This window comes from Lycium barbarum, chromosome 10 (assembly GCF_019175385.1).
Source record: "Lycium barbarum isolate Lr01 chromosome 10, ASM1917538v2, whole genome shotgun sequence".
NCBI classification, from domain to species: Eukaryota; Viridiplantae; Streptophyta; class Magnoliopsida; order Solanales; family Solanaceae; genus Lycium; species Lycium barbarum.
The window spans coordinates 100527474-100587752 of NC_083346.1; the positions used below are offsets into that span (position 1 = coordinate 100527474).

The 60279-nt window shown below is 36.5% G+C and overlaps 1 protein-coding gene, 2 long non-coding RNA genes and 1 other non-coding gene across 5 annotated transcripts; 1 reads left to right on the plus strand and 3 right to left on the minus strand.

The window, feature by feature from the left end:
- Window positions 1-37078: 37078 nt before the first annotated feature.
- On the minus strand, window positions 37079-37150 carry TRNAT-CGU (transfer RNA threonine (anticodon CGU)). The gene has a single exon. It is a non-coding gene; the product is annotated as a tRNA-Thr (tRNA).
- A 408-nt stretch (window positions 37151-37558) lies between these two features.
- Window positions 37559-44779, minus strand: LOC132616039 (uncharacterized). Of its 2 annotated transcripts, none has more exons than XR_009572944.1 (3): window positions 44716-44779; window positions 39704-39823; window positions 37559-38098 (listed from the first exon to the last, which is right to left on the minus strand). It is a non-coding gene; the product is annotated as an uncharacterized LOC132616039 (long non-coding RNA). The 2 variants fall into 2 exon arrangements; XR_009572945.1 differs by having other exon boundaries at window positions 37559-38117.
- A 5490-nt stretch (window positions 44780-50269) lies between these two features.
- Window positions 50270-50938, plus strand: LOC132612595 (uncharacterized). The gene is made up of 2 exons (XR_009571900.1): window positions 50270-50368; window positions 50553-50938. It is a non-coding gene; the product is annotated as an uncharacterized LOC132612595 (long non-coding RNA).
- Window positions 50939-54366: 3428 nt separating this feature from the next.
- LOC132614920 (uncharacterized) lies at window positions 54367-59742 on the minus strand. Its single transcript, XM_060329472.1, has 3 exons — window positions 59585-59742; window positions 59237-59500; window positions 54367-54837 (listed from the first exon to the last, which is right to left on the minus strand). The coding sequence occupies exons 1-3, from the start codon at window positions 59619-59621 to the stop codon at window positions 54620-54622; spliced, it is 519 nt and encodes a 172-aa protein (XP_060185455.1). The 5' UTR covers window positions 59622-59742; the 3' UTR covers window positions 54367-54619.
- Between the last annotated feature and the right edge of the window lie 537 nt (window positions 59743-60279).

Here is a 60279-nt window from a genome sequence, read left to right on the forward strand (position 1 = left end):
TGTTAAGGGTGGTATTGCCTACTCTCTTTCTTCCAGCTCCCTCGACGCTTGGTCACGTTCCCTGTTCGGATTTTGTTGTTCCCTCGGCCGCGTTCGAATTTTGTTGTTCCCTCGGCCGCGAGCTCAGTGGATCCTTCCTTTCGTCAGGGATACTATTTCCTGACGAGCTGCTTCCTGACTCAGGCATGACTCAGTGTAACGTTACTGCTAAAAAACTTTAAAATGAGATCGAGTTTCTTCGAAAGTCTCTACTATAAATCAGGACGACTCCACAGCTGTCTATCCCCCACAGACGGTGCCAAACTGTTTTCCAGCGAAAACAGATAATCAGTTAGATATTTGTATTTTAAGGATTTAGTGACAAGTAGGTCGAATCCAATCCCGGAAACTCTCCTTTTGGGATTAATATTTGTGATTCTCAGAATTAGATTGAAAGAACCGAGCTTAAGAATTTGATAAAATCAAGCAAGACATATATATATCCAAAGAAAATCAGCGTGCCCGGATGTATATTGCTTTAGAGAGAAAATAAGAGATGGTTCACAAGAGAAGAGCTGAAGATGCTTAGCTTACACGATAAACTATCTATACAAAAACCAAAACAAGCCTTTTCAACCCTAACAGACGATGTGACCAGACTATAAACCCACATGCTGCTCTGCCACAACACTCTGATCGAGATATATTTATATGACCCGAGTAGGTGGAAGTGGATGCCAGTTGCGGAGGTCTTCCCGGTCTCTCCGAGCTCCCGGTTGCGAAAACTATCCCGGACACGGATTTTACCCAACACGAAAATTAATGCTAATTTTATGATACTTTCTATGTATTTGGCCTTTCAAATATATTTGTCATCAGTTTTCATCATCATGATACTCCCTCTATCCCATATTACTTTATCACATTAATATAAATATATATCCCAAATTACTTGTTCATTTACAAAATCAAGATAAAATTAATTAAATATTTTTCATCTTACCCTTAGTATTAAATGTTCTTGAAATTAGTCAATATTGATTAGAATGTATTTATTGGAGAGAATTTAATTTTCTAAGGGGCGTGCAAAAGGAAAAAATGGCCAAATAATATGAGACGGAGGGAGTAAAAGATAATGGGACCAATAGGCAATTTGCTTTTATTCAAAAGACAATCAGCTCTATCCACGTGGCAGGCCCTAGGTTATGTACCACGTGTAAATGTATTATTATTTTCAACTTAATGAGTCATCTTTTACAATTTAAATTAGAATTTTCAGATAAAGACACAACAACCATATTGTCATACAACAATAAAATTTATAATGTAATAAATTTTCCTTTCTTACTGCTAAATCTATTTGTCTTATTCATTAATAAAAGTAGTCTTTGCGTAATTAGACGCGATCTTATTTTCACCAATCTTTATATTTTTCCCTTCTTGTCGTTGATAGTTATGACATTATGCTTATTGTGTCTTTACCTAAAATTTCTAATTTAAATTGTTCAAAATGACATGCTAAGTTGCTTAAAAAGAGCTCACAATGTGCCTATGTGATACCTTAAATTGGTTAAAAATTTCTCTATAATTTAATCAAATTCATAAATGCAACTTTAGAAGTTGTTGCATAATTGTAGTTAGGAACTAAATTGGACCTAATATACTCTTAATGTATGTGTTTAGGTCCAAGTATGTCATTATTAGTCTTATGTTAAGTTTTCTGTGAAATACGGATATCTATAGCCGAATTAACAGGGATATGATTAAGCCAAACTATTAACGGAGGAATGAATTTTGCATACTTTAAGGACATTTTAACTCTTTTCTAGAAAGAAAAAAAAACAGATACCGAAAGCCCATTATTTTTAAATTTTGAAGTGTATCAATTTTAAAATAATAACACAAATATCACAAAATTGAAATAGTAATCAGAATAAAGGGATGATAAATCCCTCATTTTTAAACTAACAATAATAACCTTTGTTTTCGTTTTTGACTAACGATTTTTAAGAAAACATTTCCATGTCACTATCTGAAACCAATATCCTCGTCACTAGCTCCTTTCGATCATTTTGTTTTCTTTTTTCAATAAAAAATAAAAATAGAGAGGTTAATTTGACCTTACGCTATCTCTTTCTTCCATTGTTTTGACCGTAATTGTTTTACCTATAGTTTGATTATTCTGAATTACAATTCTAAAAGTACTCATAATAATAGAGAGAAACTCTTGTATGAATTTCTTGCAATTTATATTAATATTTTAAACAAATTTTAGTTTTGGTGCACTGAGTATTTGAATCCTTTTTTTTGTTTTCCAACTTATTTATAGATAGACTTTTGAATAATATCGATTGGCTCAAAAGAAATATTACCAATTAGGACCGACTGTCTCTTATTTACTTTTGCTATTTATTTTATATTTAATTCTCCAATCTTATTGACGAATGTTTTTTTTTTTTTCCTTTTTTCAAAAGTGATAAATTTTGAACTAATTTAAAACTCAATAAAATATGAAGATTGTTGAAAATTCATCAACATTCTTAAAGCTAAAAATTGTTAGAATAGTTTGTTTCATGTTGGGAATTGATTGGCACTTTCCCACGTCGGTGGTGACAGCTTCATTAAGATCCTTGAAGTCTTTGTTCTCTTCTTTTGTTTACTTTGATAGAGTAGTACACATACTTTTAAGTGAAAGATGTATTATATAATTAAAGACTTGGACTTGCACTTGGGGCGTGGGCCGGGTCGCACCATAAATAAGATATTACTCCCTCCATCTCATATTACCTGATCATTTTTTCTTTTGTTCGTTTCGTAAAAAATCATAAATAAAAGATATATTTTATAATTTTACTTTTATCTCTGTCCAACAAATATATTCTAATCAATATTGACTAATTTCAAGAACATTTAATACTAAGGGTAAGATGAAAAAGATTTAATTAATTTTATCTTGATTTTGTAAGTGAACAAGTAATTTGGGACATATGGCCAAGTAATATGGACGGAGGGAGTATTTAAAAAAATAAAATCTATAATTAGTTTATTTGAATTTTAACTTTTTCATAAATAGATGTGTCTATTTATGAAATAATACGTCTTTTTTTAAAAAGATTGATTTTTATTTTATTTTTGCTGAAAGGAATTGATGATTGCTTATATAAACAATGATTCCCAATGAGTAGTATTGAAAAATTCTGCAAATATATTTTTACTTTGTTATATCCTAAAAGGAATCATTTGTATTTTTTCAAAATCAATGTACGAGCGATAACTCTTTAAGCCGTTCTTTGTTTTATTCTCTGTTAATTTTTCTTTCAGAAATAACAATTCATAGACGTTGAAGAAGAAGACCCTACATATTACTTAATAGAGAAGGTAAATACTTATTAGCACCCTGTACTTATATAAAGTCAAATTCAGATAGTATCATGAAGTAATGTTATAGATACACTAATTAATTATGAAATGATAATTACCCTTCTACCCAAAAAAAAAAAGATAATTACCCTTATGTATAATTAAACATATATTATTGTGATTTATTGATTTAGTATAAATATTTATTTTTTTGCCAATGAAATGTGTGTGTATGTGTAAGGAGCACAATTATTGAAGGGAAAAGGACATAAAGTGAAGAGATGAGATCTTCTTAGGATGATATATGCTAGGACACGTCATTGATTTTGACGAAGGCTGTTCCTAAAAGATTCTTGGACACGTACAAAACATTGAGATACGTGTAATGTTAGCTCAATCTCAAATAAATGATACTGTAGGTTTTGCTGTTCTATTGCTGTTGGCTGACCATTTTTCTTGATTGTGACCTATCCTCAATTGCTTTCCCTATCGTGTCCATTCCGCCTTAAATCTTAAATCATGAGTTTTACTCCTTCACGTAATTTTTTTTTTTAAAATGGAAAAATAGCAGTACAGTCCACACATCTAATTTACAGCTGATAAGTGTATAAATAATGTATTTATTTGTATAGCTATATATGTATATAAAAATATAAATATATCTATATATTATTTTAAAAGCACAAATAGAAATATTGATTGATCAAAATATTCTTCTAATAATGAATGACTTTTATATCCTTGATAAGTTCTAATCATGTTTTCAACATACTTATAGCCTGTTTGGCCAAGCTTTTAAAAACAGCTTATTTTAAAAAATATTTTTGGCTAAAAGCAGTTTGTGTTTGATCAATTAATTTTAAAAGTACTTTTGAGCAGCAATTAGTATTTGGCTAAGCTTTTAAAAAGTGTTTCTATATGTATTTTTCTCAAAAATACTTTTCAAAAAGGTGCTTTTGGGCAAAAGCTATTTTTTTTAGCTTCTGAAAAACTATTTCTACTACTCCCCAAAAACACTTATTCTCTCTCAAAAGCTTGGCTAAAAACCTCACTTTTTTTAAAATAAGCACTTATTAAAAAGAAATACTTTTGGAGGAAAAATAAACTTGGCCAAATAGACTAAACCTAATACCTAAAAGAACGTTACAGAATTTCTTTTTAGACTTAATCATATTACAACTAAAATAGACATTACCTAATTAAGGTCCAAAACCTTACTTTACAACATATTTCCGTAAATACTACTAGATGGAAAAGGACTTGATTCTCTCTGAAGTCTAAGTAGATATTTTAACTAAAGAAATAACATTTATGTTAATAATATTTAAATCTCATATAAGTATATTTTCAATATATAAAAGTAAAACTTTCATTTCACTTCTTTAATATTTTAACTTTCATTTTGATGAAATTATTTACTTCTAATCAAATGCAGAGTCTGAATTTGACGGTCATGAGCTCTGGATCCTAATTTATTTAAAGTTATTTTGTTCATTAATAATCTATACATAGTTAATGAACTTTTAAGACAAATATAAAATTTGTGCAGCGGATGGGCTGCTCATCCCTTAATTAGGGGTCACGGGTTCGAGCTTGGGTATGAAAAAAATCTTTGGAGGGAGCGCTTTCCCCGAATAGGCGCTACAAAATGCGAATTATCTGGATTAATCGGGCTCAAATGCGAATACCGGGCATCGGATAGAAACCCAAAAAACAGGAAAAAAAATGAGGTAGAAGGTTCGACAATTTTCGAAAAGTAGACCTTAAGAACAAAAAGTAAATTTGATTTTAAAAAATAAGATTAGGATCTAGAAATAATTAATTGAAAAATTTGACATTTTATTGAAAGCTTTTGTGAGGACTACAAAAGCCTCTTAGTTGTCCTTTATATATAATAGTAATATTTATTTTGATCTAAGTATAAAAGTTCAAAATTTTGCTCTATAATATAAAACTGAGGGAGTAAAGAGAAAAAGAAAAAAAAAAGAAAAAAAATTATTACAATATCAATATACAAATTAAAGAGGGAATGAACTTAAGAAAAATAATTGGTGTTAAGAATTGAGAATAACCAACCAAAATGCAACAATTAGAACACACTTGGTACAACATGAATGGTCAAGCAAAAATGTGAGGACTACAAAACTTGCATATAAGTATATTATATATAAGTATATAATATCTGATAGTCTTTCTATTGTAGGAGTAAGATATATATTTATATTTAATTGGATGAAGTGAAGCTTGGCACCTAGGTCATACAGAAGAAAGATAGTTTCAAGTATCTTGGGTCTATTATACAAGGAAATGGGGAAATTGATGATGACGTCACACATCGTATTGGTGCAGGATGGATGAAATGGAGACTTGCTTCTGGAGTGTTGTGTGACAAGAAGGTGCCACCGAAACTTAAAGGCAAGTTCTACAAAGTGGTGGTTAGACCGACTATGTTGTATGGGGCGGAGTGTTGGCCAATCAAGAAATCTCATGTTCAGAAGATGAAAATGGCGGAAATGAGAATGCTGCGATGGATGTGTGGGCACACTAGGAGCGATAGGATTAGGAATGAAGTCATCCGAGACAAGGTTGGGGTAGCCTCAGTGGAAGACAAGATGCGGGAAGTGAGGCTGAGATGGTTTGGGCATGTGATGTGGAGAGATGCAAATGCCCCAGTGCGGAGGTGCGAGAGGTTGGCCAGTGACGGTTTCAGAAGAGGTAGAGGTAGGCCGAAGAAGTATTGGGGGAAGTGATTAGACAGGACATGGCGCATTTCCTGCTTACCGAGGACATGTCCTTAGATAGGAGGGTATGGAGGACTCATATTAGGGTAGAAGGCTAGTAAGTAGTTGCGTTTATCCTTTCTTACGAGTATCTATGTTGCTCTATAGTTTCTTGTCTCTTGATTTCTGCGAGTATCTGATGGTTTATAATGGTTTATAATGACTTATTTACTTTCACTGTTTTCATTTTCATAACTGCTTTGATGTGTTTGCCCGTATCTGACCTTTCTTATGCTTTCTCTTGAGCCGAGAGTCTTCCGGAAACAGTCTCCCTATCTAAGGTGGGGGTAAGGTCTGCGTACACTCTACCCTCCCCAGACCCCACGATGTGGGATTAACTGGGTATGTTGTTGTTGGATGAAGGAAATATGTAAATTGATAATCCTTTTACCAAAAAAAAAAAATGTATAAAATTGAGAATGTTAAATTATTTTCTAATAACATCTTTTACCTCACTATTAAAATTATTGTCTAATAACATTTTTGTACCTCATAAAACAACTATAATGTAATTACAAGTAATATTACCTAACATTTCTTTTTGGTAATAATTGATTGGGAATAATGTGCAACATAGTAGAGAATATATATAATGTATATGTTTTGTATAAATACATGAAATCAACTCAAATTACCGTGTATACGAAGTATAGCTATATATTTACATTAATATATTTTGTATATATAATGTATATGTTTTGTATAAACACATAAAACTGTATATGCTTTGTATAAACACATAAAACTAACTCAAATTACAGTGTATATTTAATGTATATGTTCAATTGCTATATATAAAGTTATGAACATATACAATAGTACCAAATATGAATTCTAACAAATTTTGAAACAAAGTGGTAGCAAAATCCATCAAAAGAGCTCCAGCGGAGCAGATCAAACAACTACGTCTCTTCTACTCAATAAATTGACCGTCACATGGGGGAACAAGAGTTCTGCAAATTCATATCTCACCAACACTATCTTGACAATATCTGAAAGGACCGGCTAGAGGCGGAGCCAGAATTTGAGATTTGGGGTTTCAAAATTTTAAGACATGACAACAATCTCAAGCTAATATTAACAACTCTCAAACTAACGTATAAATATCGGTATTTAATATATTTAAAATAGCGACAAATTGAAAGAGTTCCTGTACGTATTTGTCACCGGCCGAAGATTTGGACTTCGGCAGAGGACAGGTGGCTGGTGGGCAAAAACTTTTGTAGTTTTGAAGAAGAAAAAGACTAAATAGGTTTTGGGTCTTTGTAGAAATCTAATTTTTGGTTTGATGTTTGTGAAAGAAACGGAGAGCCTCTTTTGTTTTAGAGTGAAACGTTATTTTTGCATTTTTAATTGTCAATCTTATGTTTTTAAAAATAAAGCTTTTTAAAAAATTAAAAAAAAATGCTTATATAGCTTTATTGTATAAAGAGCAAACTAGTGTAGCGAAGGGAAGAAGTATATGTACATAGTATGTGCTTAGCAAACAAGGGAAAAAAGGATGCCGGAAGGTGGGGCTCGAACCCACACCTAGACGCACAAGGGTTTCACCCTTCTTTCTTGCCATTGGACAATCAACTTACTTTGGTAGTGGGTTCGCACTTAAATAGATATATACAATTACTGAATGTTCTAATATAAATATATAGTCTACGTAAAAGTTACTAAAACAAAAGCAAAAATGTTGAAAAGTCCTTAAAAAGGGATAGATTTTCTGGGAAGAAATTACCTCAGGATCATATAATCACAATAACTAACCAGGGCACAAAAAAGATGACAAATCCATGTGTCGAATGTTTTTTCCATCGGTCTTCCATATAGAAGAATTATTAAGTAAGGAGATACATGAAAAGATGGCATGCAACTATTAACGGACAGATCAGAAAGAATAGTCAAAATATGAACCATCGGAGTTGAAAATTTTCGGCCAGATCTAATCTTTCATGGTTTTCGGAGATTAACCTTTCGGCCAGATCTGACTTTCATGGCTTGATAGCGAAAACTAATAGAGAAGCAGGGGCGGATCCACGTTTAAGTGAGGGTGTTCATCCGAACACCCTCGGCAAAAAATTACAGTGTATATATAGGGTAAATTTTCTGTATTTATGTGCATATATTAACTTTTGAACACCCTCAGCAAAAAATTACAGTGTATATTTAACTTTTGTTTTTTCCGAACACCCTGAATGAAAATCCTGGATCCGCCACTGTAGAGAAGGGTGAGGGACGAAGCTCGGGGTGAGCTTCTGTTATTGCGTCGAAGGCTGGCCGTGGTGGGGGTTTTCCCGGCATCGGAGGGCATAGTTGTAGCCGAGTGGGCAAATAGGGATAGATGGGCAATAAACTAATAATTGGGTTAGAATTAATTAGTTAGATGTATGGGTGGTATTATCCCATAAGAAATTACTTTCTACGTTTCAATTTAAGTGTTTTAGTTTGACTAAACACGAAATTTAAGAAATAAAGAGAGACTTTTGAATCTTGTGGTCTTAAATTAAGATGTGTATAATGTACAACATATTTTACTAATCTTGTGGTTATAAAATTATCATGAATGATGTTTGAATTGTCAACTTACTAAATATAGAAAGATTCCCCCTTTTTGAGACAGACAAAAAAAAAAAAGTAAGACTCTTAAATTGAAATGAAAGGAGCAATTTTTTTGAATTCACATCTAATTATCGTAATAGTTGTATAGCTATAAGTTTTTCAAATTATAACCTTAAACATCCTAAGTAGAATACGCATTAATTAATATTTCTATCCCCTTATTATTAACCTGTATAGATAATTAAAATATTAGGAGGTTTATATGTGTATGTTTTATTTACGTTGCTTTTTAGGTAGGAACAGCTGATCCAGAAATTTTGCTCGAGTGTCCAAATTTTGAAGAAGTAATATATATTTTTTCCATCTCAGTATATGTGGATCTCAATATATGTGATACTTTTCGCTTATCAAAGTTAATTTGACTAAACTTTGAAGCTGAATTGAATTAGATTAACTCAATATTTTAAGATTAAATTTTATATATTTGAAAACTACATAAAAAATATTATAAGTTGCAACTTTTCTCATATCAATTTGTGAAAAAATACAACTTAAAAGGTTGGTCAAAATTCATGCAATTTGAATCCCCCGAAACGAAAATATCATATAAATTGGGACACAATGAGTAATATATATGTTAAAGGATATTCAATATGTAATATATATTTATAATTCGTAATAATTGATATGTGTACACGGTTAATTTTTCGGCTAAGGGTGTTGTTTGAACACCTTTGCTGGGGTGATGGCTCCGGCACTGGGTAGGAAAAAGACCAGCAAATGGAACAAATCTACTATCGAGAAGTTCTTCGGTAGGGTTTTGACATTTGGATGATGTATTGAATTTTTTGTTTCGATTATTAACTCTTGTTTAGTGCTCTGAATCTGTTAATTGTTTTATGTCAAGTTGTGAAACTTTAGTAATTTTTCCCTGGGTGTTTCTAACTATATAAGAAGTCTTTGATTATATTAAAACTTCCTCCATTTGTTTCTTTTTGTAGTTTAAGATATATATATCAGGTCCTTACAAGCAGTTGGAGTACCATCTGATTAGGCACAGTTCAGCGGATAGTCTGCAGGCTCCACTTATTTCGGACTTGCTCGATTTTGGTATGCTACGATATATATGCTTTATCTCTATCTTTTGGGTATGACGAGGCCCTGTCCCGACCGCTGCGTTACATTCATGCTTACTCTCAGAGACTCATAGACAGGTGTTATATGTATAGATGTTATATGTGGCCTTGTCGGCCATAGTTTGGTACTGCTACTGTTGTTGTGGCCTTGTTGGCCGTGTGATCTTTTGAAGACATTAGTAGCAGCTTGGTCGGCTTGAGTGTGTGTATATATATATATATATATATGTGTGTTAAGAAATTAATTTAATTTATATAGTAGGATTAGATTTCGCTAATGTGTATTGATATATGTTACTGCATTTTTGTACATTTACTATGTTTGTCGTCCCCTTTTTTTTTTTTTTTTTTTTTTAAAGTTTCTGCATCGGTTACATTTCTTTTGAGCTGAGGGTCTATCGGAAACAACCTCTCTATTCCAAAGATAGAGGTAAGTTTCGCATACATTTTACCCTTCCTAGACCCCACTTGTGGAATTACACCGGGTATGTTATTGTTGTATGGTAGGATTAGAAGATCTTGTCAAGTTTTAGTTTGTTAAAACTAAGTAAAATTCAAGTTAGGCATAAAACTTGTACAGATTTTAAAAGAATTTAAGAAAGAACATTCAAGATTATTCATATTCTTTTTTTCTTTAAGGTTCAACTTGGAGTTAATTACTTAATTTTCCCACTTAAAATTAAACAAAATAATTGTACAGTCAAATCAAAAAGCAAATTTTTCGTATTTAAAAAATAAATGTAAAATGTGTAACTCTAGAATTAATTAAAATTAGCTAATAAAGATACGTTTTGAATTCACATTAAATATACTGGCATTATACATATTAACAGTCTAGCCGATTATCACATGTTGCTTAGCTTATTTTTAAACTTATTGTTCCCCTTTTGCGCACGCGCGCATACACACATACATTTTCGCATAACTTATACATATATAATAGAAAAATAAAAAAGAACAACCGAGCGTTGTATTAATTAATAATGATTTTTATGTATTTACACAAATTTTTGAATGGAGAATATTAAATATACAATCCTTAACATTGCTTTCCAATTTAATAAACAAAAAACAAAGAATATCCAAATATTGGGCCCGTGCAGCCCACTAGTTTTAACTATATAGAAACATGAGTTTCTATATAGTTAAAATATAGGATCGTCGTCAGTCACCATATATAAGCATGAGTTTGGAGGTCCACGTCCAACTCATGTACTAAAAAATAAGTAATATAAAAAACAAAAGTGAACTCCATATTTTAAAAAAATCAAGTAATAAAAAAAACGTAGACCCTATATTAAAAAATAAGCAATATCAAAAAATAAAAATAAAAATTAAGTAATATCCATATAATTCTCAAAGTATCTACCATTAAGTCAATAATGCTGGATTCATTCAGTTGAATTTCTATACCACACGCTGCATTAGTTTAATGTGACAGTCTCTACTTACCTCTCCCTCCAATCTCCATAGCTTTTTTTGTACTCTTGTAGTACTAATATTCAATAGACAGAGAAAGTACATGTAAGCATTAATTTTTCAAAAGTAGTTCTGAATACAATATTATCAACCTTCATTTTTTAAAAGTTACTATTACAACTGATTACATTTTGTAGTTCCATGAGTGATATCTTACCTCACCAACTGTAATTCTATAATCAAATTAATTGAATATTGTTACAACTGATAAAATAAATTACTTGGATGTTTATTGCAGTACTGTTTAATAACCTAAAAAGAAACTAAGATGGGTATTACATTCTCAAAAGGCATTTTCCAATGTCTTAAGTTTCTAATTATATACAGAGCACCATAATAGCCAAAATAATTTATTAATACATACTTATGATAGGTTAAGTAAAAAAAAAAAGGATAGAAATATTATACCGCATCTATGCCCATGTTATATGACACAATATACATAATCACCATATGTATAAAAAGTTTCCCGTTTTGGCCTAAGGTAATGGTAGTTCAAATGACGTTTCCGTATTTAGAAGTAGTTAAAAATTCAATAAGTTTTGAAATTCTTATTCAAATTTGATTAACGCGTAGTTTAAAAAGTATCTATTAGTCTTTTTCTTAAATAAAGTCATATAAACAGAAACAAAGAAATAACATCATGGTACAAATTATTTAACCAGTGATCCCAAAATTTCTATCTTTACATATATGACTTTCAAAAAATGTTATAAAATATATCAATTCTTTTTATAATTGCATAAAAATAAAATTATAAATATATGTTGGGCCGTGCGAGCACAGGCTCTGCTATCTAGTATTGATAGAAGACAGAGTCTGCCCCAACAAATTCAGTAAAATATTATATAGGGATAATTGAAGCCATGACAAGTATAGGGGGAGCTAAAGAGACATTTTATTTTAGTGGGGAGACCAATAGGTAAAGTTCTTTGGTAACTGATGTGGTACATCATTGAGATATAATTAATGAGACACATAATGAGAATAGAAGTGAAATGAGCCAAAAGGAATGCCGCAGCAAGTAACTTAAAAGAATTAATTTTCTTAAATACCTTTCCCTTTTAATTAAGCAATGAATGTGAATAATTATAGACTTATTGATAGAGTGCTTTTAATTTTCATCAAATATTTTGTGGGCGATATAAGAGAAAAAGGTTAAAAATTTGACAAAAAAAGATAAATAGCAATGGAAGCCAAAGAGATAGTGGGGGAGCCAGGATTTTCACTAAGGCAGTTCAAACTATGAAAAAGTAAACACACGAAGAAGGCAAAGGGGGTTCAACGTCTACTATATATATATAAAAAAAAAAAATTTAACCATGTATAAACAGTGTAATTTTCCGCCAAAGGGGGTTCGGATGACCCCCTTGGCCCTTCCTCCCTCCGCCCTTGCATAGAGATGTGCTACATCACTTTATCTATGCCTAGTTTTATAATATATATTGGTATTGATTGGTCCATTGACCCCGTCGTATTAACAAAGGACAATAAAGAAAATGATCATTTATATATAGCTCAAAAGGACACACATGCAATTATCGCTGCTAATCTAAATTGTTTTTATATCCTAATATCATGTTTTTTTAATTTTATTATGTTAATATTCTTACAAAATAACGTTTGATTGAATGAAGTTGAAAAATTCACAAAACAAAAAAAAATCAACTATTGTCTAAACAAACGCCACGTCCCTTGTCAAGAGCAAACAAAAAAATTAAGAAATCACATATGAAGAGACACGAGAGCTAGCTTCCAATACAATCCCTAATGACTTCCATTGGTAAAATAATGAATAGTATTGTGATAAGATATGATATTTTGTGTTTTGATGATTTGCCAAACTCTCAAGAAATCAGATAGGGATCAGGTACTTGATCAGCTCCCTGCACGTCGTACAGTCAACTCTACAGCTATAAAGCTGCGGCACTGTATCAACTGGCAACCGTAGCAGCACAACTGCAGTGTGCTAGAGGCCAAACCAAAGGTTGAAATGTTCCTATCCATTGTCACCTGATTCTCACATGCTCCCGAATATATATACAACATGTTCCAATGCTTAACCTAATAATTTGAAATCAAAAAGAATATTTACTCTCAAGAGACAGCCGTCGTTGCTCCTAAAGTGCTCTCTCAAAGATGAACCAGTTCAGTATTCAATGTCTATGTCTTAGGTTCTTTTTAGTTGTTAAATCTTTGTCTGTTGTTCTTTACTTGTATTCCTACACGACTTTCAAGAAGTGTAAAAGTAGGATAGATCTACAACCTTTGTCAGTTTATGTTCTTGGCTAGAGTTAGTCAAGTGTGATTGTGTTCATGGCTAGAGTTAGTCAAGAGTGTCTTTGCAATAAAGTTATTGTAAAGGGCTTACAATAGAGGTATTGTAAGGGGTACAAATTAAGAGTTTAATTCCTAGGTTGCAATAGGTTGTAATCTGAAGTTGCTCTGTTTAGTGAAGTTGGAAATCCTACTGGGGTAGGTCGTGGTTTTTAATCCCTTGAGCAAGGAGTTTTTCACATAAATATCTTGTGTTATTTACTTTTTGTTTTCACTTGAGGGAACAGATAGAGAACTTGGTTCTCTATCCTGTTTGATGGACTCATATATTATATCAATTAGCATTAGAGCGGGTTCTTTCTAAAAGGTTAACACCTAGAAAGGATCTTTCTCATAGCTGCTCCACCGAACTTAGAAGAAGGACAATCTAGCACAAGACCACCAAGATTCAATGGTAAATATTATAAATGGTGGAAGACAAAGATACATAACTATCTCATGGCTGAGGACTCCGAGTTATGGGACATTATCTGTGATGGTCCTTTTGTTCCTATGAAGAAAAATGAGGCTGGAGCTGAAACAGTTCCAAAAACAAGGAAGGAATATAATGAGACTGATAGAAAGGCTGTTGAAAAGAACTACAGAGTCAAGAAGATCATTGTGTGTGGTATTGGGGCTGATGAGTACAATCACATCTCATCATGCCAACCGGCAAAGGAGATTTGGGATGCTCTTCAAACCGCTTATGAGGGAACTAGTCAGGTGAAACAGTCTAAAATAGACATGCTTATCGCGGAATATGAGCTTTTCAAGATAAATGATGGTGAGTCTATTCATGATATGCATATCAAATTCACCTCCATCATAAATAAACTTCATTCTCTTGGTGAAATAATTGTGACAAACAAATTGGTTCGCAAACTACTAACTGTACTGCCAAATTCTTGGGAAAGTAAAGTAAATGCCATCACTGAAGCCAAGGATTTGCAAAAACTGACCATTGATGAGCTCACTGGTAATCTCAAGACTTATGAACTCAAAAGAAAACAACATCTGGAAATGAGGGAGCCAAGGAAAAAGAAGAACCTGGTTCTCAAGGCTGATAGTAAGAGTGATTCAAGTGATGATGAGTCAGATATGACATATCTCACTAATAGATTTCAAAAAAAAATGGTTCGTAAAAATGGTGGGCTCCAGAAGAAGGCAAGTTACAACAAAAATCTCAAGGGATATGATTGCTGTCACAAATGTGGAAAACATGGGCATTCATCAAAGAATGTCCTCTCCACAAGCAAGACCATTACAAGAACAAATTTGACAAAGCAGTAAAGAGGAACTGGGTTCCTGATATAAAGTTCAAAAGAAGAAAAGCAGCAGACAACTTGGTGAAGCAGGCTTGGCTGCATGGGGAGATTTCACAAGTGAATCTGAAGATGAAGATGACTTACGTGACACATCCATGTTGGCTGTCAATGATGAAACCTCAATATACGATTCAATCTTTGCTCTCATGGAAAAATATGACACTGATGATGGAAGTGAGCAGGATGAGGTAACCTTCTTGCTGTTCAAACAAAAATGAAAAGTTACTCTCATAGAAAATTGTTCTCATTAGCAAACATGTTAATCAATGAGCATCATGGTCTCATTAAAGAAAGGGAGGCTCTAACTGAGAAGATTGACGAAGTAGAACAAGAAAGGGATGACATGGTAGTATGCATTATAAACTTGAGGGAACAGGTTGAGGAAGTTAGTAGAGAAAATTCCTTGCTAAAAAGTTAAATAAAGAAATTGATGGATACACCTTCTAGAGGAAAAGAGGAGGAAAGTAAGATTCAGCTTGAGCTTGGAAGTAAGCTTGAGCAAACCAAAATGAGTGTCGAGGCTGAGTTGGCAAAGAATAAAGAGCTTCAGGAGAAGCTGAAAATCATGAAAATCAAGCTAGATGAGTCACTATAGTGGACCTGGTCCTCAATTGCATCTATGTACACAAATAGTGTAGCAGACAGACCAACATTGGTTTTCAAAAGACCAAAATTCCCAACAATCCCCACAGCAAGGCTGTCTCTACAACTGAAAGTTGGCTATGCACTTATTGTGGTCAGACTGGCCATCTCAAAAGGGCATGAAAATTCAAATTTCAAGCCCCTAAGAGAAATGAAGATTTTGTCGAAAAGAGACTGAGAGCGAAGGGACCTAGTCCTCACAAGAGAAAAACTGACTTGTCTGCATGGGGAAAAAGAAGAAGCTTAATTCATCCTCTCCATCACTCCAAGGGACCCAATCTAGTTTGGGTTCCTAAACTCAGTCAGTGATCCATCCGATAGGCTTGAGTGAGAGGAAGCAGTCAAAAAGGTACATGGATGGAGGCTGCTCAAGGCGTATAACTAAATGAATGAATTTCTCTCACTCAGGCCTACCAAGGAGGGAGGATGTCGTTTGGAAATGAAAAGAATGAGTGAATTTTTAGCACTGGAAAAACTAGCAAGACATTCTCCCTTGCAACTGAGAACATGTACTATGTGTTTTTATGTGAAGCACAACTTGTGAAGTGGTCCTCATATTTGTGGGATCTAACATAACCTTGTGTTCTTAATATATCCCTGTGTCCTTGGTAATCATGCAAAATTGAGACACAGACAAACAAGACATGCAAGTATTTATCCTTGATTATCATTAAGATCGTGGAGGACCTGGTGCTTGCGATGTCAAAAAATCAAGTTCTCAGATCACAAAGTATGTGGTGCTTGCATACAAATAAAGGATATGTGTGATCTTCGATGATTTAAATGATTTGAGTAGCAAAGAGGCACACAATGATGAAGCTAAAGATGGTGAATTTACAAAAGTTCCTGATGAAGCCATCAAAATTTCAAATAGAAAGACTGAATTAATGAATCAAATCAAACAGAGTGATGAAAAAGATGTAGCAGAATCTCCAGAAGGCACTGAGGAACCTGGTCCCCCTATTACTCCACTTGAAGCTGAAGATCAGGTAGCTGATGCTGTATCAGATACTCCTAAGGTTGGACAAGAGATGGAAGTCATGCCCCTGTTGATGTCAATGATGAATCAAATATGGAGGAACCTGGTTCCTCGAATACTGAAGTTCAATTATCCAACTAGAAGCACAAGGGATCTCATCCTCTCTGCAATGTAATTACTCCCTTAGACTATGGTATTCAAACTAAGTCTAGGGCGAGAAACATTATTGTCTTCTCATCCCTCCCACCTCAAGTTGAACCCAAGAATAACAAGGAAACATTGAAAGATTCTGACTGGATAGTTGCTGTGCAAGAAAAGCTTCACCAATTTGAGAGAAACAAGGTATGGCACCTGGTCCCTAGGCTTTCAGACAGAACAGTGATTGGGACTAGGTAGATGATACGCTACATCTATTAATGGCGTAAAGCGGACGTTGTCAAATATAGTAACCCAAACAAGGTTGGGGTCGAATCCCACAGGGAATATGGAGAGAAAAGGGTGCTAATTGTATGCGATACTAGTCTTTAAAGGATTTAATCCTATTCCAATTATTTTGAAAAGAGATTTGGTTTGTATTTGCTATTTTGAAGTGTTTGGAATTTGCTTGGATTTGGAGAACCAAAGTTGTGTACCCGCGATGATTAGATGTTATGCTATGGGTGTCAATATGATATATTTCTAATGGGTCGAGGTTGTGTATGCACTTAATCTCTAATACACTTTCTAATATTTTCCAATAGTTAGAAAGTATTTCTTTTCATGATTTTCCCAAATGCAGAAAAGTTATAAATAAGGTTGATTAAATATGCCAAGTAGAACTCATCTTATCCCTAAGCGAGTTCATTAAACGAGGGTTAGCGCCCCGAGTCCTTGTTATATTATTTCAAATCACACCCTAGTTCATCTTTCCAAATAAACTAGGGTTTGTGCATGAACAAGTGTTTGCAACCACTTATAGAACAATGAATACGAGAAATAATAAAACCCATCACAACCCATTATATATATACAATGCTAGATACCCATTATATAGCACCCATCATTTGGGTCCACAACTTTAATTAAAGAAACTACTCACACATTATGGTCTCAAAATTAGTAAGCAATAAATGAGACATAAAGCTTACAAAGTGTAATAAAGATGATGGAAAAATGGAATCTTGTTGTCTTCACTAAGCTCCAAAAAGGGAGTGTTTAATGCTCACCCACCAACGGAACTTTTTAAGTCTTTATAATAAAATCTGGTTGCAAATAAAAACCTAAAATGTTCTTTAAATAGGCTCCAAAAACGCATAGCAGCAACTGACAAAATTGCCCCAGATTGCAAGATCGACGGACCGTCGATCGTTCGACAATCAGTCGATTTCTCCGTCCTTTGTACCTTCAGCAATGTGTTCCATTCGACTGTGACGTCGACCAGTTCGACGCTCCGTCGAGTATTCCATCTTTTTCTCCTCTTGTTGAGAGATCCTGCTTGACGACACAAATGACGAATCGTCGATCATTTCGATGCTTCCGTCCTTTGTCGTCTTCAACTTTTTCATCACTGGAAAATCGAGCTTATCGACGCTTCAGAGGACGGTTCGTCGGCTGATCGACGGAACGTCGATTCTTCATTTCTGGACAATTTTTCTTTTGTTCTTTGATTTTTGCTTCTGGGCCATTGTTTTCCTAAAACACAACAAAACATATTAATGAGAACCAGATTTACTTGAAAACAACCAAAATTCATAGTAAAAATGTGTCGGATGTGCCACAAATCCCCGGCACATCAACACCCCCAACTTAAGATCTTTGTTTGTCCTCAAGCAAGTCAGACAAAACACTTACAAAATAAAATTGCAACTATGCTAAAAATAAAGTAAAAATGACTACAATGGTGTTTGCTCATCACTACCGGCATGTGCATTTTTTCAAATCAACTCCCTCTTTCCTCATTCCCAAACAGGGTTCTTTCAAAACAAACTTATTAGAATTGACCTCGACGCTTCAATCGATGACATCACATTATTATAAGCATTTATGCGTGCGAGTATTCACCATTATACCCTCACTTAGATTAGAGAATGTCCAACGCACAATTTTACAATAAGAATCGGGACAAGGATGGATGAGAATAGAAAGCACTCGCGCTCACAAAGAAGTTCATGATTTACAAGTGCAGATACCATATGCTTGCCTTTAATTTCATTGCCTAACACTTTCAGATGGTTCAGTTGTGATCACTATACTTGGGTTGTAATGTAGGCTCGGGGACCGGTAGGATACTCATTTGGGAATTTGTGACTCATCCTCCTCGACACTACAGATTTTGACCTTTCTTCTCATGCCCAATCTATTCATTCTTCAACTCATGACTAAGATGTGATTTTACTCTTACTAGAATTTACAATCTTTTTATGAGACAATATTATTATTGTTATAAAACTATATATATACATATATATATATATATATATATATATATATATATATATATATATATATATATATATATATATATATATATATATATATACATGAAAATATATTTTTTTTTATAAACTTTTCTCAAATTTAATCCGCTATCACATCCAATTCTCGACTATGCAACTCACACACCCCCAGCTTTAGGCTCTTGGCCTTTACTTCACACATATACCACCCCTAGCTTAGGCGATTTGTCTCTTTTCTCTAGTATTGTCAAGGAGGGAATGGGTGCAAAGATGGAATGAATTCATGAAATGGGGAAAAGGTTTGTTACAGCTAATCAAGAGAAAAAGACAAAGGCTCAACGTGGGAACTAGTGATATTCATATAGAACCAGTTTTGGACTTTTTAAGGCTGACATGACTATTTTAGAAGGAAAGCGTATGATCACTTCACAACCGACTATCCTAAGCAATATAGCGCGACCTACCAGGCAAGTTCTGGATCCACATATGCTAACAATGAACACAAGAAGTTCTCACACTCACAATGGCATAAGGATTTGAACACTCAATTCATCCATACTCTAATATCTATGATGTCACAGAAAGAACCATACGTGTCAATTCATTACAACCTGAGATACGCAATAAACTTTCGGAGGGGTCAATTTCAAATCAATCCATAAAACACATCATAAATATCCTTTTTCATCCAAAATTCATGCCATAAGTTCAAATGCAACAACCATGAAAGTCACAATTACTTTAATCAAAATTTAACAAATATAAATACTACAAAGTACATCAGGTTACCCCACCCCCAGCAAAAAGAGGATGCATTGTCCCCAATGCATCAAAAACCATACCATCACCCCATGGTGGTGGTGCCGACCTGAACTACTCTAATCCTGTTGTCGCTGCTGAGGTGTCTCCTCTGCAGCAGACTGAATGGGGGCCCTCTCTGCTGTTGGCTCAGTGGACTAAAGCGGTGGAGCTGACTGGCTCTATGGCTGCAGGTCCTGAGGAGTTATCGTGATCGGCCTGACTGGTGTTGGGATAGCACTAGTGCTGGACGATGCGCCGGTGAACCTCGTGTCCAGGCGCGACGGCCGAATACCCTCCTGAAGCTCGAGGTCTTCATCCTCATTGACCTCCTCCTCATCCTCATCATCAGCCAATGTGACAGGCCTCTTTTTTTTTTGCGACTCTCCTTAGGCTCATCCTCAGTCACCAAGTCAACTACTCGGATCAAATCGGAAATGTTGGCGACTGGTGCAGGTGGTGTCGGGTCATCCACAATAACCAGCTCTCTCGTCCGAAAGGCCGCAATCTCAGCTCGGAGCTGGTCGAGCTCGGTCTTCAATTCTCCCGAAGTACCAGACTCACTCTTCTTCTCAATAGTGAGTATCCGCATCTCTAAACTGTCAAGTCGTGCATTGACTCTAGCATGATGCCTCTTCATAGCCCGCTGAAGAGGCTCCAACTCCGGTGCAATCTCTTTCCGGACAAACCTACCCAACTGCTGTAATATCCGAGTCACCTGCTGATCAGCACGCTCTGCCTTGATTGCAAACTCTCTGAAGTTGGCTCTGTTGAGGACAAAGAGATCCTCGGAAGCTGATGTTGTGACTGACCGAGGAATAGGAGATGCAGATGGAACAGCAGGCCGAGGTGGTGCCTTAGAAGAAGGGGTAGCATCAGCTACAGATGGTGTGGAGGCCTCTGTGGTGGACAATCCTTCTGTGCCTATATCAACTGTGCCCTGTGGTACTGAATCCATGATATGCTTAGCCTGCTCACCCATGAGCTCTAGCAATGAAGTACTGGTGGCCTGAGATGTACGGAAGGTCTCATCCCTACTCCGTGTGATGTCGTACACCTTTGTTGCGGGAAGAGTAGCTGCAAATGTATCAATGTGCCTCACCTGGGCCAACCTACACAACTGCGTGATAAGGCACGGGAATACCAAGGTTGTCGCCTCCTGCGGTACGCGTGCCCGAATGGCTCTACTGATCACATCACCCAAGTTCATTGGGTACCTGGATAGCATAGCAGCCACAACCACTGCTCTGTCCGGCGTGACTATGTTATCTGCTCCCGTGGGCAGAACCCGATAAATGACGAAATTCCACCAAAATTTAGCTTGCAAGCTGATATCTGCCTTATGGATATTGGCAGCAACGTTTTTTCACCCATGGGGCCTGGTCCGCCGACCCTCTAGCCATCATCGTCGCAAACCATTCCCGTACAGATTGCTCAGCCCTTCTTTCAAATTTATCATCATATTCCACTGTGGTCGGTGCCACGAAGTCATCACCGAAGTAAAACCTGTTGATTGTGCGGGCTGAGATGTCAACATGGATACCCCGAACATACACTGTGTCTAATGGAGGGGCGGCTTTCAAAGCTTTCTTGTTCTTGTGCCGTTGCTCGAGCATTACTCTGTAGGTAGCATAGAATTCCCGAACCATGGTCGGCCAATAATCCCCTAGAGGCTGTGTGATTACCTCAAGATGATAGTGCTGGATGAGATCAGTAATCCGAGGGTAGCTCTCTAAGCCGCTCATACTGATTTGTTCTTCTTCCTGAATATTTCTCCTCGGATTACCCCCGCTGACTGTAGTGACCCCTTTTACATAGTACTTTCAGCACCCTTCATAGGGGAAGCGGATTGCAGCTATCTCCATCTTTTGCAGCCGCAGCCGCTCTTGCTCTTCATCTGAATTTCCCTCAGGAGCTGTTGGTTGTTCTGTTGCTGCATCGCTAGAATCAGCGTATGTGGAGAATGAAGTCCCCTATGTAGACTGAGAGGAGAGTAAAGTGGGTGATTCTGCTTGAGGCGTGGTGTTATGTGCCCTCGATCTAGTCGTTAGGACTACCGCTTAACGTTCAGAGAAAGAGGGTTCATCCCTAAGAGTAAGGGTTGTTTGACCCCGACCCCGGCCTTTTCTGGGACCACCCCGCTTTACTGGATTCTTTGGAGGCATACGTGAGAAAAGAACACATTTCATTGTTAAGACAACCATAGAAACATAACAGAATCAGACAAAAGTACAAGACATGCGATAATGTTAAAGCTGCCAGTGGTCCGTCGATGTGCTACAAGAGTCGTCGAACAGATCGACGGAGCGTCGAAGTTCCCGTCGAATTGATCGACGAGCCGTCGATCTCATCGTCGATCTCTTGTTAGCCACTGGAATTTTGACTAAAATACGGTGAGAAAGATGCCCCGTCAATCTCTTGTTAGCCACTGGAAATTTCAACTGAAAGACGGTGGGAAAGACGCCCCGTCGATCGATTCGACGGGTCGTCGAATCCACCGTCGATGTTGTTTGTTAATAACTTTTGATAAGGCTCATTTGACGTTAAGTAGGACGGTCCATCGATTGAATCGACTGGCCGTCGAACTGAGCATCGAATGTTTTCGCATGCTAAAACTACAGATTCCGTACATTTCTTTGGCAGAGGTGCAAATCGTCACGTATTTTAGGGTTACTCAGACTTCACCCCATGTTGGCTTGGGTTAGACTAGGGAAAACACTTTGCGGGCAAAACAACTTGATGGTCGTAATGCCCTCCAAGCCATCGTGACACACAATGTCTTACTTTGGCATTTCATCGAACAGTTGGTGGGCAAAACAACAACAATCTCATGAATGAGGTGTGTTTGTCGTAATGCCCTCCGACTTGGCTAAAGATCAATGACCCAATCAACCACAAACAAACCAACAAACCACCCCCAGCAAAAAACATGAGCATCCCAGGCGAAAATAAAACAATGAAAACAATAAAAAATATGCAACACAAGCCATAGAATGCAAAAACAAACAACATAAGGGAGCACACAATCCACTAAGTCACATACCTAACAATAGAATGAATATGATTTCAGCCCTTTAGAATGGAAAAACACCCGAAGAAGCACACACACAGAGGGATAGAGTAGTAGGGAAGGGGGGGAGTGGCGGTTGTGGGGTGGTGAAGGAAAGGGAGAAGTGGGTGGGGTAAAGGTTATGGAGAGGTGGAGAGAGAGAGAGAGAGAGAGAGAAAGACGTTATAGATAAAAAAAATTGAAGCAGTGGAACGGACGTGGGTTATAAACCCACGTTTCTGAACCATCGTGGTAAAAAGGACGGAGCGCCGATTAATTCGACGCTCCGTCGAGTGAACACCCCCTCCCTTTTTTTTTTATAAATGAAAAAGAGAGAAGAACGCCCGTCGATCAGTTCGACGGAGCGTCAAACTTGTCGATTTGGCCTTATTTCCAATGACCAATCTTTCATGCGATCCACTTGACGGTGCATTCGACGTCTCGTCGATTAGATCGACGTTTCGTCGAGTGTGTTGTGTAACTGTTGTCCTGGAAATTTCTGCGTTCAACACTTAGGTTCCTCAACACATCAACAAACATTAAAACAACACAATAATAAAAAATAACGGAATAAAAATATATTTCGAAAATGCACATGGGTTGCCTCCCAAGAAGCGCACAATTTAACGTCGCGGCACGACGTACTGCAATTTTTTATGCTAAGATCCGGTGCCATGTTTTAACCGGTGAGCATCAACAATGTTGTCTTCATCAACCATCCAATGGTAGTGCTTTACCCGATGGCCATTCACTCTGAAAGTACGCGTCCCATCGTCGGATTGTAACTCCATTGACCTATTGGGTGACACACTCACCAAAGTAAAAGGGCCGGACCACTCGGATTTCAACTTGCCCGGAAAGAGCTTCAACTTTGAGTTGAACAGCAACACTGAATCACCCGGTTGAAAATCTCGCTTCAGAAGTTTGACATCATGATAGTGCTTCATCCTTTCTTTGTACAAACTCTCACTCTCATAAACATGATACCGAAACTCATCCATTTCATTCATTTGAAATAACCGCAGCTTGGTTGCTTCGTCCCAATTCATGTTCAATTTTTTTAATGCCCACAAAGCCTTGTGTTCAAGTTCAACAGGTAGATGACAAGCTTTACCGAACAACAACTGATAAGGAGAAGTACCAATGGGTGTCTTGAACACCGTTCTATAAGCCCAAAGAGCATCATCAAGCTTAGATGACCAATCAGTTCGGTTTGCATTAACAGTTTTGGCTAAAATGCTCTTTATCTCCCGATTGGAAATTTTGACTTGCCCACTAGTTTGGGGGTGGTAAGGAGTTGCCACCCTGTGCTGCACTCCATATTTCTCCAAGAGATTAGCGAATTGCTTGTTGCAAAAGTGAGTGACAAACCTTGTGAATATGTTTCTTTTGAGAAATTTGGTGACACTCTTGTCATCATTGTTGGGCAATGCTACAGCTTTAACCCACCTGGACACATAGTCAACCGCAACAAGGATGTATCACATACCACGAGAACTCACAAATGGAGCCATAAAGTCGATGCCCTACACATCAAATAGCTCAACCTCCATGACAAAATTCATTGGCATTTCGTGCTTCCTCCCAATTGACCCTTGCCGTTGACATTGGTCACAAGATTTCACCATCAAATTTGCATCATGATAAATGGTGGGACAATAATAACCACATTCAAGCACTTTAGCTGTTGTGCGGTTCCCACTGTGATGACCCCCCACGGGAGAGTCATGGTAAGCTTTTAAGATTTCCATGGCCTCGGATTTGGCCACACATCGCCGAATGATGTTGTCGGCACAAGTTCGGAATACATAGGGCTCATCCCAATAGTATTGACGACTATCTCTCAAGAATATCTTCTTTTGATAAGCCTTGATGTCGTCGGGGAAGACCCGTCACCAAGAAGTTAGCGATATCTGCATACCAAGGGGCAACCTCACAAGATACAGCCAAGAGTCTTTCGTTGGGGAAAACATCATTTAACTCAAGATTTCCACTCGGTCTCCCAGCTTCCTCAAGTCTAGATAAATGATCCGCAACTTGGTTTTCACAACCTTTTCGATCTTTGACCTCAACGTCAAACTCTTGCAACAACAATACCCAACGAATAAACCGTGGCTTTGCATCTTTCTTTGTCATCAAATATCTCAAGGCCGCATGATCCGTATGAACAACCACTTTGGATCCAAGTAGATAGGGCCGGAACTTTTCAAACGCGTAGACAATGACTAGAAGCTCTTACTCGGTGATGGTATAATTCATTTGATATCCATTGAGGGTCTTGCTAGCATAATAAATTGGGTGCATGATTTTGTTGTGCCTTTTACCCAAGCACCGCACCAATAGCAACTCCGCTTGCATCACACATGAGCTTAAATGGCATTGACCAATCCGGAGATACAATAATTGGAGTAGAGGTGAGCATTTCCTTCAACTCATTAAATGCCTTAAGGCACTTCTCATCAAATGCAAACTTAGCTTCTTTTTCAAGAATCTTACACATCGGGTTGGCGATCTTGGAAGAATCTTTGATGAACCGCCGATAGAAACCGACATGTCCCAAGAAGCTACGAACCCCTTCGACAGAGATTGGTGGAGGGAGCTTGGCTATAACATCAACTTTTGCTTGGTCTACCTCAATACCCTTCTCGGAAATCCTATGGCCAAGAACAACCCCTTCTTTCACCATGAAATGACATTTCTCCCAATTAAGTACAAGATTGGTTTCTTCACACCGCTTGAATACCTTACCGAGATTGGCAAGACATTCGTCAAAAGAGTCACCAACAACAGAAAAATCATCCATGAAGACTTCCAAGAAATCTTCCACCATATCCGAGAAAATAGACATCATACACCGTTGAAAAGTAGCCGGGGCATTGCACAAGCCAAAGGTCATACGGCTGAAAGCAAAAATGCCATAAGGACAAGTGAAAGTGGTTTTCTCCTGGTCCTCTAATGCAATGTTAATTTGGTTATACCCCAAGTACCCATCCAAAAAGCAATAATAAGATCTTCCTGCTAGCCGATCAAGCATTTGATCAATAAAAGGCATAGGGAAGTGGTCTTTACAAGTCGCGGTGTTTAGCTTCCTATAGTCCATACACACTCTCCATCCGGTGACTATCCTTGTAGGAATCTGTTACGCCCCGGAAAAATTTTGCGTTACCAAAGTTGTAGATGGCCTAGTATGGACCAAATGAAGAGTAAAGCTACACCAGGATCAAGGAGGTTAAGCTTCCAAGGCTTTGGAAGAAAGTTAGGCAAGGTCTGATACAAAAGTTTGGTCTAAAGGAAGAAATGATATGTTCTAGTGTATTAAAAATTTTGAAGTAAAACAAAATTTTAAAGAGAAGTTCGGGAAGTCTAGTTTCCAACGCAACAAACCGCTCCTCAATCGGACATCGGGGTAAGGAGATATGGACATTACAAATTGGATGGGCGAGCCAGGAAAATGGTATGCGCGAACGCGCCAGCAAGTGGCGCGAACGCGCAGAAGGCCATAGGGCCAATACAGCGCGAACGCGCTGAACAAAAATTTGAAAATCAAGTTCGGAATGAAGGTTGTGTTATAAGAAGGTAATAATAGCATATATATGACATTTGGAGACCATATGGTGTAAATTAGTTCATATGTTAATTGACGAAAAAGCCCTCGTGGCTGCAAGCTAAGTGGGGCCCACACGTTGGAATTTTAAAAAGGACATATGAAGATACATACGCGTAGTATATTGAAAGTTGAGCAAGTCATAAGAAGGACCCATAAGCCAAAAATGGGCATAAGCCCTCCAAAAGGACAATTTAAGGAAACATTTTCGGATGATCTGACTTCTAGGGACAAAACCGGCATTATAAGTTTGGAATTTGGGAAAACACCCAGAAATAAAAGTTGTAGATAATTGAATTAGTTTTCCAACCATAGGTCGTGGGCCCTCATACGACATCGGGATCAAAAGTTATGACCGTTTTACTGAACGAAGGTCCAGGCAGAAAAACAGTGCCAGCGCGAACGCGCTGAACACTTTTCCAGCTGCTTCTGGCAGCTTCCAAAACAATCATAAAGAGGGGGAGACCCCCTCATTTTCAGCCAAACCCACGAAAAACCCCCCCAAAAATCCCAGAAAATTCCCCAACTTCCTACCACCAAATTTTAGCCCAAACCAGGTATAATTTCCCAATTCCAGTCCGCATAGCGTATAGTTTTCACTGCAGAATCATATGGCAGGCGTGTGGTGGCCAAAAAAATTAGCGAAAAGGTGAAGATACAGCAATATTAAAAGGATAAAGGTATGAATCTCTTCTTATTTGTGTTAATACTAGTTTATTTACGAAGAAGACGCGATTAAATAATTGTATACTGAGTTAATTAGTTGTGAAAAGTTGGAAAACAGCATGTGGGCTGTTTTATGGAATATGTCGATATGGAAAGGATATTATTGATGTTGGTATTGTTGTTGTGTTGTTGGCTGCTGAATTAAAAATTCGGGCTAGGCATATAAACAGGGGAGATCCTGCCCAAATTTCTGTAGAAAGGTGTTAACTTAAGATTCAATTCCTAAGGGCTTATAATTAATATTTGGTAATTGTGGCCAATTGTAGATTTTGAAGGAAATGGGATTTGAGATTGGGCAAGCGTAAGAAGCGCGAAAGGTATGTAAGGCTACCTCATTCCTTCTTTTGGCATGTCTTAGGTATACCAAGTCGATATTTGAGCCCCGGGGGCAATCCTGTTCATGGGAATCCGAATTTGAAATCAAGTACTATTCATTCAATTGAATTGAACTATAAAACTCATATTTTGTTGAAAAGTGATCAAATGTCCGAAACTTTTGTAAATGTAATCGAATCGCTTCGAAACTTCCATGTATGATTCCATGGACCCCAAATGTCCGTGATTCATGTCCGCCACCTCGACTTGACCCGGGGTGGGCCCACAGTCCCCAAGACCTAATTGTGTTGCCCTATTTGGTTCATTTCCGTACAATAGTTAAGGAAAACCTTTGGCTACCGTTCCGGGTTTGTTCTGATTCGTATGCACTCTCCGAGATAAGTATCTAGAAACTCCGATACGAATATACTGATTTGAGTATATCGATATAAACAATCCGATAAGTGATTTGATATAAGTGTTTCCCACTTTGATATAATTATCCTAATATGAGCATTTTGATACGAGTATTTCAATATGAGTATTTGATGTAAGTATCTTGTTATAAATGTTCTAATATGAATATTCTGATATGGGTGTGTAATCTGACATAAATGGTCTGGTACGAGTATTCGGATAAATATTTGATTTAAGTAAGAGAATTGTGTTTCTAAAAGAATTCGGTAAGTCTTAATGTCCCTAACCTTCATGGAAAATGTTCTAAAAGGAGTCTGTAAGTATGATAGCACGTTTGAAGATATGATATGATATGATATGATAAGATATGATATGAGATGATATGACGGTATGTATATGATATGTATGGACCGGGCTGCACGTTCCGCAGCAATATGTTATATTATTTATGGACCGGGCCGAACATTCCTCGGCAGTGTATGTGGTATTATGGATCGGGTCGTACGTTCCACGGCAGTATATGTTTATATGGATCGGGCCGTACGTTCCACGGCGGTATATGTTATATTACGGATCGGGCCGAACGTACCTCGGCAGTGTACTCTATATTATGGACCGGGCCGTACGTTCCACGGCAATATGGTATGTATGTATGGATCGGGCCGTACGCTCCACGGCAGTATATGATATGTATATATATGGATTGGTTATACGAATATGTATATGGAGACATATGACGCCAGCACGTAGGATCTGTATTTGGGAAGTAATCACTGCGGCACTCTAGATGATTTATTCGTTTTTGGTACTTTTCCAACCTATGGCACCGGTAAGTATGATGTACGTACGGAAAATAAGTATCTTGGTATTCTGACTATTGCACTTACTTTCTTGCACCGTTGTTTCGGTTACGTTTCTATTTTCCGTATTTTATGCCTTGCATACTCAGTACATATTCAGTACTGACCCCCTTTCTTCGGGGGGCTGCGTTTCATGCCCGCAGGTACAGACGCTCGTGTAAGAGATTCGGCGGTCTAGGTTACCTGTTCTACTATTCCGGAGTGTTCCCTTGTCCCGGAGCCCATCTTTTGGTACATACCTTTCTGCCATGTACATGTATGTGTATATTCAGGGGTACGGCGGGGCCCTGTCCCGTCATATGATTATGTTATGTCTGTTAGAGGCCTGTAGACATATATGTGGGTCGTGGGTCGTTGTTGTCCGGTTACGTATGCGGTTTGCTCCGACAGCCTCAACGGCTTGTATGTATTTATGCTTTGGTCTGATGTGTATGATATATGCGGCTGTTTCGGAAAAAGAAAAAAATCTGTGTTAATTGTTATATGTTAAACAAGAATGAGATATGACTATGTTGGTTGGTAAACAGGTAAGTACGGGTGCCCAGCTCGGGCACCAGTCACGGCCTACGGGGTTGGGTCGTGACAGAATCAACTCATTCTCGGAGTTAGGGACAACAGTGATGCCCCCCTTCTTTGGCGCACATTGCACCAGACTAACCCATGGTCTATTTGCAATTGGGTATACAATACCCGCATCTAACCGTTTGATTATCTCTTTCTTGACCACTTCTTTCATAGGAGGGTTTAGCCACCTTTCATTCTCTACACTTGATGAACTATCCTCCTCTAGTTCGATTCTATGTTCACAAATACCGGAGGGAATTCCCCTAATATCCGCAATAATCCACCCAATAGATCTTCGATAAGCCCGCAACATTTCAAGCACCTTTTGAGTTTGTTCCTCATTTAACAAAGATGAGAGAATAACCGGTAAACTATTATCTGGGCCAAGAAAAGCATACTTCAAATGAGAGGGAAGTAGCTTGAGCTCAAGTTTTGGAGGCTCAATAATCAAAGGCTTAGTCGGAGGAGTGGTTCTTTTATCAAGATCAAGAGATAATTTCTTCGGTTCATAAGAGTACGAACCCCGGCCAATGAGAGAATTAACTGTTTCAATATACCCCTTCATGTCATCTGCCTTGAAGTTCACCAAAATAGCCGAAAGTGTTTCGTCAAAGTGCTCCTCCTCTAACTTATGATCCACCGCTTCGTCTACCAAATCAAAATAATCAATGACCGAAATGCTCTCATAAGCACTTGGCAATTTTAACCCCTTGCTAGCTTGGAAAGTTACCTCTTCATCATTGACCCGAAATTTTATTTCATTCTTTTCTGAGTCCAATAGAGCTTTCCTGGTGGCAAGAAATGGCCTTCCCACGATAATTAGGACTTCTTTGTCAACCGCACAATCAAGGATGACAAAATCTTCCGGTAATAAGAATTCCCTCACTTTAACAAGGATGTCATCAACAACCCCTACCGGTCTTTTGATGGTTCTATCGGCCATTTGGAGACGCATGCTCGTTGGTCTAGGTGTTCCCAAAACGGCTTGCTTATATATGGCTAGTGGCATCAAATTAATACTAGCCCCATTATCACATAAAGCACGAGCAAAATCATGACGACCGATGGTGCAAGGAATCGTGAAAGCCCCGGGATCTCCCTTCTTCTCAACCTTTGATGACAAAATAATAGCGCTCACACGGTGGGTGACTCCCACCGTATCATGCTTGATTGGTCATTTCTTAGTCAGCAAATCTTTCAAGTATTTAGCAAATCCCGGCTTTTCTTGGAATGCATCAAGAAATGGGATATTCATTGACAACCCTTTCAATTGGTCGTAGAAGTGTTGGCACTTGGCATCCTCCGTTCTTTTCATCAATCTTTGTGGGAACGGGGGATGAGATTTATATGTTTGGGTCAAGGGTTTAATTTCTCCCGTGACCTTTCTCTTTAGGGTGCTACCACCGGTAGCTTCTTCAACACTTGGCTCCTTGTTACCCTTGAGAACAATAGGGTGTGCTTCCTTTTCTTTCTCAACAAGAATAGGCACTTCAATTGGTGCCTCCATTTCTTATTCAACTTCTTCTTCAATAACCTCATCAACAATCGGCTCGACAATGATAGGTTCAACCACTCTCTGATTTACCGCATTAAAGATCTTTCCACTTCTAGTAGAAATAGATTTGCATGAGGCAATGTGATCGCCTCCACTACCCTTTGGGTTCGGAATTGTGTCGCTAGGAAGGCTCCCTCTTTGTGGTGGATGTTGCTCACGATAAAGATCTCGTATTTGTGACTCAAGTTTATGAATCGAAGCGGTGTGAGAGCCTACCACTTCGGTCAAATTTTCCATCTTCTTGTCACTCTTATGCTAGTTGTCCAATATCTGTTCAAGCATAGATTCTATTCGAGAAGTCCCTTGATCATTGGAAGGACCTTCTCGCCAATTTTGAGAGTTAGACGTACGGCCCTTTGGTGGAACATAGGTATTGGAATTCCGATTACCATAATTGTTGTTGTTGTAATCCCTCCTGTCCGAACCACCATATTCATTTCGGCCATATTGATTGCTTTGTTGTTGGGGTCTCCATTTCTTTATAACCCCCTTGAGGGTGATCGATATAATTAGCATCCTCACGTTGTGGCTTCCCCTCTAGATAAGCTTCTTCCGAGACTTGGTACATCCCGGGAGCATGAGATGGTATCTCTTCGACAACATTAACACTTTTAGCTTCTTTCTCCGTAAGCCTCTTTGGCAACAAATCCACGGTGGTTTGCAATTGAGCAAAAGCATGATCTCGCTCATGATTTTCTTTGGCCACCGCGGTAGCAGAGGGACTACCATATGACAAGATTTCACTATCATTTGAGTGCCACGCTTGATTGTGGATGGTGAGCTTATCGAGCAACCTGGTGATGTTGATAAATGATTTGTCCACGAAGCATCCCCCAGCTGCAGTGTTGACAGCAATTTGATTCATTGTATCTAACCCCTTGTAGAACTTCTCGGTTAGAATAGCATCCGGAAACCCATGAGTTGGAGACTGAGCTAGATAGTACTTGAAACGCTCCCGTGCTGAATATAATTGTTCCCCCAGAAGTTGTTTGAACTCAAAGATCTTATCCCGAAGCTCAGCCTTTTTGCTTGGTAGGAACCACTTCTTCAAAAATGTATGGGCTAACTCGCTCCAAGTATGAATAGAATTGCTGGGGAGCTTTTCATACCATTCCCTTGCTTGGCCAGCCAAGAAATATTTAAAGACCCGTAATCGAAGTGCATCAGCAGAAACAACACCTTGGGATTGTTGAGTACACACATGCAAGAAGTTCTTCAAATGTCAAAGTGGACAATCCTCCGAAGAATTTCAGAAATAACCTTCAAGTTTCAGCAGCTGATAGATAGAACTATCAATTTTGAATGTAGCATTCCCAGTTCTAGGAGGAACCACTGCAGAAGCATAATCAGCTTCATTGATGAATTCTGAAAATATATTCTCATCCTCATCCTCTTCTGGTGCAGGTGGGTTCACTTGGAGTCCACCTTGGTTTCCTGGATTCCGATTCTGTCTTCCTGTCATGCTCACCTGGTTCACCACAACAGCATACAAGGTGTGAGGGAATAAAAAAAAAATTAAAGAAGAGTACACAACAATCAATAATTTCAAAACTGTATTCCCCGGCAACGGCGCCAAATTTTGATACGCTCAAATTACACCTATTAATGGTGTAAAGCGAACGTTGTCAAATATAGTAACCCAAAAAAGGTTGGGGTCGAATCCCACAGGGAATTTGGAGAGAAAAGGTTACTAATTGTATGCGATACTAGTCTTTAAAGGCTTTAATCCTATTCCGATTATTTTGAAAAGAGATTTGGTTTGTATTTGCTATTTTGAAGTGTTTGGAATTTGTTTGGATTTGGAGAACCAAAGTTGTGTACCCGTGATGATTAGATGTTATGCTATGGGTGTCAATGTGATATATTTCTAATGGGTCGAGGTTATGTATGCACTTAATCTCTAATACACTTTCTAATATTTTTCAATAGTTAGAAAGTATTTCTTTTCATGATTTTCCCAAATGCAGAAAAGTTAAAAATAAGGTTGATTAAATATGCCAAGTAGAACTCATCTTATCCCTAAGCGAGTTCATTAAACGAGGGTTAGCGCCTCGAGTCCTTATTATATTATTTCAAATCACACCCTAGTTCATCTTTCCAAATAAACTAGGGTTTGTGCATGAACAAGTCTTTGCAACTACTTATAGAACAATGAATACAAGAAATAATAAAACACATCACAACCCATTATATATAAATACAATGCTAGATACCCATTACATAGCACCCATCATTTGGGTCCACAAGTTTGATTAAAGAAACTACTCACACATTATGGTCTCAAAAGTAGTAAGCAATAAATGAGACATAAAGCTTACAAAGTGTAATAAAGATAATGGAAACATGGAATCTTGTTGTCTTCACTAAGCTCCAAAAGGGGAGTATTCAATGCTCACCCACCAATGGAACTTTTTAAGTCTTTACAATAAAATCTGGCTGCAAAGAAAAACCTAAAATGTTCTTTAAATAGGCTCCAAAAACGCACAGCAGCAACTGACAAAATTGCCCCTGATAGCAAGATCGACGGACCGTAAATCGTTCGACGATCCGTCGATTTCTCCGTCCTTTGTACCTTCAGCAATGTGTTCCATTCGACGGTGACGTCGACCAGTTCGACGCTCCGTCGAGTATTCCGTCTTTTTCTCCTCTTGTTGAGATATTTGACGACACAAACGATGAATCGTCGATCAGTTCGACGCTTTGTCAATGCTTCCGTCCTTTGTCGTCTTCAACTTTGTCATCACTGGAAAATCGAGCTTATCGACGGTTCGTCGGCTGATCGACGGAACGTCGATTCTTCATTTCTGGCCAATTTTTCTTTTGTTCTTTGCTTTTTGCTTTTGGGCCATTGTTTTCCTAAAACACAACAAAACATATTAACAAGAACCAGACTTACTTGAAAACAACCAAAATTCATAGTAAAAAGGCGTCGAATGTGCCACATTCCGCGGCACATCAGTAGGTGTTCTGAAATAATCTTGATGAATTGGAAAACACTACAAGGAACAAGGTAATAGCTCAAGAAGAGGGAATAGACTATGATGAGACTTTGCTCCTGTTGCAAGAATGGAAGCAATCAAGATTCCTATTGCTTTTGCATCTCATATGAAATTCAAAATGTTCTAAATGGATATAAAAAATTCCTTCCTTAATGGATATCTAAAGGAGGAAGTCTTTGTCAAACAACCTCCTGGTTTTGAAAGTCATGAGTATCGTGATCATTGTGTTCAAGCTTGACGAGGCTCTATATGGTTTGAAGCAAACTCCTCTGGCATGGTATGAGAGATTATCAAGGTTTCCTCTTAAAAATGGCTTTACAAGAGGAAAAATTAATAACACCTTATTTCTGGAAAAAAAAGGGAGAAACCTGTTGATTGTGAAAGTTTATCTTGATGATATCATTTTTGGTGCCACTAATGACTCCCTCTGTGAAGAAGTTGCAAATCTCATGGGAAGTGAATATGAGATGAGCATGATAGGTGAGCTAAATTTCTTCATTGGGCTGCAGGTGAAGCAAACCTCAAAAGGCACCATGATCAGTCAACAAAAGTACATCAAAGACCTGCTGAAAAGATTTGAAATGGAAAATGCTAAGACGATTGATATACCTATAGACACTGCTACTCGGTTAGACATGGACGAACCTGGTTCTCCTGTCAATGAAACCATGTCTAGGGGTATCATTGGGTCTTTATTGTACCTAACTGCTAGTAGACCTGACATTGTCTTTAATGTTGGGTTGTGTGCAAGGTTCCAATCAAGCTCAAAGGAATCTCATTTGAAGGCTGCAAAAAGAATTTTGAGGTATCTCAAAAGAACTCCAGACCTGGTCCTCTTTTATCCTTCAGGAGACAATTTTGACTTGATTGGATATGCTGATGCTGATTATGCTGGGTACTTAGTGGATAGGAAGAGCACATCTGGAATGGCACATTTTCTGAGGTCATGCTTGATCTCATGGGGTACAAATAAACAAAACTCTGTGGCTCTCTCCACTATTGAGGCTGAGTATGTGGCTGCTGCTTGCTGTTGTGCTAAATTGTTATGAAGTTCTGCAAAACAGAGGACTAGGTAGCAGACATCTTCACCAAGACACTGTGTAGGGAACACTTTGAAAGAAATCGCTTGTTGTTGGGCTTGATCAAGCTCAACTAGTTACCCACTCACCAGTTCCCTCAATGATTGGCTATGTTAAGAGGAAAGGTATAATTCTATTTGGACATGTAATTTGAATTTCATAAGTTGTATTTTCTTATAAACATGAAAACCCACAATTTGTGAAAACTATCACAACTTTCTCAACTCTTATACAATCTTATCAAATGAGCAGACCATAGTTTAAAAACGAGGTATCGAAATATCCTAAGGTGCGGCACTAATAAATCGCATATTTCCATGTTCCTTTTATAGATAAATGCTTGCCAGTGCATATTATTACAAACTTTCAAATACACAAAATTTTACAAAGATCCACTAGTCCAAAGAACCAACGATAGTAATAACTAGTTATTCTTTAATATAATCATTCCACACAGTAAGAATAAATTTTTCATGTCGAGTATGAGTCTTTTTTCTAAAATTTAAAATGATGGGTGGGTTTTTTTCTACAAAATATAAACTTATTGGTCAAGTTTACATTTAAAAAAATTTGAAACCACAACTTGAAATTTGAAATCCTATTTTTTGAAAAGTTTGAAATTTGAAATCATGATGTGAAATTGAGATTTTGTACAGATTTCATAAACAAACACCAATTTCAAATTTTGGGATCCCAAATCTTATGGTGAAACACCTGCTTATAATTTTTGAGAAAGCATTGAGAAGTGGAGATCAGGGGCGGACACACCTTATAGTAAGGGGTGTTGTCCGACACTGCTTCGTCGCAACTTTTAATTAGTATTTGTGTATATATATACTAGTCTGAAAAACAGAATATCATTACATTTATTCTAAAGTGACACTGCCTACCACAAAATGCTCCATGGCCTATTGGTTAGGCATGTCTCTAGTGTAGCGATGACCTAGAGTTTGAATCTGTTCGCAGCGAATTATAGCTTCTTCTTTTAAAAAAAAAAAAAAAAAACTTTTTGTAATTGTTAAAATATAGCATGCTTCTTAGTACTCGAACCCCCAAAATCTTACCCCTAGGCCCTAAGGATCAAATACACCGATCAACCTACGGTTAACTTTTGCATAATTGTCTTTGACATTAAATTACTTGAAACCCAAGTTTGAACTGAATTAGCCAAGTTAAACTTAAAACTCTAACATTCATTCGTCCCTCTAATTTTTTTATCTGTTTACTTCTTTAAATGTCGACACCTCTTAGCAAAAATTCTGTGTATGTCACTGGTGGAGATAGTCTAGCCAAAGAATGAAGGATCCATGCAACATAAGTTGATTGGAGCTTAGAGGTCAACATGTGTTTAAAACGGTATCTGTAGTGATTTTCATTCCCCACTTTATAGTGGAGCTCACCACTTTTCCCTACGACCCTATAATTAATACTTTCTCTGTTTCAATTTGTCTGTGATACTTTCCGTTTCAATTCGCTTAAAAAATTATCTCTTTCCTTTTTGGAAATTATTTAGTTCCAACTTTCTACATGACATGTTTATGATCAAAAGATTAAAGAGCATTTTGACACATTCTATATATCTTTAATTTAAGACCACAAGATTCAAAAGACTTTTTTCTTTTACTATTTAAACTCCGTGCCAATTAAAACTAGACAAACAAATTGAAACAGAGGGAGTAAATTATCCTTGTGAGACCCAATATATATTGGCCCGATAAGATACAACATTGCTAGCTATAGAGATCATCCTGTTAAAATGGGACAAATGTCTCCTCTTTCTTGTGTTATTTTGTTAAAAGTATGTGCTCCCTCATTCCAATTTATATGAAGGTGTTTGACTTGATACGGAGTTTATAAAGAAAAAAGGAAGACTTTTGAAACTTGTGGTCTAAATATTTATGTAATTTTAAATCATTCCATTAATGATAAATGGTATTTTAAAGTTAAATTGTTACTAAATATAAAAATGTGTTATTCTTTTTTGAACTGACTAAAAATGAAAAAGTGTCATATAAATTGGAACGAGTATATGTTTGCAAGGAGATTAACTCCATTTCAATTTTCAACAAAAGAAAAATATACGAGAGATATACACACAATACACAAAACAAAGCCACAATACACAAAACAAAGCCCCCAGCGAGGATCGAACTCGCGACCTTTCGCTTACGAAGCGAACGCAATACCACTATGCTATGGAGGCACAACAACAGATTTGTTTAATATGTATATATATAATAGTATTTAATTTACCAATTGCTAACTCCATCTTGGAAAATCGGTGTTCATAATGGTAAATTCTGTGGCATTTCAGCCATTTACAACATGATTAACTGAACTTGTCTTGGAATTATTTTTTATTTATTTTTCGAAAAAGCTTTTCCTAGACAGGTGTCATTAGTTCTTGACTTTGTGAATTTTCAATTTTAATTGTTGCTAATTTGGAACTTTATACACACAAACTCTAATTCATATCATAAATTGGAGTTTATTATATGATCACTCAATTAATGATAATTTTCTTAGAAAGTAACTTTTCTATGTTTTATAACAGAAGACGCTCAATTATTGGTATTTTACTTACAAAGTCAGCCAACCATTTTAGGTGATTTTTTTCATTTTCTATGTTTTATAATGGAAGACACTCAACTATTAGTGTTTCACCTACAGTGGCGGAGCCACAGCCCGGCAAGGGTGTTCAACCAAACACCCTTCGCCGAAAAATTATACAGCGTAGACATATCTGTCCTTACCTAAACAAAAATAGGAAGGGCAGATAATATGTTCTACTTTATTCTACCATATAAAAGAAAGGGCAGATAATATGTTCTACGTTTATAGAGTTTCAAGAACATATAGTTTCTTTTCACACTGCATTATTCCTCTTGAATTTGAATCAAAGCAGTTGCAACTGGATCACTTTTACATAAACTTCCATGGCCTTCTACGCTTCCCACATTGGCTCTTCAGCTTGGAACTTCACTCCAGAATATAGCTTTAATCATCATACAAGAACCTTGGTAAACTTGTTTACTTTCTTCATCCTCTTTCTCGATCAAATTTAAGCTGGTGTTGAATAAATCAATGCCTCATCTCCCATTTATAGAACGAAGCCAGTGACATCCATGTCTATAGAATTTCGTTCTGTGGGCTATAAAAAAGGAAACCATCTATGACGGATAAAAACAATTCAGCATGTAATTACTATTTGGCCACTTTAAGCTGCAAAGTGCAAAATCATCTAAACGTTGTTGAATGCAGAGAATCATGAACTGACACAAATTTTAGATCAACGTCTCTTGTAAATCTTTTCATTCTTAGCAAGGGAAATCCTTTTCTGTTTTAAAATGATACTCCTCCGGATCAAAACAAGAGTCCACTTAGCCATTTGTACACATCTTAAGAAAATACTACTCCTAAACAAAAATAGGTAATTTGACTAAACTACCCCTAATTAAATAATTATTGGGATTTGATCATATAACACTTAATAGAGGCAAATATGAAAAAGAAAAAAAAGATTAATTCTTTCTTGATTTGATAAGTGGACACTTTTTTTTACCCAAGAAAAAAAGGCTAAGTGAACACTTTTTTGATCCGGAGGGAGTACCATTTTCTACCTTGTCACTAAAGTTGCAACTGGAATTTGATATCGCTAAATGAATTAATTAGTTGTTAAGCTTACTATGATGTTATAGGATGCCTTTTGCTAATCGATTTATCCAAAAATGCTCCTTATTCTTTAATCCTTAGGTGTGTGTGTGTAATGTTTAAAAATTAAAAAGTGAACGTTCATAGTACAGTTAATCCATAAGCATCATCTTGAAATTATACATAAAGTAGAATGATGAAAGAAAATAAAAATCTCTTAGGAGGACAAATGAGTCACAATGCAGAAGTTTTACTTGAGAGTGTGTGTTGTTGTAGTCTGTGCAGCATAAGAGTATCACTCCTAAAACTTATATCAGCAATTAAGCAGTTAGTTCTGCCTTTTCCATTTTCAAAATATAAAATATACGGCACCTGAGAGGTAAGACAACTTTCACAGTAAAAACTACTAACTTGCGAGCTCGAAGTAAGAATTAGCATAGTACCTTTAAGATCAACCAAATTCATTTGTTTGATAAAGTTCTTTCCTTAACCTATGAGGTTGTCTTTCGATAGTTGTTTCCTCAGGAACAATATACCAAGAAATTGAAGAGGACGTGGCTGACTAACCACTCTCTTCAAATCCAGGTATATTTAGGAAATCCAAACCTTCTGCTCCACGCAATTTTCACAACTCAAATTTGAGAGAGAGAACGATCTATATCCTTATTTATGTATCTTTCTTTTTAACCACTGTACTTCAAGTAACAGTGTTGTTTTCCTTAGTTTTTCAAGGATTGGTTATATCCTATAGCAACCCACTAATAAAAATAAACAAAAAATGAAGTAGCTCTCTTTTGTCTGAATCAGTTCTGCAAGCTCTTTTCTTAGAAATATGTACAGCTTGGCTTAATGGGGCTCACTAAGAATTCCAAACTTAGTACTATACTACAAATATAGAACCAAAAGCATAGCAGTTAAACAATACTTATTTGTTCGTATGAACTGTACTTGCTAAATACTGAAAGAAAATTTGCCACTTATTCATGGATTATGAGCTATCGGTTTCTACGGAAAGAATGACTTAGTTTTTACAGTAAAAATTATTGCAGTGCAGCAGAAAAATTGTAAAATTCCACAGTATATCACGGAATCATGAGATGTGTACCTTATTTTTGTCCTTCAGTTCTATTTCCCAGAAACATCAGCAGATTTTTTAGGACAGTACACTGTCACCAATAGCAGTAGAGTTGCCTTCAGGCGTTATCTGAATTGAATTTTACAGATTCTGCCATGGTATTGAAATTCAAATAAGTTAAAAATTTGTTGATATCAATGCTCCATAAAGGCATTAAGAAGTTTACACGAATCACTACGGATTTGAGAACTTCCATAGATCACATGATCTTGGAGAAGGTAATGAGTTTGAAGTAGAGAACACCAGTATAGAAGTTAAATCAACTACCATGAAAGGATCCTACCCATATAAGCCCCCCATCGACCCTTTCAATTTCCGTATTAAGGACCCTAAGCATAATGGAATCTAATGTAAGTGCCCTACCAGTACCAAGTGGTGGCCCTTCTGAGCCAACATTTCTTCTAGAGACATACTGAAGATACCACGTTCGAAGATAAGGCAACACCGACATGCTTCCTTGTCCATCATCTCTAATGTCTATTCTCGAATGTATAGCTTCCTGTAGACCAAGTTGAAGCTAGCTAGCATGACCACAAGAGACATCCACCATGGCAGCTATGCATTAAGGTACATTTTTGTACGCAAGGGATAGTAGTTGACTTCACAAAGTAGTGGATCATCCAAATGTGTGTAAAGAACAATTTTAGTATTGTCGAGGAAACAATACCAAGTATACAATAGAATGGGACTATGCTCTGAACTAGGCTTTGGACTTTAGTTATCTCCTCCTGGTACACCATGAATAAAGTACCACAGAAGTAGTGATCAAAACCAGTGTAACGTCTCTATCCAGGTTACATGGCCCTCACATGATCCTCACATGCTCTCATTTGAGTTCCTATTTAAATAACATGTTGGCATTGTTTAACCCATCACTTGAAAACCTAGAAATCCTGATTTACACAAGTGCAGCCGCCACAATTCTCTTGGTGCTTTCAAGAACAAAGATAAGACAAGTTCAAGGACCAGATCCCAAAAACTGAAGATGTTTTGAGTCCTAGAGTTGTCTAGTCTTTGTCTTTGTGGTCTCTACATTGTAAACCTACACTTCTTTGTAGGTGTTTTGTTTTTATCAAGCTTTTGTTGTAAACACTTGGCTATAGTTAGTCATAGTGGTGTTAAGGCTCAGCTAGAGTTAGTTGAATCAGTTTGGTGCTTGACTAGAGTTAGTCAAGAGTGTGCTTACAATAGAGTTATTGTAAGGGGAGGGATTAGTGGTCTAATTCCTAGGTTGCAAAAGCTTATAATCTGAAACATTGCTCAGTTTAGTGAAGGTGGAAATCCTACTGGGGTAGGTCATGATTTTTAATCCCTTGAGTGAGGAGTTTAACACGTAAATATCTTGCCTTATTTACTTTATGTCTTTATGTGTGAAAACAGTTCAGGGACCAGGTCACTTAGACTGTTTCGGTGGACTCATAAGTTCAATCACTATTCAAAGCTTTTGTAACAACCCATTTGGTCGTTATTGCATTTCCGACCCTTATTAGCTTATATTTGACCCGCGAAGAATGTTGGCACACTTCTCGAGGTCATCTGAGTTGATTTGGGTAAGTTTTGGGAAAATTTGGCTTAAAAGCAAAAAATGAGACTCAAAGTTGACTTTTGAGTAAACAGACCTTTTTCGGGAATCCGTCGATTCCGAGAGGTCCGGACGGTCTGTAAGAACTTGTGTGCATATTTGGTTCAGTTCCCAATGCACTTGAGTGCATTTTGGGACTTGGGTTGGAAGGTTAGTTTTGAGGTATTGGGGGTTGACTCTGTCAACGAGATCCTCGATGGAAATTCTGAGGCCAGGAGTGCGTTCGTAGCGCGTTTTTATATATAATTTCATATTTGATTTGTTAGCAGACGGTATCGAGTGTTAGTCGGGACTTCAGATGAAGTTCATGAAACTTGGACAGTTTTCTGGTCTACGGGTGTCCGCTTCCGTGGGACCGACAGCCGAAGCGGTCTAGACCATTTGCAAGGGACCACCGAAGCAGTACCCTAAGCGCCAAAGCGGTCAAGCTAAGCGCTGAAGCGCATGACGGGGAGTAGCTGAATGGTTTAAGTGATAAAAACCCTTAAGTCTCTAAACATTTCCCTATTTCGTCTAAAGGCTATTGGAGAGGAGTCCTTGAACAGGCTAAGCTTTGTGGTGAGTTTCCCGGACCTTATACTTCATTCCTTGATTATTAAATTACCATAGAAATTCACGGTTCATGCTAAGTTCATCAATAAGTTGAGTATTAATAGTGGGTTTTAATGGGTTTCTTGGCTATAAATCTGAAATTAGTTGTTGGGTTAGCTTTATTTAGCATGGAATTAATGAATATAAGCTATAGTAACATGTTTACTTCTTGATTAAGGTCTAATTGTTGAATTAGGAGTTAGGGTTTATACCCAAATTTGGGGGTTTTGCCTAAAATCCGAATTTGAGTAAATTGTTGGTTCTTCTAGCTTGATATTAATGGGAACTGATCACCTAGAGCTTTAATTTCATGTTGAGATCTTTAGATTCCTAATTTCACCTTTCTTGTTCATAAATCCTATTCCATAGGTTTTGAATTTAAGTCTTGAATAGAAGTAGGGTTTGAATGATGTCCTTCTTGATTCTAATTCCATGATTCGGATTTATTTAGACTTTCATTATCTCGAGGCTCAAGGGAAAGGTAAGACTAAGGTTTGATTATTGGAGACTTTGTTGTTCGGCCTTCTAGGTAGGTTATGGTTTACCTTATGGTGAGACTTCGATTAGCGAAGCATATGTTTAGATGATATTGTCGGAGAATGCATGTAAACCTTCGGGTATGAAGTTGGGTTGAATATTGTTTTAGATTGGGCCTTGTTGTGTGATTTGGGGGCTAGCCACCCCGTTGCGTTGTTGACTTACTAGCCACCCCGTTGCGTTGTTGACTTATCTTTTTCTATTTACTTATTGGCTCGTTGCCACATTTAGACATCGGATATTGGTGATTAGAGATATATCATGGCTATGATACTGCGGTACTTTACTTGATTGATATTAATATGAGTATAGTGATTCCATTGTGGCTTATTGTGTAGCCTTATTATTGATATTACTTGTGTGCCCTAGGAGGTACTGGTGAGAACTGTGACTCCATTGTGGCTTATTGTGTAGCCTTACTATTGATATTAGTTGTGTGCCCTGGGAGGTACTGTTGAGAACTGTGATTCCATTATGGCTTATTGTGTAGCCTTACTATTGATATTACTTGTGTGCCATGTGTGGTACTGTTGAGATTGATTTGATTATTGACATTGAACTCATACATTGCACGCATTCTCATGATATACTATTGATACATTGATGATATACAAGGAAACACTGTTATGAGCTGGGCTCAGTTGGATGAGAGTGACGTGAGGACCGATGTTCGATGTTTATCCAGGAATCGAGGTATGAGTGCTGGTAGCGATTGCCGAGGTTGTTGCCGGAATCGTGAGAGTACATGGACTTCGCCGATCCTCCATGGGTTGTGCTGTCGAGATGTGATGTTCCATCATCAGAGTACATGTGTACGGTGCATATGCATTGCATTCACACTTCATACATTATTGCATTGCATTGTATCATTTGGCTTCCTGTGATTTATTGTGATACCATTGTGATATACTGAGACTTGACACAGTTGGCCTTAGATGCTATAACATAGGTGATAACTTGTTGTGATACTATTGTGATGTACTGGTTTGAATTGATTATGCTGAGACTTGGCACAATTGGGTTTAGATGCTATAACATAGGAGATGACTTGTTCTGTGGATATATATTCGTGTTGACTCGTACTTGTTAGTTTATGTATTTATCTCGTTTTGTTGTCTTTATATACGTTAGCTATTCTTAATCGGTCTATGATACCTACTAGTACTTGTTGTTTGTACTGACCTGCACTTGTTGCATTCTTTTATGAATGCAGAGTACTAGGTGAGATGGACTTCTACTCCTCGTGATTGATATTCGAGGATGGCTGATTCGAGTCATTCAGGGTGAGCAAGAGGACGTTCGCTGCCCGATGACTCTTTCTATCATTACGTCTTTATTTCTATTCTAAGACATGAACTTTGAGACTACTTATGCATTATTATGATTCAGACTTGTAGTATTTAATTAGATGCTCTTGTATGACCAGACCAGATACTGGGGCGAATTTTATTTACTTCCGCATTTTCTTATTTATATTATATTTGTGACGCTTTCGCTATTTTACTTCTTTCACTATTTTCTATTATTTGTGAATGTTGAGTTAAGGTTTCTCCTATTGAAGTGGGAAAGGCAGGTGCCCGCACGGCTTAGTGAAATTAGGTCGTGCCGTGAAATTAGGTCGTGATAGCGTTACATAAGGCAAAAAGAAAAATAAATTTTGAATAATGAGAGAGCTTAAATTAGCTATATATCGTGCTGCCTATTCTGAAAACCAGCAACGATACTAGGAGTATTGATTTAATCTGCGCAAGGTACATACTGGGAACACGTGAAATTCGTGATACAGTATTCAGAAAACATACGCAATTCATGTACAAAGCCTAAATTAAAATTACAGAGTATAAGCACAATATATTGCTGATAGAAACTTCCTAAGGAAGATCATCATTTTATCAAAGATACAATTCTTCGTGAAATTGCAAGAGAAATAAAATTAACTCACATTAAATTAGAATAAATGAAGCATATATAATTAAAGAATGGAAACTGGTGTTTTCCAATAACTCAGACCACGGATACAGAGATTGCGAGGAAAATCATGACTGACGGAACATCTATTTGAATGTCAAACCTGGCTTCTTCTCTGCTTTAATTTACAAATCGATCAGCAAAAAACGAACAAATGCATGGATTCTAATCTACACTATCGAAGACCATCAAAAGAAAATATTCCACTCTTCGAAAGAGAGACGAATAGAGAGAAACAACTCAGAAAACATATAAATTCAACACTGAAAGATCAACAAGTAATAGGAAAGTTGGAAAAACAAACCAAACAGAGAGATAGCACTTTGAAGCAGTGGCGAAGGAAAATTGCAGAGTAAGGAAGAAGTAGCGAAGAAGTGATCTAGTCTAGATAATTACAGAGACAGTTATAAGGCCCAAATACTGTTGATAGCTACACGTGGTTTACCTAAAAGAGAAGTGGAATCCATGTGTTTATTCACCAATAAAATAGGCCAAAGTTTTTTAGTACAATTTACACAACATTTTGTACAATAATCAACTGCAGTGTTCGTACACCACAAGTGTCATTTCTATATTATTATTATTCTTCTTCTTATTCAGTAAAGTAATACTAGTAATTTACTGACGCATATGTAAAACACAAATTTTCGGTGCCGAAAAATAGAAAAGACAAGAATTAGAGTAACAATATACTATTTGAACTCAAATCGAATTTAAACTTGATGTGGTTGAATCATATAGATTGGAATTGATTAATTAGAATCTACATTTTAATTCTTCTGCCAGTAACAAACAAGAATTTGGGACACCAATTTTCACAAACAAATTTTCGTTCATGTATGTAGAGATTAAGGCAGACAAAAAAAAAATTAGGCAAGGTTTTTTTAATTTAATGTATAAGTTTTCTAGGATAAGGCTTCTGGGGTGTTGTATATGATTTCCCAAATAAAAGCCTTAACTCACTACTAAAAAAATAGGGTTTTTTGACCAAATAATTTCGACTTCACTTTTTGGTCGAAAAACAAACCGACCACATGAGGTCGAAATTTTCAGATTTTTTTTTTTTTTTATTTCGACCTCATGTGGTCGATATTTAAACGGAAAATAAAATTTCCACCGCATGAGGTTGAAACTTATTTTTGTACAAATAATAAATGAAAAAAACATTTTAAAAAATTTAATTATATAAATAAAACAATTAACTAAAAAAAAAACATATTTCGACTGCATGCGGTCGAAAATTAAGTCAAATTTGGTCAAATCTGACTTAATTATTTCGACCGCACGCGGTCAAAATAATAAATTTGAAAAATTTAATGTACTCCCCCACATCAATCGTGCAATTCTCACCAAAAATACCAAAACCTAATTTTATCCCAAACTCCCACCCCCACCACACCCCTACCCCGCCGCCGACGCCCCATCCCCACCACACCCCTCCCCGCCGCCGACGCCCCATCCCCACCACTGCCTGTCCTCCGTTGCCGCCCTTGCTGTCCGCCAGTTACCTTCTTTAATTGTTTATTTTTTGCATCTTTTATGATATGTGTGGTAGTTCTAATTTCTTGGTCCTTCAACCTTTTTAGAGGGGGAACCACAGAAGCAAGTTGACTAGTGATGTAGCTGGGGAGCTTAGTGATACATCTGTAAGTTGTGAGGAAACTAGATCCAATTCTCAGGCTATTGCATTTTCTCCATTGGAGCAGCAAGTGCTTAAGAAGGTTGTTATCTTTTCCGTCTACCCATTATTAGTTTACCTTCTGTTGATCCACTAAAATTTGCCTCAGAAATGCTATTACTGAAAACATGGTGAGTTATGGAATCTAAAGCTCTTGATGATATCTTTTTAGAACCTTTTTCTCTGTTCCTTTATTTTCCTCATTTCCTGTATGTTGGCCTATAGATTGAACAAAAAGGAAAAGTTAAGGAAGTCTGTGTAAGCTAAGTATCCTGTTCATCTTTATATTTTTGCAACGAATAATATATCCTGGAAATATTGGAAAATGGCCATGTAATGCATGCCTCTTGGAGTCTTGGTCCTCTTTTTGGGTACAATTTAAACCTTCTCATTTACAAGTTTAAAGAAAAAAATTCTTTTCTGTACCATGATAGTGTACGTTATTTTCAACTTCAGCAAGGTGAATAAATTGGAAGAGGTGGAATTGCAAGTGTATGCAAGTGGTTTGATTTCATGTTTATTTATTCTCCCTACAAGAACAACGTTCGATACCAAACAAGTTGGGGTCGATATTAATCTTCACTAATCATGTTCAATTTTGAATTTACAGATCTCATCTTAAATATCATCACTAGTATGAAAGAAATAAGTAGTAAGTTAACACTGATTATGTTGTTTAATTGGACAGCTACAGGCAAAATAACCATGAGAATTAATTTGTGGTCTTTATCAGTGTTCTGCAAAGCAGTATGTGGTGTACTTTCATATGGCTGTTGGTGGTGTTTTTAAGGATAATGCTTCAAGCGTTGAGTTTAGAGTTGAGTCTTGCTTTGACATTGTTTTTAGTATGTTTCTGTGGGTTTCTGCAATATAATTATCCCTCCACTAATGTCTTGCAGTTTCAAGTAGTTTATTAATCTCTTTTTTTTTTTGTATAGAAATCTATGTGGGTCAGTTTGCTTGTGATTTGAAACTTGATGGATATTAGATCTCTTCTACTCTTTTTTAACCGACAGTATGGTGTCTGAAAGAATTAATATTTCCTCCACTAAGCAAGCATAGAAATGCTTATGGTTAGTATTGAATATATCTTAGTCGTGTTAATACGTTTACTTTAGGTCCTACTCTTTCTAAGAGTCTTTTAGTCCTATTAGAGATACTTATGCCAGTAGGAAATGAAGAGAACTTCTAGTACATTTCATTTTTATTGTTATTATGTATAATGTTGACTTGAGATGAATTTAAATGAGGAATATGGTTAATGAGGATTCAAATAGTTGTCTCCAACTTGTCTGAGACTGAGGCATAATAGTTGTTGCTTGTTTGCTTACTGATAAGCAGTTCTAGGATTGCTTTCACTATGCTTTTTGGTGTTTAAATTTGTTGGTTGGTGTTGCAATATAGTTGCCTCGCAGATGCAGCAGAGCTATGCTACCTCCAAGCAAGTAAAGTCCACAACTTGAACCTTTTGAGTCAATACTCATCAAGTGTACTAGCTATGCACTTCCTAGATTTTTGTCAAACTACCATGACGTTTGTGCCTATTCTCCAGTTACAATGTAAGGTGAAGAGGTGGTTCAGATTATTAAACTGGATTTAGTCTATCTCATTTTTGTTGGATGGAAAAGAAAAACTGAAAAGGAATGACGAAATTAATGGAAGTTATTGCTTACAAATTTATTGAAGTCTAGTCATCCACGTTTAAATATGAGCTTGCAAAATTGTGGGTCCTGATCAATGTCTTCTCTTTCTACTTTTATCAGTGTAGTTTTTCCTTTTCTCTCATGTTCTCCCTCTTTTTCAATTTTAGTTACTCTTTTCTCGGAAGGTGTAACTATGAAAGCTTGTGGTTAACTATTAAAAGACAAAAGGTTAGGGACCTTATGGCTATTCTTGTGTTAAAAATTGTTTGTTGTGATCCTCCTATGTTGGTAGATTTGGTGCTTGTTTGTTGGAAGGGTAGGAACTTTCAACTCCAGTGTCCTTATAGCTAGCGGATCAATTTGTTAGATTTGCTTTAGATTGAATTTGTTAGTAGTTTAACGAATTTCCGGCTCCTAGAGACACCAGTGGCTAAGTATAAAGCAGGAAATCCATAGAGCATTGGGCTTAAGGTATTCATATCAGAATGTTTTTTAGTAAAACATCTTTTTTCTTGTTTGTAATACAAATATAGGTCTCTCATTGTGTCTTGGGTTTTTTGTTTATTGATGTTGTATGTTTGTTTTTGCAGCCCCAGGTGATTACAGTGGTTCTGAAAGTTCACATGCATTGTGAGGCTTGTGCTCACGAAATCAAGAGGCGTATACAAAGAATGAAAGGCAAGATTATTAATTTTGCTATTATTTTCTTCACTCTTTTTCTTTTATTTAATTAATTTGGGAGTAGTAGGAGTACTATTTTGATTCATTATGCTGATTTTCTGATTATGCTTTTGTTACACTTTTCAGCTGTATTTGTTAATTAAAGGACGTTTCTTTTCTCTTTTTCGGATCTCTACAATAACATTGGATACTTAAGGATCTCTATATTCTATATATGTACCTTTCTCAATCAGTACATTCTTTTATTAGTTAGTAGGAATAGAATATTCAATTCTTAAAGATTCTCTTAAAATTCTTCAGTTTTGAGTTTAATTCAAGCACATGTCCTCCACTACTAATGAATCTTTGGAATCATTAGTAATAGTATTGACTGTTGGGTATCATCAAAAGTTGCATATATGACTTAGGAAATTGATACCATACATAATTAATTAATTAATTTTCATGGAAGAACCAGCAGGGGCACCAGCTAAAGAAGAAGCAGCAGCAACACAAGCTAAAGAAGAAACTGTTCAAAACAAGTTTAGGTATTTTATGAATTGTGTTGATAACATGTTTTGCATTTCGATAAATTGATCTAACTTTACAATGTAGGATGTGTTTGCACCCTGTTTGAAAAGATCAATATGAAAATATTGCTATGTCACAAGAAGACGTAGTTCATGCTCTTGTTGATGAGGATAATGGGGAGGAATCGGATCATGTCTGTAACACCCAACGTTGACTTTTGGATTGTAATATTGCTATGTTTTCTTGGATATGTATTTTTTTTTAATGATAGTTTTAATTCGAATTAGATGTACTTTTGAAGGTGAATTTGATTGTAGGAAGTAGTTTATGGATGTTTTAACTTTACGATGTTTAAGTGTTTGAATATAGAAAGTAGTTTATAGTTGTTTAACTTTACGATGTTCAAGTGTTTGAATGAAGTTTTAAGGATATTTAGAAGTACTTTAAATTGAAACTTGAGGTTGAATTTGATTTTAGAATGTGAAGTTTATGATTGTAGAAGTACTTTGATGAATTGGACGTGTTGATGAATTGCATTGTTGATTTGGTTGATGAGTGTGATTGGCAGGTGGGCTGCTGTAAAAGCAGCTGAATGTTGGAATTTTTTTTCTAGATTTTCGACCTCATGAGGTCGAAAATTCACCCAGATATTGATAATTTTCGACCTCATAAGGTCGAAATTGTACTCAAAAATTAAAATTTCGACCGCACGAGGTCGAAAATCTGGGCAACATTTTGAATTTCGACCTCATGAGGTCGAAATCTGGCAACAATATTGCTAAATTTCAACCTCATGCGGTCGAAATTCTGAAAATATTTTTTTATTATTTTCAGAATATTTGTATAAAAATAATATTTTCTGCCGTGTGCGGTCGAAATTTTTTATTAATATTTAAATAAAAATAACTTTTTCGACCTCACGTGGTCGAAAAATTTATTTTCGTAATTTAGGTAGAAAACTTATTTCGACCGCGTGAGGTCGAAAATTTTCGACCACGTGAGGTCGAAAAAAATTTCACCCTACCTGTTTGCGACCATGCCTTGTGGTGGAAATTTTGGTCCAAAATTGGCCTTTTTCGACCGCTTGTGGTCGAAAATTTTGGTCGAATTTCACTGTTTTTTTAGTAGTGATTATAGTTAACATGTTTGTTAAGTTAATTCAATCTAAGCCTTAAAACTAAAAATAAGACATATGTCAATCATCTAACTATGCAATTGAGAAAATGGAGATGGTGTGTACGTAAGAAAGGGGAGAGCTAATCCTAAAAGGAATCCTGAAAAAGAGGTCATCGCAAGAAGTGTGTCATAAGTGTAGATATATGATGATGCTTGGAAAGTTATGAGATATTCACACAAATAATCTTGTAGTGAAATATTAATTACTTCAAGTATGGTGTTGCACAAGCTTGGTTTTGTTTTTGCTATACTTGTTATGGCGGCCACTAGTTAGTATCTCTATCTCATTTATCTATATATTGCAATTCTATAATTTTGTGCTCGTGATTATATATGTACCTAAATATGAACATATATACTTCAGACATATGCATGAATTAAGCATGTATTTTTGTGCGCGAGGTTTTCATTCTTAATGTGATTTGTGATAATTATTATGGTGAAATGTTTCAGTTCATATGTCAAATTTCTCGAAGACACAAGTGTTAGCTACCGCTGATGTTGATCAAAAACTTTCAGGACTTAAGAGGAGATTGCTCCCACAAATTGATGGTTTTATGACTTGCGGTAAATCTTGTTCTACCAAAAGTGATTGTAAAGGTTGTTGGATTTGTTGTAAATGTCAGGGTAAGGGAGCACTGCGTAGTTGTGCAGTGGGACGTTGAATAATGATATGCCATATATCTTTCAATATTATAAATACTGGAGAAAGTCAAGTGAATGTCTCTCTCAAGAAATAATAATGGATTCTGCTAGTCGGGCTATAGCTTTTTACTTATTATTGTATGATGCGCCATGTATTCTTCAATATTATGAAGGGGAAAAAACATTTATATATATATATATATCAACTAAGACTCATATTTATTAACGAAATATGAGATTTCCGTTTACCAAATATAGTAGGAGTTTTTTTTTTCCAGAACATATGTGAAATCACACTTCGAGAGCTACTCCCTCTGTCCCAATTTTAGTGACACTTTTCGTTTCTCGAGATTCAAACTGTACGATTTTTTACAAACATTTTAAGATGTATTTGTTCACCAAATTGATATGAGAAAATTGCAAATTATAGTATTTTTCATGTAGTTTTCAAATATATAAATTTTAATCTTAAAATACTAAGTTGAGACGGAGGGAGTATATGAAATTTCTTAGTACAAAAACATAGCAGTAAGGTTGTAAATGGTGTGTCCAAGCGAAAGGTTCAAGATCTTGAACTGTGACATGGTGATATCAGTAAGAGACATGGGATTTATGTCAATTATAAGCCTAAGGCTAACTGACTTATACTCGTTGTGATGATCTGAGAAAAAGTTCAGTTCATAAATTATTTCAGAAACAAAACGTTTTTCTACAACTTCGAGGCTACATTTTGAAAGAGTTTATTGTTTAAACTTTCCTTGATTTATTAAAAATATGTGATTTTCTTTTTTCCTTTTATGTCATAAGTCACCCATCTTTTACTATTTGACTCAAAAGAACATTTTTCTTTCTTTTATATACTAAGAAAAATCACTTACATTTTGCTATTTCACTCAAAAGGTCACTTAAGCAGGAAAGTGATACATTCAAATACTTCTGAATGACATGATACCTGATTCTTAAGTCAATAAAAGAACATTGAACTCAACTTACGTTAACCAAAAATCTCATATCCGACTCAATACCCAAGTAAAATCCCTTTATATGTTAAACAAATGCTTAAAAAGGTCCAAAATTACAAACTTAGTGTGTAATTGGTTTTTTGGGCGATTAAATATATATGGCTATGTTTCATATCCGAATTTTACTGCTAACAGGAAATATCCTGCACGGCCCACAACTAGGTCACAAAACCAACATTTGGCACATTCGTATTGTAATGTATCGTTTATTTATATTTCTTAATATAGTCAAACCCCTCTATAATAGCGTCGTTGAGTCCGAAATATTTTAACTGTTATGGAGAGTTGCTGTTATACACCTATAACAACATTTGCCATTAAAATAATATGTAGCTGTTATAGGCAAAAAAACATGTACAAAACCTATGCTTTTTGTTTTTAATGTTGTAAAAAACAACAAATTATTTAAAATTTAAATCTCTAAGATATGAACATATAAATTCTATTTTTTGTAAAGATAATTAACTACTATATTACTTGAAAAAATAGATAGTTGTTATATAGGGGTAATTTTACAAAGAGCGTACTGTCATAAAGTTGGTTGTTGCCGTTGTAAGTAAAATGTTATTATAGAGAAGTAAAATATAACATAAAAGATCGATTCCAAAAAATCTTAGCTGTTATAGAGAGGTGCTGTTATATGCGGATGCCGTTATAGAGAGGTCTGACTGTAGTCTTAAACCATCTCAGATGATGCTTTAAAACTCTCTTTTACCCGTTATGCCCAAGCATTTATCATTTTTTGACAGATAAATGAACTTGTTTAGCATGCATATAAAAGAATTTTTGGGAATTCATTTAGCATATAAAGAGATTTTACGTTTCGGGTATTAGGTTAGATAGGAAGTTTTTGGTTTAAATGGGCTGGGTTTACTGTTTTTCTTTTCTCTTTTTTTTTGGGGGTTAAAAATCAAGTATCATGTCATTAAAAAAGTGATCGGATATATCACTTTCCGCTTGAGTACTAACCTTTTGAATGAAATAACAAAAGATGAGTCACTTTTATGATTAAAAAAAAAAAAAGAGAGAGAGACCTTTTGAGTCAAATAGATAGAGAAAGAAAGAAAAGTATATTTTTTTCACTTATTCCCAATAGTTCCGTGACTGTTTAAGAAGTGAAGTCCGTTTTCAAATATTCACACACATTATTAGCCTCTAAAAAACTATTTCCAATCAATAATGCTATTAGTTCTTTCTTAATTAAGTAGTTGGGCATTCACATGAAAGTAGTTTGCTAGCTTGTAATTAAAGTGATAGTTGAGTTCGGAATAAAACCTTTGGCTCGTGAACTTATTAATTTCTATTCCAAGAACAACACCATTATGCTCCTGAATGCAGTAGGGTGTCATAGGAAAATGAGAAGAAAATAAAGAAATTTTTGGTCCCGCATTTATTGATTTTGATTTATATATAAGCTAAGCACATTAAGCATTCGATTAATTAAATTGTGCATTGTTTTATCCCTTCGCTTATGAATATTCACAAATATTTTTGTCTTCGTTTTCCTACTATGTAGGCTCTAGAGCAGTTTCTCGGTTTCTATAGCGAGGGTTAAAATATAAATCCGTAACTGGGATTTGATAGTTTAAGTTATGTAGCTTTTCAGAAAGAGCACAATGATCTACTATGAAGGATTACACCCGTTTGTATGAAAGGTTAGGTTGGGGGCGCGGAAGGTTTTTTTTATTTCTCCCTTTGTCCCAATTTATGTAATACCCTTTTTTGTTCAGTCTGTCTCAAAAAGAATGATACATTTCTATATTTAGAAATAATTTAACTTGAAACTTCTCATTTTACCTTTGATGAAATGATTTACAACCAAACAAACATTTATGGCTTGTTTTAGACTATAAGTTTCGAAAGTCTTACTTTCTTTCTTAAACTCCGTACTTAGTCAAATAATATCACATAAATTGGAACCGAGGGAGTAGTATATATATGTATGTGGGCGAACAAAGTCATTTTCATTCTTTTATATCAATAAATTAACTTATCTTTTGTTATTTAAGATCACTCACCTTTGCCAAAAATAGAAAGTATTACTATCTTAACTATTCTTAAGGATTGTATAACCCGAACCGAACTAGTTTGTGAGTGAAACAGAGTAGACCAATTACACAATGTCCAATATAATCAAATTGCCCCGCTGTAGCGCATTGCTAGCAAAGGAGGAGATTAGTAGTTAATTGCCAAACATCCATTTAATCTTTGGCACATTCTTTTATCATACTAAGTCGTAATCCAGGATGTGCAATAACCCGAAGTTTAGATGGCATTACAGGGCAGAACAAAGGTTTTGAGTTGAAGTGTTGATCAAAGAGATGCACTAGGTCCTTCATTCATTCTTTCCATTACTTAATTTTTGAAAAACAAGACGAGGTTAACTTTTTCTTAACATATTGGTTCTTCCTTTTCACTTTTCAATCAAGTAACAATAACTTATATCAAAAATCTAGAAATTCTAATTGCTGTAAGCTGCCATTTTAAGATCCCTTCTTGGATCCATACTTTGCATAACTACATGCTATCAATAGATTTCTAAAGTTGCAAGTCTATATAAACTTATGTGGGTTCAAAACCAGTTGAACTTCAGCAGTTACTAAGCGACAAACCCATCAAGCAGATGCAATAGAAGAGCAGAAACAATATCCCGCAACAATACAGAGTTAGACAACTCTTCATAAGATAAAATCTGAAGATACTGGCATTGAAACAGTAAATAAGCACAACATGCTAAGCTACAGGACAAGTAATAAGAAGGTGCAAATTGCTCATCTATACATGCATAACGAGTACCTCAAACTTCCATCTGATGAATCCCAAAAAAGGGAACCGGTTTTGCCATTGAAATGACTAACTAGCATTCTGTTTCAAAACCTCAGCTTCAGCCATTGCCATGGGGTCGTTTTTCGTCTCTGTTTCTTCATCCTTTTCACCTTCTCTATCCTCAGCCATCTTTTTTCTATGCAAGTCTTCTGCTACCTGCATTGCAGCCTTCTGCTCTTCTTGAAGCCGCTTCATTTCCTCTTCTTGTTGTTGCCTCTCGAACCATGTGTCAGCGTCCGCCCAAACTGAAGTTTAAATAAACACATTAGCAGTCAAAAGAACACAATCAACTCCAAATTATAACTGGCAAATAATGAACTCTTTTCTTCTTTATATCACCCATAAAGATAGTTGACAAAAGACATCAAGAGAATTATCAGGTGGCTCTCTGAGAATTAATCTGTGACATAGCTGGAAAATATAAAATACGAAAGGAAAGAAGACAAACTATAAGTATGCTACTTTCAAGGACACGTGATGCCACACAGGAAGTCTTGACAAGTGCCCAACAAAAGAATACACCTAACATGATAATACATTTATTTATTTATGGTAAAACAGTCAAGGTTATAACTCGTGACATGCACCCTACCACACATCACATGTTGTACTATATTCGTCACTGAACAAAGGCCCTGGGCTACATGACAATACACTTATCCTGGGCATAATGTATTAACATGTATCAGAAGGTTCAAACCAAGCAACTGAATTTAAGTTGCACAAACAGAAGATCAGAAGAATAACCAAATATAAGTAGCAAATTAGTCAAAGAGCAAATGGAAAGGCCTTCATAAATGAGACACCAACCACAATGCAAAAATCAAGTCTGAAAGACTTAAACAAACTAGATAATTATGTAGGAGGGCATAAGATATGGCTACCAGGCAGATTGATATTGCCTAGTCTATGCTAAATGACAGGTAATGAAAAGCTTCCCTACTACTATCTCAACCCGGCAGCTCCTTTGAGATGCCAAAAGTTGACCGACTGAGTACTAGTGCAAACAAGCTCTATTAAGTAATCAGATTAAGTTTCCTTTAGCATCACTCCATGGTCTTGACTGTTGATGAATCAGACACCACACATATTAAGAAGATCGAGAATTTTTATCAAAGTAATCAGATTAAATTTCTTTTAGCACTTCTGCATGACTTTGATGATGAATCAGACAGCATGCATAAGGAGAATGACTCAGTTTAACTTGCCATGCAGATGACCACCATAAAAAGGTTTCTGCCTCAAATTCAGATTTTAATCCTTATTCCAACCGTACATAAATTCACGCATGGTTTGAGAGGGAATGCCAGCTTATGGCTAAGGCAGTAAAGGAGGTTCCCTCACCAGAAAATATCACAAGCATGATTTAGGTATTTCCACTGATATTTTTTATTTTTTTTGATGACATGGGAACCCGCAGCCCCTACCCGCTGATATTTATTTTTGCCCTCAGGAAAACACCTTTCAGGGAAATTTGAAGGAGGAATGTGAAGAGAGACGAGATACCCTCTAAAAAATTATCAAAATTAAGGATCTTTAGCTCCTTACTTCTTGCTCCCAATATTCTGAAGGAGACCAACTAAGGAGGAGAAGATAAGCTTTGTTCACTAACATTTTAAAATGGACACATTTGCATACTATAAAGGAGAAATAAGAACACAGATAGCTTACAGATATACTAGGTTGGGGTAAAATTTACTTTAAAATGTACTGCTAATATGTTTTACAGACTTTGACAGAAGAGAGATGTAATTAACAAAAAGAGGTTTTCACCTACATAACAAATCATTCACAAAATCAGGATAGTAGAATACCTCTCTTCACATCACATTGATAAAACTACAGTATTGGTAGGGTACTTAGTGCATCTACAAACTTCACTTTCTCGGGAGGGGCGGGCCCATTATCCCTGAATCTCAAAGGCTGTGGTTGGTCCTAAAGGTTGTCCCCGGAGGGATTTTTAGGTCTTTAAGAAAAACAAAAGAAACATTTAACATTTTGTCTTCTAGTTCTTTTTCCATTTTTTTCTAAAAGCTTTAGCGGATAGACTTGAGTAGTGGCATAGAAGTCACCACTTTTGGATTCCAATTGCTGAGCACCTTCTTCTCAGAATGGACATTACAATTAGGAATCGTCATGTTTAAAAGTCCAATGATAGCTTTGGAATAAGTGACACATAGTTTTCTCATATATCCAACTCAATGCCACACGGAGTTTACTCATATATCCAACGGAATGCCCAATCTCGCTTTAAACTACACTCTTGAATCAGAAACAGAAGCCCGTGATATTTCTGCATTACTTTTTTTACAAGAATGAACAGCCCTCTAAAAGAGGAAAACGAAAAGGAACAGAAAAAAGGAAACCTTTATCCACTATCATCTAACCAATGTCTTTAACATCTGACATCAAGCCTATAAATCCATCTGCAAGTGAAACCTCGTAGGGGAAAAATGATTTTTGCTTGTCCTCTAAGAGCACCAGAAAAGATGCCTTTGATATATCTTATCGAAGTTGTCTTCCATCTATCAAATTTACACATATTATACTAGATCATTGAATTTAACCCATATAAGTGTAACCACCCACCCAATCCACCCATGTTTGAGCAGGTGGGATTGAAATAAATTTTGATGGGACAATCTGGGCACAAACCAAGACCCGAGTCAACCAATCTAAAAGATAGGGTCAAATTGTGCTACCATCATAAGAAAATTTTGTTGAAAGTAGAAACAAAATATCTGTTGGTTTGATTTGTATTTATCTACTATCTCTCTGTAAGAAAGGAAAGTTATTTTGAGAATTAAACAAATTAAGAAAATAAAAACAAACAAATGAAAGATGGTTTTTAATTTGGTTAAGTTGGGTTATCACTCTTTGTTTAGCCCTAACTTGGCCCTACCCTTCTTAAACTAAGAAACTTTGAGCGAATTAAACCATGATCAGTTCATTCCCTCAAACCATTTCAACCCGTCCAAATTTAATCCAACCCACCCTTTCGACAGCCATATATCATACCAGGTGCCTTGTACAAGGGCCAGCTATGGAGACAGGCACCCTAAAGGGATAAGAGGAGCAACAGAAATATAGGATTGGCAATCCAATATGGATCAAGAGCTTTCTTCTTTTTTTTTTTTTTTTGGGGGGGGTAGTTTTTCCCTTTTTAAAAAAGTTGTTTTATCTGCAGAAGTAACACCTTAATGTATTGCACTTATTTGTGGAACTATCTAGGTGCATAATAAACTACATTGGCATGTCACAAGGGAAGGATAAATACTAAACAGAAGTTTTGAACAGGTTATCGTGCTATTGTTCATCAGCAAGTACAGTTAAATTATTCCATAAACCCCACAACCCCTCATAACCAGTAAAAGCCAATTCTTCAATCAATCAATCTATTAACTATGCCTCAATCCCATATTAATTGGGTTCAGATATAAACCCTCTGTATACTCCTCTCTATTCAGATCCATTTCATTCCAGAAGTAAGTAATTTGTTTTTAAAAAATAAAATAGGGGTTTTCAGCTCTTTAAGTTGCATGCTTCTTCAGCTGTCAAAATCAGCTCCCAGAGTGTGTTTGGTACGTTGTAAAACATTTTCCACATTTTCCAAAAAATGTTTTCCAATTTTCCCATGTTTGGCTGGTCAAAATATTTTCCCAAAAACAAGTTTCGTAAGTGACATTCCAAGTTCATTGTCTCTTAGACCGACTACGTTGTAAGAGTCGAAGGGTTGGCCAGTTAAGAAAGGTCATGCTCAGAAGAGGAAGTCAGCAGAGATGCGGATGGTGAGATGGATGTGTAGGCATACCAGGAGAGATATGATTCGGAAAGAAGTGATTCAGGAGAAGGTGGGAATGGCCCCCGCGGTGGACAAGATGCGGGAAGGAAGGTTAAGATAGTAAAGTCATGTGCAGAGGCGTCATGTGCAGAGGAGATCCGCTAATGCTCCAGTGAGGAGGTGTGAGAGTTTGGCAGTGGTGGGCCTGAGGAGAGGGAAAGGTAGGCCTGATCCGCTGATTAGGCAGGGTATGGCGCAGCTTCAGCTTACCGAGGACATGATCCTTGATAGGAGGGTATGGAGGTCAAGTATCAGGGTAGATGGCTAGTAGGTTGCCACGAGGATTTCTTTTCCGTACTAGGTGTATTATTATCTTTGTGCATTTGCTTTTTTTTTTTTTAGATCTCTAATACAACTTGATTGTATCTTTCACTTCATTTATCTTATTATATTGTTGCTATTACTGCCTAGTATTATTGTTGTATTGTTGTCCTTGCATCTTTTCTTGAGCCGAGGATATTATCGGAAAGAGCCTCCTTACCTTCACAAGGTAGGGGTAAGGTCTGCGTACACTCTACCCTCCCCAGACCCCCACCTAGTGGGATTACACTGGGTAATGGGTAAATTGTTGTTGTTGTACTCTTGGGACAATATTTTTTTTTTGCTTCCTTACCGAACACTATAAAATAAGTAAGAAACTCATTTGTTCTCCACGGAAAACATTTTCTTCATATCAAACATAACCTAAACAGAATACCCATAACTATGTTGGCAATCATTGGGCCCAAAATAACAAGAACAGAGACCAAAAACCCTAATTTCTTTTGTAGCTTTAACTTTTAGGGTAAGAGCAAGGAACTTACTTGGCTGAGCAGCCCAACCCTGTTCACCACCCTTAATCTTCTCAGGCAAAGCATAATTAACAGTTAAGACACGTCCATAAAGCTCAGCACCGTCCATATTATCCATGGCTGCGGAAGCATCCTCTCTTTCAAGAAACGTCACAAACCCGAAAGAACGGTGTTTTTGGGTGGCATGATCCAATGGGGTCTTCACATCCTTAACATCTCCGAAAGGTATGAATGCGGCATGTAGTATTGATTCATTCACCTCCTCTGCTAATCCACCTGTTAATAATGGTAAATAACATTGATTGAAAACATAAAAGATGTACAAATAATGTTTGGGTTTTGGGGGGTTTAAGGATTTACCTACGTACAGAGTGTTTTTCTGTACTGGTTGGTTCATAGCAGCTTCTTGATGATTGATTCTTGATTCTTCTCAAGGTTTTGGCCCTTATTTGTTAATGCTCTATTGTTAGTGAAGGGGGAAAAAATGGAGTAAGGTTTGAAGTGCTTATTGGACTGGATATTAGTCTGCCGTCATAGAGGCCCAGTCCTCCTGGGTTCAGGGCACACAGAAATTTTGGTGGGCTATTTCTTTTTTCGACAACTGTTTAATAAATTATCTTTTTTATTTTCTTTTTCTAATTTATGAACCTTGTAAACACAATCTAAAAAAAAAAAAAAAAATTGAGCATTCTGAAATTTTTTATGAAAAAAAGGCTAAACCACGATCTAAAGTATTATAGACGTTAGATGACAGTATAATAGTTTATCAGTTTCAACTTTCAATGGATGTATTGCACAACTTTTAAATTTAAAGGCAAAATCAAAATGATAGCCTAAAAAGCACATTTCCTTTAATAATCATGCGCAGATAGCAGACTTTTGGACCCCTAATTAAGGCATAACTGAAGTTTATAAAATTTTGTAAATATAGTCGCTTAAAAATCAATTTCAAACCTATGAAACTGAAGTTTAAAATTAACTTCAAACCCATGAGACCAGGGGCGAATTTAAGTGTTAAAATTTGAGGTACGTGAACACATGGTCTTCCGTAAAAT

Bases quoted from the DNA above. Each gene is read 5' to 3' on its own strand.
- LOC132614920 (XM_060329472.1), bottom strand. From the start codon at position 59,621: ATGAACCAACCAGTACAGAAAAACACTCTGTACGTAG. The intron at 59,501-59,584 runs GTAAATCCTTAA...CATTATTAACAG, and splicing joins GAAAAACACTCTGTACGTAG to GTGGATTAGCAGAGGAGGTG. The intron at 54,838-59,236 runs GTAAGTTCCTTG...TTTAAACTTCAG, and splicing joins GGGTTGGGCTGCTCAGCCAA to TTTGGGCGGACGCTGACACA.